General features: G+C 37.7%; 6 protein-coding genes and 1 pseudogene across 10 annotated transcripts; 3 read left to right on the top strand and 4 right to left on the bottom strand.

Moving 5' to 3' along the window:
• The first annotated feature begins 5175 nt into the window (after window positions 1-5175).
• Window positions 5176-6820, top strand: LOC148570228 (protein FAR1-RELATED SEQUENCE 5-like). The gene is made up of 4 exons (XM_088506915.1): window positions 5176-5281; window positions 5984-6210; window positions 6281-6601; window positions 6740-6820. The coding sequence occupies exons 1-4, from the start codon at window positions 5176-5178 to the stop codon at window positions 6818-6820; spliced, it is 735 nt and encodes a 244-aa protein (XP_088363041.1).
• A 1804-nt stretch (window positions 6821-8624) lies between these two features.
• LOC148570229 (uncharacterized) lies at window positions 8625-9852 on the top strand. Its single transcript, XM_088506916.1, has 3 exons — window positions 8625-8951; window positions 9039-9170; window positions 9574-9852. The coding sequence occupies exons 1-3, from the start codon at window positions 8625-8627 to the stop codon at window positions 9850-9852; spliced, it is 738 nt and encodes a 245-aa protein (XP_088363042.1).
• A 6684-nt stretch (window positions 9853-16536) lies between these two features.
• LOC107630238 (cytochrome c oxidase copper chaperone 2) lies at window positions 16537-19948 on the bottom strand. Of its 2 annotated transcripts, XM_088509406.1 has the most exons (3): window positions 19525-19948; window positions 17955-18042; window positions 16537-17124 (listed from the first exon to the last, which is right to left on the bottom strand). In XM_088509406.1, the coding sequence occupies exon 3, from the start codon at window positions 17108-17110 to the stop codon at window positions 16868-16870; it is 243 nt and encodes an 80-aa protein (XP_088365532.1). In that variant the 5' UTR covers window positions 17111-17124; window positions 17955-18042; window positions 19525-19948; the 3' UTR covers window positions 16537-16867. The 2 variants fall into 2 exon arrangements, with proteins under 2 accessions (XP_088365532.1, XP_016188818.1); XM_016333332.2 differs by lacking the exon at window positions 17955-18042.
• A 10030-nt stretch (window positions 19949-29978) lies between these two features.
• Window positions 29979-33819, bottom strand: LOC107630237 (Core-2/I-branching beta-1,6-N-acetylglucosaminyltransferase family protein). 2 transcript variants are annotated; one of them, XM_016333331.3, is made up of 5 exons: window positions 33684-33819; window positions 32409-33027; window positions 32094-32169; window positions 31854-31969; window positions 29979-30875 (listed from the first exon to the last, which is right to left on the bottom strand). In XM_016333331.3, exons 2-5 carry the CDS (start codon window positions 33019-33021, stop codon window positions 30376-30378), a joined length of 1305 nt encoding a protein of 434 aa, XP_016188817.1. In that variant the 5' UTR covers window positions 33022-33027; window positions 33684-33819; the 3' UTR covers window positions 29979-30375. The 2 variants fall into 2 exon arrangements, with proteins under 2 accessions (XP_016188817.1, XP_016188816.1); XM_016333330.3 differs by lacking the exon at window positions 33684-33819 and having other exon boundaries at window positions 32409-33110.
• A 2911-nt stretch (window positions 33820-36730) lies between these two features.
• On the bottom strand, window positions 36731-39596 carry LOC107630236 (LEAF RUST 10 DISEASE-RESISTANCE LOCUS RECEPTOR-LIKE PROTEIN KINASE-like 1.1; annotated as a pseudogene). Its single transcript, XR_015907418.1, has 3 exons — window positions 39481-39596; window positions 38633-39345; window positions 36731-37813 (listed from the first exon to the last, which is right to left on the bottom strand). The product of XR_015907418.1 is annotated as an LEAF RUST 10 DISEASE-RESISTANCE LOCUS RECEPTOR-LIKE PROTEIN KINASE-like 1.1 (transcript).
• A 1092-nt stretch (window positions 39597-40688) lies between these two features.
• LOC107630235 (uncharacterized) lies at window positions 40689-45078 on the top strand. 2 transcript variants are annotated; one of them, XM_088509081.1, is made up of 6 exons: window positions 40689-40829; window positions 41395-41609; window positions 42600-43412; window positions 43528-43620; window positions 43918-44660; window positions 44793-45078. In XM_088509081.1, exons 2-6 carry the CDS (start codon window positions 41429-41431, stop codon window positions 44814-44816), a joined length of 1854 nt encoding a protein of 617 aa, XP_088365207.1. In that variant the 5' UTR covers window positions 40689-40829; window positions 41395-41428; the 3' UTR covers window positions 44817-45078. The 2 variants fall into 2 exon arrangements, with proteins under 2 accessions (XP_088365207.1, XP_016188815.1); XM_016333329.3 differs by having other exon boundaries at window positions 43918-45078.
• A 164-nt stretch (window positions 45079-45242) lies between these two features.
• On the bottom strand, window positions 45243-48241 carry LOC107632915 (LEAF RUST 10 DISEASE-RESISTANCE LOCUS RECEPTOR-LIKE PROTEIN KINASE-like 1.1). The gene is made up of 5 exons (XM_016336554.2): window positions 47928-48241; window positions 47465-47784; window positions 47142-47239; window positions 46641-46699; window positions 45243-46132 (listed from the first exon to the last, which is right to left on the bottom strand). Exons 1-5 carry the CDS (start codon window positions 48239-48241, stop codon window positions 45379-45381), a joined length of 1545 nt encoding a protein of 514 aa, XP_016192040.2. The 3' UTR covers window positions 45243-45378.
• Window positions 48242-69843: the final 21602 nt, after the last annotated feature.

A 69843-nucleotide genomic window follows, 5' to 3' on the forward strand; every position in this document is an offset into this window, starting at 1 on the left:
CACTAATAGCTCTTAACTTTTATAGAATTTGATTGACCAATATTTTTAGTCTTAAGAAACTGAATTCATTTTGAGTATTCCATTCTTCTAGCATTTATTTAGTAGCTTATAGTATTAATGTTGTTAAATTTGTGAGCTCCGCCATGGACCATGATGGCAAAGAGTCATATATGGATGGTGATCACCTTGAAAATTTTAGTTTTTAGTATGAGTGTAGTTTCGATGAAAGTGATGATATGGTGGATGTAACTATAGATATCGCAAAAACAAATATAGTTAATATTTATGGTTTTGAAAAGTTGATAACTAATTTGGCCATAGGAGACATATGGGGATTGGTATTGGATTTGGAATATCAAGTTTATGAGTTTTATGCCAAGTGCTATGAATTTGTGTCCCAAAAAAGACTTGAAGTTAGTAGATGTTAATGACAATATTAATACAAGACAATTGGTTTGCAAAAAAGTAGGAGAAAGACATAGGAAGCACCTTAAAAGGGACAATTGACAAAGGGAGCATAGGCAATTACTCGTGTTAATTTCAAGGCTAGGATTCATTTTATTCGTCACTATATGTCGAATAAGTGAAAGGCCAATGCTTTTGAGAATGAACACAATCATCTATTATGTCCAACTAAGTGGGACCCACAAGTTTTAAAACCAAAAAAGAAAAAAAAAAGAAATAAAGTGGCTATTAGCCACGGGAAACAAGAGAGAGAAAAGGGCTTCTTTCAATTTGAAAGAAAGCAAGCACACACAGCAGCGTCGAAGGAGAAGAGAAAAATTGGGGAAAAGAGCATTGCCATTTTGATCACATTGATCTGGTAAATTCGCTCAATTTCTTATGAAATTTTAGTATGTTAATCCTGGTGTAGATATGAACATTAGGATATAACTTACTAGTTGTATTGCCTTCTCTTTTTTCTGATTTGAGATACCCACTTTGTGGAGGGCTTATGTTGATTCCATCAGTTTTGATAATGTATTTTGTTGATTGTTGAGATGTCCTAGTGTCACTAGGAAGACTGTTTGTGTATCCATTATTCTGATAGTGGAAGATTTTTCTGGACTAGGTCCCGTGGGTTTTTTGTCCCTCTTTTTGGGGTTTTTCCACGTTAAAATTCTGGTGTCTTGTTATTTAATTTCTGCCATTATATTTGCTGCTTGGAGTATCTTTGGTATTGCCCATTTAATTGCACAGGTTGTGAGAAAATTATTTTTGGTGCTTCCGCTATTAGACAGGTTCTTGTTTGAACTTTTGTTGAGTTTTTCCAACAAAGTGGTATCTAGAGCTCTGGTTGTTTATCTCTGTGCTGATTAAATAGAGGAAAATACTCATGGACCGAATATGGTCAAATTGAATTCCCAAAATTACTCGATTTGGAAGACCCTCATGGAAAATATGTTGTATAGCAAGGACTTGTATGATCCTGTGGAGGGGGATAAATCCAAAGGTACTAAATCTGATGTTGAATGGAAGAAACTGAATCGAAAGGCAGTTACTTTGATTAAGCAATGGCTTGATCTTAGCGTGTATCCACATGTTGACACCGAAACGAATCCTGAGAAGATGTGGAACAAACTGAAGGAGTTATATGAGAGGAAGAATGTGTAAAACAAAGCATTATTGATTAGGAACCTTGTCAATATGAAGTATACTGAAGGTAAATCAATGCCAGAGCACTTGAGCATTTTTCAGGAGACGGTGAACCAACTGACAAATAATGAAATCACTTTGAATGATGAGTTTCAAGCCTTGTTGTTGTTGAGCTCTTTGCCTAATAGTTAGAAAATTCTGATTGTGACACTGACTAACTCAACTCCAAATGGGAAGTTGACATTAGCAATGGTTAAAGAGATCATGTTGAATGAAGAAGCCAGAAGAAAAGAGCGAGGTTTGACTAATGCCTCCTCTCAGTCAGAAGCACTTGTTTCAGAGTCACGGGGGAGAAGTCAAGTAGAAAACCTCACAGTTCCAACAAGTCAGAGAGTCGAAGCAAGTCAAGAGAAAAATACAAGCCAATAGAGGAGTTTATTTGTCACCATTGTGGCAAGCCGGGGCATATCAAGAGGTATTGTAGATTCTTAAAAAGAGAACAATCAAGGGGAAGAAACAAAGACACAGGTAAAGATAGTGATAAAGAGATTGCTGCTATTGTTTATGAAGATGTTCTTATCACATATGATAAAAATTATGTGAATCTTGTCTATGATGATTCCACTTGGATTATGGACTCTGGTGCCTCATGTCATGTCACTCCGAGGTGTGAATTTTTCACTTCTTATACTGCTGGAAAATTTGGCAAGATCAAATTGGGAGATAAAAGAGTGTGTAATATCATTGGTATGGATGATTTGTGGCTTAAAACCAACATGGGATGCAAGTTATAGTTGAAAAATGTTAGGCATGCGCCAAATATGCGGTTCAATCTCATTTCAGTAAAGGCATTGGATCAAGAGGGGTATTGCACTTCCTTTGGTAATGGAAAATTCAAGATTACCAAAGGGGCTCTCATTGTGGCTAGAGAAGATAATAGTCTCACTACTCTCTACCGGTTGCAAGCAAAGTTGTGCAAAGAAGATGTGAATATAGCTGATGATTCCTCTTTTGATTTGTGGCACATACGTCTTGGTCACTTGAGCGAGAAAGGACTAAGCGTCTTGGCCAAGAAGCACTCACTTTCAGTGAAAGGTACAACTTTAAATACTTGCACTCATTGTTTTGTTGGAAAGTATGCTAGAGTATCATTTCATAATTCTGGACCTCATAGGAGATCACATGTTCTAGATTTAGTTCACACTGATATTTGCATTATGGATGCTAAGACACCAGGTGGTGCATCATATTTTGTTACTTTTATTGATGATTATTCTCGAAAAGTGTGGGCTTTTGTTTTGAAATCTAAAGACCAGGTGCTCGGAATCTTCAAACACTTTCATGCAAGTGTTGAAAGAGAAATAGGAAGGAAATTGAAATGTGTTCGAGCAGATAATGGTGGTGAATACAGGGATCCGTTTGAAGAGTATTGTAAAGGACATGGGATCAAGCTTGAGAAGACGGTTCCTAAGACTCCTCAACATAATGGAGTTGCAGAGAGAATGAATCGCACTATTAATGATAGAGTCAGGTGTATGCTTTTTCCTGCAAAATTGCCTAAATCCTTTTGGGGTGAAGCGATGAGAACTGCAGTAGATCTGATCAACCTTTCTCCTTCAGTTCCACTTAATGGTGATGTTCCAGAGAAAGTTTGGAGAGGGAAAGATGTCTCCTATAGTCACTTGCGAGTGTTTGGCTGCAGGGCTTTTGTTCACATTCCAAGAGATGAAAGGTCTAAACTTGATGGAAAGTCAAAGCAGTGTATCTTCATGGGTTATGGTCACGAAGACTTTGGTTACAGATTATGGGATCCGGTGAGCAAAAAGATAATTAGAAGCCGAGATGTGATTTTTGTTGAAGATCAAACTATTGAAGATCTTGAGAAGACAGATAAGCCAATAACTGTTAGACGTTCTACTAATGATGAACCTGGTCCTTCCACTACACCTCCTGTTGATAGGAGAGATGTACAAGTTGATAATGTTGGTGATGATTTGCATGATGAACCTACACCTCAACCTGAGGTGCCAGATGTTGAAGTTCCACCTGAACCACCAGTTGAGCCTGAATTGAGAAGATCTACTAGAGAGCGTCATCCTTCTCAGAAATACTCTCCTCATGAGTATGTGATGAACACTGAGACTGGGGAGCCAGAGAGCTACCAGGAAGCTATGTCTGGTGAGCATAAGGAAGATTGGTTGAAGTCCATGCAAGAAGACATGAAATCCTTGCATAAGAATCATACTTTTGAATCGGTGAAGTTACTGAAGGGTAAGAGAGCATTCAAAAATAAATGGGTGTTCAAGTTGAAAGCAGATGAAAATGTCTTACAGCCAAGGTACAAAGCTCGATTGGTTGTGAAAGGCTTTAAGCAAAAGAAAGGTATTGATTTTAAGGAGATTTTCTCTCCAGTTGTGAAGATGTCCTCTATTCGAGTTGTGCTTGGATTGGCGGCTAACTTGAATTTAGAGGTTGAGCAGCTTAATGTGAAGACTGCATTCCTTCATGGTGACATAGATAAAGAAATTTATATGGAGCAACCAGAGGGTTTCGAAGTTAAAGGAAAGGAGCACCTTGTATGTAAGTTGAAGAAGAGCTTATATGGGCTTAAGCATGCGCCAAGGCAGTGGTACAGGAAGTTTGATTCATTCATGGAAGGTCATGGGTATAGTAAGACTTCTTCTGATCATTGTGTGTATGTTAAGAAATTCTCTGATGGTGATTTTATAATTCTCTTGCTTTATGTTGATGACATGTTGATTGTTGGTCATGATACTAAGAAGATTGAAAGTCTTAAGAAAGATTTGAACAGATCCTTTGCTATGAAGGATTTGGGTCCTACAAAGAAAATCATTGGCATGAGTATCACTCGTGATAGGAAGAATGAAAAACTGTGATTGTCACAACAGAAGTATATTGAGAAGGTTTGAGAGAGATTTAGCATGAGTAGTTCCAAACCTGTTAGTACTCCACTTGCTAGTCATTTCAAGCTTACTTTGTATTCCTACAAGTGAGAAAGAGAAAGCAGAAATGAAGAAGATTCCATATGCATCTGCAGTTGGCAGTTTGGTGTATGCTATGGTTTGTACCAGGCCAGATATTGCTCATGCCGTTGGAGTTGTTAGTCGGTTTCTCTCTAATCCTGGCAAGGAATACTAGCAAGCAGTGAAGTGGATTCTTAGATACCTTAATGGTACTTCCAGAGTTTGTTTATGCTTTGGGAGTGGCCAACCTGTGTTGGATGGGTACACAGATGCGGATATGGCTGGGGATCTTGATTCAAGGAAGTCTACTTCTGGTTATATAATGACTTTTGCAGGGGGAGCTATGTCGTGGCAATCTCAACTTCAGAAATGTGTTGCTTTGTCTACTACAAAGGCAGAATACATTGCTGCTGTTGAAGCTTCTAAGGAACTCTTGTGGATGAAGAAATTTCTACAAGAGTTAGGCATCAATCAAGAGAAGTTTGTGTTATTTTGTGATAGTCATAGTGCTATCCATCTTAGCAAGAATTCGACGTTTCATTCCAAATCGAAACATATAGAGATGAGGTATCATTGAATACGTCAAGCGCTTGAGATGAAGTCATATGCACTTGAGAAGATCCATACTGATGATAATAGTTCAGATATGATGAGTAAGAGTTTACCTGCAGTGAAGTTTGATTCCTGCAAAGAGAAGGCTGGCTTGGTGTAGCAGCCTATTCCCACTTGAGTTGGTGAGGGGTAGATTTGTTGGTGGGTCCCCAACCAAGTGGGGCCCACAAGTTTTAAAACCAAAAAAAAAAGAAATAAAGTGGCTATTAGCCACAGAAAACAAGAGAGAGAAAAGGGCTTCTGTCAAATTGAAAGAAAGCAAGCACGCACAGCAGCGTCAAAGGAGAAGAGAAAAATTGGGGAAAAGAGCATTGCCATTTTGATCACATTGACCTGGTAAATTTGCTCCATTTCTTATGAAATTTTAGTATGTTATTCCTGGTGTAGAGATGAACATCAGGATATAACTTGCTAGTTGTATTGCCTTCTCTTTTGTCTGATTTGAGATACCCACTTTGTGCAGGATTTATGTTGATTCCATCAGTTTTGATGATGTATTTTGTTGATTGTTGAGTTGCCCTAGTGTCACTAGGAAGACTGTTTGTGTACCCATTATTCTGATAGTGGAAGATTTTTTTGGACTAGGTCCCGTAGATTTTTTTGTCCCTCTTTTGGGGGTTTTCCCACGTTAAAATTCTGGTGTCTGGTTATTTAATTTTTGTCATTATATTTGCTGCTTGGAGTATCTTTTGTATTTCCCATTTAATTTCACAGGTTGTGGAAAAATTATTTTTGGTGTTTCCGCTGTTAGACAGGTTCTTGTTTGAACTTTTGTTGAGTTTTTCCAACAGTTGTTAATCATGGGCTTAATGATGCTGATAAAATTCAAGCAGATAGCTTGCGAGCATGTGGTGTTAAAACATGTTACATAATGGATTACATGGTTTCTCAAAAGGGTGGATACAATAAAGTTGGTTTTAGCAGCAAAGATATATACAACAATATTAGTAGGACTAGGCGTGGCAAAGTGAAATATGGCGATGCATTTGCTACGTTGGCTTATCTGTTGTCCAAGACAGTCAGTGACCTATTATTTCTAGGAAAATTCTCCTCAAAAGATAGTAAGTTGGAAAATTTGATGTGGTCAGATGGAGCAATTGATTACGAATGTTTTGGCGATGTCATGGCTTTCGACACCAAAGTATAAACAAAATGTTTATAACAAGCTCTTAGTCATGTTTTCGGAGACCAACCACCATGGCCAAACAACTATCTTTGGATGCGACTTGCTTTCAGATGAAAGGACCAAAACTTTTAAGTGGACATTGAAGGAATTTTCGGAAATCATGTCAAGCAAACTACCCGGAGGCATTGTGATAGACGAAGACCACGCCATGAGAGAGGCCATCTTAGAAGTATTTCCTGATATACCACACTGTCTTTGTTTATGGCATCTCCGTCTTAATGCGGTACAAAATATAAAAAACAAGCATTTTTGGGATGACTTTAATGTATTATTGTATGCACAATTTACTGCAGAAGTATTTGAAGAGAGATGGAATGAGGTCATATTGAAATATGGACTTGCTGACAATGAATGGGTCTAGGGCATTTACAGTGACAAAACGAAATGGGCTACTACATATTTGAGGAAGCACTTCTTTGACAAGAACTACATCACAATATGAAGAAATTGATTTATTATTGAAGAACTATGTTGACAGTAAAACCAACCTCCTTGAATTCATGCATAAATTCAATGAAGTACTAAATCATTACTAAAACAATGATCTTAATGCTAACTTTTGTACCTTTTATAAGTTCCATATTTTGACTACGTGTTTGAAAAGTTTTGAGAAACAAGTTGCTGAAATTTATACTAGAAATATTTTTAAACTTGTGAGAAATAAGATAGAAGTAGCAGGTGCCTTAAATGTCACTGAATGCCTAAATAGTGGAGATCTTGTTGAGTACAACACGAGTGACTATGTTAATCAGTAATGGCTATTTAAAGTATTCTATGATAAAGATAAGGACCTGTTTGCGCGATAGTGTAGGCTATTTGAGACTCGTGGATTATCGTGCTCTCACATCTTTAGAGTCTTGAAACATCGCAATGCAAAATGCGTCCTTGGATCCTTATCCTGAAAAGGTGGACAAGGGAAGCAAAGAGTGATTTAATATGCTCAATTGGAGAGCAAGAATCCGCTTATGATATAGTGTACACACTTAGATGTGGTACAATAGCATCAATTTGTTGAAAGCTCTGTGATATTTTTCAAAAAATTCAGCCAACTATAGGAAAATTTCAAGTGAGTTATTGAAGCTAATTTCAAAGGTATAAAAAAGAAAAAAGAAGTGATGCACAAGCGATGCTTTCTCCCATGTCAATGCTAATAGGTGATCTTGTTGTTGTGAAGTCAAAAGGTGTTTCAAGAAAAGTTTCAAAAAGCCAAAAGAAGCGAAGATGTGCACATTGTAAGTCAAAAAGGCATTTCATTAGGAGATGTCCGTTACTTTTCAACGAGGACTCACATGCTGAATACTCAAATATAGAAGAAGATGAATTAACGATATTAATATAATATTTTTTCTATTGGTTATTTTATGCTTATCATTATTTTAGTGTCTTCTATAGAATTTTTAAATAATGCTATATTTTGAGCATTATTTTTCTTTTTTATAGTAAGTTGAAGAACGTGAGACCAATAAACAGACTCACTCTCAAGACACTAAATCAGAAGAAAATTCACCCATGCATAATAACATCAACTTTAAATAATGCACTTGTTTATCTTATACCATGTATCAAATTTATTATGATTTCAATTCAAATTTGATGTATATTTATTCTCATAATTCTAATATTATTCTTTTTCTATAAGAAAAAAAAATTCAAGAAAAGTGAAAACAAGAAAGTTGTATCTAAATTGAAAGCTACAGTGAAGATTAGAGAAAATAAAAAAAAAGGTCTAAGACAGAAGGTAACATATCTCCTATCAAATCATTATCATGGAGAGAGTGATCAATGATAAAACAACGATAGTAAATTAAACCCTTGATTGGTGCATTATATTAGGATGTTCAAGAAAGAAAATTAAAGTCTTATTTTGACTTTAACTTATTTTAATTTAATATCATAAGTTAGACCGAGGAATTAAAAGAGAGTGAGATCAAGACTTTGAGAAAGTATTTAAGATAAAGACTTGTCTTAATTCGTATCTATGCCTGTACGAATGTATGCATGTACGACCTAGAACTTGTTGTGGTTGTGTTTGCATTGAATGTATGGAGACACTTATATAGAGAGAAGTTCTGAGTCTTCTCTGATCATAAGAATTTGAAATACCTCTTTGATCATAAGGAGCTTAATATGCATCAGAGGATATGGATGGAATTGCTAAGGATTATGATTTTGAGCTGAGTCATCATTTGGAAAAAGCTAATGTGGTGGCAGATGCACTAAGCCAAAAGTATTTAAATATTGCTTAGATGATGATCAAAGAGGAGAAGTTGTTGAGAGAGTTTGAGAACCTTAACTTGAGTGTTAGAGAGGTAGCTGGGAATATGTGCCTGAACCAGTTGCATATCTCCAATAATTTCAAGCTTGAGATTCAGAAGGCTCAGCAGAATGATCAAAAGCTACAGAAAATGTTGCAAGGAATAGAACAAAGGAAACAAAGAGAGGTTACTCGAGACAGAAAAGGAGTTTCGGGGTACAAAGGAAGAATTTGTGTACCGAATATGGGAGACTTGAGACGATGTGTTAACAGAGGCTCACAAGAGTGGATTCTCAATTCATTCTGGGGCTACCAATATGTATCATGACCTGAAGGCGATGTTTTGGTGGCCAGGAATGACAATGATATAGCGGTGCATGTATCTAAATATTTGACTTTTTAATAGGTGAAGATTGAACATCAGAAGCCGTTCGGAATACTACAACCTTTAGAGATTCCAAAGTGGAATTGGGAAGTTATCATCATGGATTTCGTGTCTGGTTTGTCGAGAACTAGAGAAGGATTTGATGTGATATGGGTAATTGTTGATTGTTTGACTAAGTTTGCTCATTTATTGCCTGTTCGTATGAGCTATATCTTGGAAGAGTTAGTGCATTTATACATTAAAAAGATTATAAGACTGCATGGTGTGTCTACAGCTATAGTATCTGATAGAGATCCTCTCTTTACTTCAAGGTTTTGGGAAGCATTCCAGAAAGCGTTCAGGACTTGATTATGCCTAAGTATTGCATACCATCCTCAAATCGATGGTCAATCGGATACAAACTCTGGAAGATATGCTAAGAACTTGTGTGTTGGCAAGTTGGGATCGATACATGCCACTAGTAGAGTTTGCGTATAATAACAGTTACCATGCGAGCATCGGTATGGCTTCGTATGAGTCTTTGTATGGGAGAAAGTGCCAATCTCTACTATGTTAGTATGAGGCCGAAGAATCGAGTTTGTTGGGGCCTGAGTTAGTGACAGAGACAACGGAACAGATTAAGAAGAATCGATCTAGAATCCTTACCGCTCAGAGTCATCAGAAAAGCTATGCTGATCAGAGACGAAAACCTTTAGAGTTTGAAGAGGGCGACCATGTGTTTCTGAGGGTTACTCCAACTACAGGTATCGGAAGAGTGATAAAGACAAAGAAACTGAATCCCCGTTATATCGGTCCATTTCAAGTACTAAAGAGAATTGGGCCGATGGCATATTGAATAGCTCTACCACCGCACAACGTATTTCACATTTCACATTTTGATCCTGCACAACGTATTTCACATTTTGCAACTTTGGAAGTACACTTCTGATGCAACTCATGTTTTAGACCTGAATCGGTTTAGTTGAGGGAGAATTTGATGTTTCAAGTGGTTCCGGTCAGGATTGATGATGTCAGCATTAAGAAACTCCTAGAAAACGAAGTCTCGTTAGTAAAGGTTGCTTGGAGCCAATACAGAGTAGAGGAATATACGTGGGAGCTCGAATAAGAGATGAGGAAGAACTATATATCCACATTTATTCTCGCAAAGAAACACTTAGTTGGACGATCCTCTCTTCCAGTACTCTCTTTACTCGGTCTTGAACTCTACTGATTCTAATAATGTCTTCACTTGTGGTGCAATCAACACTGCTCCAATTTTTGACACTACGTCTATGGCAAACTCACGCTCTCTCTAAGGTGGAAGTTCTGGTACATCTTCAAGAACGGTTTTGGAAACTCTCTCGTGTAGGAATTCGGTCTTGCCTCTACTTGTCTCTCGATCAATTAACAACTAAAGGTTGTACTCGCTCTATTCCTTTCCCTTGAAATCTTAACGTCACTGGATTTCAAACAGTAACTCCGCATAGCTCTCAACGGTCCCAATTCTTTAGGTATAATTCACCCTACTTCCATTACGTCATTCTGATTCTTATCCTTCAAGAACCTAGCCACTCCCCTAAATTAGCCAAGTATCACTCCATCTCAACAACTAGTAGTCTTCGACCAACCATCGGCTCGGACTCCACGATCATCAAAACTTGTCGTGCTTCACAATTGGATCATACATATATTAAGGATACGCAAGGTAGTTAAAAACTCAACTGCTAGCTTATGGTTACCTCGAGTCTGAAGATCGGATTCAACTGCATCTTGGCGTTCCTTGTGTGGACAGTCTCGAGCTATATGTCCCGACTTCTTGCACTTGTAACATACGCCTAATCCGGCCCTGCATGGTCTGTTTGGATGGTACTTCTTGCACCTTGGGCACCTTAAGTCATCTGGTTGAGCACTAGTTTGCCCTTCTGAATTCGGATCCGAATGGTGTTTGTTCCTCCGATCATTGTTTCGACGTTGAGAGCGTGAAGTAACAGAACGGTCCTTCTTGAAATTTTGGCTCCTAGGTGTAATCTTTGTCTTCTTTTCCTTTTTCTCTGTAGAATACTCCCGGCGATTATTCCTTGCTACCACAGTTCTTCTTGAGTTTTCTCCCGTTGCTTGACTTATGTTAGTTAACTCTGGATAACCCGTTATTCCCACTGGTACCACTGCACTTGGGGTATTATTCCTGCCTTCGCGTTCATTTGCACCATCATTGCCAATTCTAGTTAGTGGTCTCGTCCAATCCATAGCTCGACTGGTCGCAGCAGCAACAACACCAATGGCAGCAGCAGCACTCGTCATTGTGGTCACAAAATTAGTCAAACTGTCTGCCGGTATAGTTATTCCGTTACCTCTCCGTCCTCGACCTCGATTACGCCCACGACCGCGCCCACGAGACGCCATTTGGTTTCTGTTCACACCAAACAATTGATATCAAGGTGATCAGTCTCAATATCTCAAGTTTAGTGCTTAAGAGTCCCAAACACATGCTCGCGAACATGTATGCTACACATATCAGTTATATATTCTATTAGCACATAGACATATACACAGAGAATGCACAGTAGCATATTCAGTCTGTCCTCAGGCTCTATAGGAACGAACTACTCTGATACCATAATGTAACACCCTACTATACTAAATCTTATGCTTAAGTCATAAGACTGAGATGGTAAGGTATTACGAACCTCTAAACAGTAAAAATATACATATATTTATGAAAGAAATAGTATACTAGGAGTCTTGAAACAAACGGGTAAACAAAAATTGCAAAATGAGAAGCGCAACGCTCAAGGAATAAGATTACTTGCGTACTAAGAAATCTAATCGAAAAAAGATAAAGGTAAACTGAGATGTAAAGGAAAGTCAAAGAAACATCATAACTAGTCCCTGACTCAGCCTGCGAAGCTAAGGCTGGCCAGAGGATACATATATACATATATATACATAAGAGTTCCCAAAAATATCCCAAAATACACCAAAATATCAAAGAAAACTCCTATCTCTCCCCCAACCTCTAAGAGGAGCAGCATACATAAGTTACTTGGAGAGTAAGCTAAACATATATATACATATATACAACCAGAAACCAAAATACACCCAAGGACTACTTCGCTTTCTAGGATCCAGACGCCTAGCGAGGAGCCTCTCGACCTGCATCTGAAAAATAACAATACAATATGGAATGAGAACTGGAGGTTCTCAGCATGGTAAATGTGCCACGCGTATAATAAATACGGTCCTGAGAAAGCCATAGGCAATCCTAGAATCGCGTTATTCAGTTATCCAACTTAAGTACTAAACAAAAGCCATAAACAGGGGTAGGTATTCTAAATCTACCTAACTTACTCAAGTTCCATCCTAACCTAACACCAAACTGTTTCTGCATTTCCTCCATTCTTCCATCAATCATAATGCAACAGAAACAAGCAACCAAACAAGTTCACGCACAAGTAATGAGCAAGTAGTACAAATAGTAAGTATAACAAATAGCAGGTAATATATATATCAATTAGGCATACCCAAAAATGCATAGCAACCAATACAAACAAATGCATATGATGCATGCCTGTCCTATGGCTGATGGGGCCCATCTATCGGTTATCCAACCAACCCGACAAGTCCGAAAACCTTAGACTGTCCCCCGTCGCGCATCCCCAAGAGTCTATGCATAGGGTTCATATTCATTCATCATATAATCACTCAATGGGGGCTATCCATACCCGGGAATTTATACGTGCCCGGTCACCCTTACGACGTAGGGTCAACAGAGTATCAAGAATCAACCTGGAACACGTGGTGGCAAGCCACGGTTCTTACCCAGGGAAACTCGTATCTCAGATACCATCATTAACATTTCATAATCATTCATTACTTACTCAACATATCATTGCACCTTAATACATAACTCATCATATCCCGGAGCAAGTGGGGCGAAACCACAATTCCTGCATTTACCCAAATATATGAGTCTAATTCTTAAAAAAAAATTGTATGGTAGGTGTTCAAAAAATTACAAAAAATTTTTCAATTTAGAATAGATTTTCATTAGTCAAGAAATTGACAACAATAATTAATTTTGTTAGATATACATAACGTTTTTATACCATCAAAAAAAATATTTTTATTAGCATACTCAAATATTTGTCTCTAATTTATATTATTTGGATAAAAATTTTAAAATAAAGTAGATTAATAAAATTATTTTATTATTACCGCTTGAACACATGGTAATCTTTTATAGTTTATAATAAAAATGAGAAAATAAAATGTAGAATTAATCCTCCTATGAATAGTCAAAATTATTATTACCTAAAGCGAGATAATTGTTTCAATCTTTTATCATGTGACTTTTTAATAATTTTTAATCCATACAAGTCTCAAATTTATGTATAATTACACTTATTATACTTAAGATGACTTTGGTAAAACGTGTGCTTCTATTCTAAAGGTTGTTTATTTATTTATTTATTTTTGTCATTTTACAAATATTTTCCAAAAATTAAACTCGCTCTATTCGGTTAAACCAAATAAAATAAATTTAATAGAAGAGCCAATAAATTTTGTAATTTGTAACTATCAATTAGTTATTATTAGTATTTTTAATGATATAAAATTACATTTAATAATGTGAAATCACTCATTTTTTTTTGGTTAAGTGTTAACCAAATTTTAATAAAAATGTTAATCTCTAGACTTTCTAATTACAAAAACATTTGATAAAACTTGCCTTTTAAATTTATATGACTACAAAATACATAAATATTACAAAAAATAAATTCAAATATTCATAAATATATAAAATTATATTAGATTTTTTAATTTTAAAAAGTATAAACTAGCTTTGAAATCTATATATTTACTTTAAAAAATCACCTCTAAAATTTTGAAATTCAAAAGTATAACATGAACATTTTGTTTTACCAAACAAAATGTATTAACTTATTTTTTAAAAAACTCAAGCATGCCAAATGGAACCTTAGGTTTCTCGCCTTTCATTATGGCTATTGTCCTCACTGTGATACATTTCTTATGTATTTACTTGAAAAGGGAATGGAACAATTCAACCGCAAAGAAGTCGTGGAATATCATAATAAGCACGCAAGTCTCCCAAGAATCGAATTAAAATTGACACGAGAGGAGGGAAGAAAGCCAAACCTCCATGATTTAGATTCCTTCAGATAACAATTTGCCCGGGAAACGTATTCCCCCCACATGCCTTGTGAGGTCCATAACAAAAGAGGACCTCCAATCATTCAAACAATGCACACTTCCTCTCTATAATTTTGCTCTTTTTCCAACTATAAATACTGCCTCCTGCTTCAACTCTTGGAGCCACAACACATACAAAGCTTTGCAATCTACAGCATAGTTCATACCTTCGTGATTTCTCTTTCCTTCCATAAAACCAAACATGTCTAGCACCTGCGGCAACTGCGACTGCGCTGACAAGACCCAGTGTGTGTAAGTGCTTAATGCCCTCTCTTTGCTTGCGTGTATTCCGACAAAAGTCAGCCAACTTTTATAGAATTTTGTTTATTTTAAATTCTAAATCCTAAGTTATAAATTCTTAATTCTAAATCCTAAAGAAGAGTTGACTAATATTATCAAACTAAAAATTAGTTGCCTATATTTTCTCTTCTGAAAATTTTGATACAATTTTAATAGAAATTCTTCTATGCTATGAGAGCAAGTTCACTAAGGCTGCCATTGTTTCTAACATGATAAGACAAGACACTAAGAACAAAGAACAAAATATAAAAAATGAAGACATAGAATTTAGTGTTTTTGTATTCTGTTTGGTGATAAAATAGAACGAATTATGAAAATCTAATTTATTTTTATTTTTTCATTTAAAAAGTTTGAAAAGAAAAATATGATAATAAAAAATATAATTAACAAAAAAATAAAAAATAAGTTGTGTTTTCTGTTAGTATCTCTGTACACAAAATACACTAATTCAGTATCTATGGACATAATGTCTCTATCAATGTTTCATCTATCAATCGCAGCCTAACAAACTTGCTCTGTACCATTCAATTGTACTTCATTTTCAATCATTATGAATAGTTCGCTCGATACCATTTGTGCATGTTTAATACTTTGCTTTTACTAATTCGCTCGTACAAATTTTTCAGGAAGGGAAACAACGTCGTTCAAATCATGGAGACTGAAAAGAGGTAAAATTGACGAGAAATTCTTATATCCTTCATAGTTTTACTGCTTTTTTAGCTCTACCCATTACAGAGAAAAGAACCCCTACTCAAGCTGCTTTTTTTTGGTGCATTTGCAGCTACACGGAGACGGTTGTCGCTTCAGCTGCTGAGAACGACGGATGCAAGTGCGGCGCTAGCTGCAGTTGCACCAACTGCACCTGCAACAACTGCAGCTGTGGCCATTAAATACGATTGCCAAATGTGTTTGGGAATGATTTCCTAATAAGTAATCTTTTACTAAATAAATTTGTGTGCTTATTGCACTTCATATCTGTATAAGTAATGCACTGTGAATCGAGTTTGGTTCTAGTGATAGTTATATAAAAGCTATGGCTTTGGCACTTTATTGTTACATGGACTAAAAATATGCATCTCTGTCTATGTTGTCAGCGTCACATTCTATATCAAACACAGAGCAATCATACATAACTGTATGCGAAAATCAGCTCGCTTAAATTCGAAAATGAAAGTGATATCAATTACTTGAATATATTTGAAATCAATGTAAAATGGGAAACGGCACACAGGAAGCATAGGCACATAACTTTGAAGAAAACTGGTAACAAAGTACACAATATAATACAACAACAACGAAACCTTATTCCACTAGCGGCTAATGTTTGAGAATATATGTTCATCTCGTGCATAACTATGCTCATTGATATCATATGTAAATGATACACAGTGCAATAAATTGGACCAACTACCTCGTTCCAAATTATTTCACTTTAAAAAGTATGGTACATTTAAGGCTTAATACATCTAAATACAAATTGCATCGGGAGTTTTGAATGTACCAAATTTTCCAAAGTGACAGATAATTTGTCAAAAAGGGAGTATATTGCTAAGTTCTAATCCAACAAACTCCTACGTTGTATGTTTACTATCTAAAGTTAAAGTCTAAATGCACACAGTTTCATAGTTTTCCAGAATATATTTTAGTCCAGTGAATTAGGGATTCCACATTCCACTCTATTATTATTCACACGACAAGCAGAATTCAGGTTAAGCTGAATTAGTACAAATACCGATTTGAGATGGTTGCAAAGTATATGAGATTTCAATTACATCCATCATGCAAAGGTAGAATGGAGTCTCATTATAGTCACAAATAACAAAAAGCATGTTCTATTCTTCATCAAGTAAATTGGTTTAATGTAATGCTACACAAAAATAATATCATCACAAAGATATCAAGTGAAGATCAAGATAACAATGAGAAGAACTGTTGACGATTCCTGTATATTTAAATTTTATAAATAACTGCTTGCTCCTAGTCAAGAAGGATCAACAGGGACAGAGGGAAGCAAAAATGGGAAGGAAGATTTGTTGATTAACCACATTTATTAGACAACAAATGGATTTGTGTACAAATTACAAAATCACTAACTACTCATTCTATAATCTCAGCAAGTGATATAGGAGTAATAATACCAGATATAATGAAAACGAGGATCTCCATAGAAAGGTTTTAAGTTTAGTTGATCAATTATGAAGTGCATGTAGCAATCAATTTCCCTAAGTCTTTTTTTTTTAGTTACAACTATCATCCTGATGTAGTTTGCTTAAAAAATAAACTGATCCAAAATCTTCATCGACCACAGAAAATCAACTCAGTTATTATAGTAGAGTGACCTTTTTTCTTTTTCACCAGTCTCAGACATTGAATCCCTCAGAACGAAGGCACTGTTTATGAGCCTCAATCCATTTCGCACAAGAAGCTTCACCATGCTCAACTATGCATTCATCTCGCAGCTTTTTAGCGTCTGGGCATGCACAGCAGATTTTCTTCTTTGGCTTTGACTCTGTAACAGTTGCCGCAGCAACTACACCTTCATTCTGCTTAGACCCTTGAGTGCTCAAGGTAGACGAAGCACTTTGCAGTTGCATACCACTCATTATCTTAAATTGGCCTACAGAAGGGGAAACAAAAAAAAAAAAAAAAAAACGAAAAAGTATTATATTCTAGTTTATCACCAAAGAGAATACAAGAACACAAAATTTTGTCCTGTTCTCAAAAACAAACGCAGCCTTAATATTTAGACAAAATTTGTCACTTGCTCACAAATAATCATAACAAGCTAAACTCAAATGAGAATCTTAGAATCATATGGGGTTAGAAACCTATTCATCTAAGTTCTAAACTCAGTATCAGTTGAACCGAATGTAATGTTGAACTATATGCCCTTCTAAACTGCATTGCAGTTCCAAAAATTTTCCAAATAAAGATAAACCAATATGCTGAGACAATATACATGAGAATGAGATGATAAATAAAATTAAGAGTGAAAAGAAAACATATGAATAATTTCATATACATGACAAACAAGATGAAAAGTGAAAAGTTTTATCTAATAGTACATACTCCCATGAAAATTTGCTCTCTAAAAATTTCTTCCGGGAAATTTTATGGCTAACCAAACATGCCCAAGAACCCCAATATAAAATTTCATTAAAAAAGAAAAAATTGGCCGTTCACATCGTGAACCTCTCTTTGTAAGAAGCCCTAGAACCCCAAAATCCTAACCTTTGTCCAACTTGAGGTTTAGGAGTCTAAGATGTTGAAAATCCAGCAGAAACAGAAATTTGAACAGGTTTAGATTTGAGTTTGTGACAGTCCGAAAGAGAGGAGAGTAACAGAAAGAACGAGGGAGAAGAGAACTTACGCTACTGCCAACTGCCAAGACAAGCCAATCCGAAATAAAATAAAAAAGAATTTGGAGAAGGATGAAGGAGTTAATACCAAGGTTTTGAGAACCGGACCGGTCATCAAACCGTTTTAGTTACTGGTTCACTGGTTTACTGATTCAATCGGCTAACCGGTGGTTCAACTGGAAAAACCGTTTTAGAATAGAATAATAAATAAATTATAAATATGCAAGTATTAAGTTGAGGGTATAAGGTAGTATGAAGTTTTTCTAATGGAGTGGTGAATTACTCTTAGGATTTTCCTTTTTTTATATTAAATGCAAAAATGCCAGATGAAAGCATGATACCAAGCAAGTACAATTCCTCATCAATATACAAAATGTTAAAGGAAATATCTGACAAAAATAGGAAGAATATCAAATGAATTATCATAAATCCAACTAAAAAATAAACATAGTACTCGGATAAATAAATTTGATAACATTATTAATAACAAAGTTGGTAGTGGACTAGTGCTAGAAAGGCTTCACCAAATGAAGGTGCATACAGACTTTTAGAGACAATAGACTTGGATTTGTGCAGTAGCATTTTGGATGAGTTGCTTTGAAGACCATTTGGTAAAACTAAGCTTTGAATAGGTAAAATACAGGCTTCACCAAATGCTCATAACACACAGAAAGACAGTTTCTCAAGATACATAAATAAGTGCTCATCCTCTGAAAATAATCATCTGAATCGGTATAAGGCAGGAAAAAATGACCATAAGTCTCTTTACCCAAGTCAAAATAAATAACCATATCTGAACTCAACAATCAGCATTCAGCACCAAACATTACAAAACATTAACCAATAATCACACTAAACCTGCAACCAGCAATTACAAAACAGCAACAAACATTAGTACATTATAAAACATTCCAAAACAGTGATGACACTAAACCTGCATAGTAAATAATCTCAAAGACAATGATCAACAATATCCAGCAAATAGATAATAAATACACAACAACAATTTAGCAAATAAACAAGAACAAGACCTAAATAGAAAATCCAACAAATTAAGTCGCAGCAACCTAACAATTTGACAAATTAAAACAACAGCAGCCCAACAATTTAGCAAATTATCAACTTAACAAATTCAAGGACAGAAAATCACAACAAAACCAAAAAAAAATAAAAGTAACAGAAGAACACAAGAACAATTAGCAAATTAACAAGTTCACAATAACAGTTAAAAAATTAACCGGAAGAATACTAATGCAAGTGGAATCATCATGCTAACATGTTTTCTGCAAAGATGCTATTTGTACAGCTAAAATTTCCTAATTACTATGATCCAATTATTCTAATTTCACATGCAATCAACTTACTAAGTTTCTAAAAGCTAGAAATTATAAAACCAACCAGAAATATGGTTAAAGCATTTCATCAAACATGTTGAGTGCGGTAAAATTAAAACGAAATAAGAGAATTCAAAGCTTAATTTCAATGTGACAGAGAAGAGAACATAACTATTGTAACTTAAATTTAGTCTATGAAAAAATCCAAACCACTACCAAATCAAATAATTACTTATTGTAATAGAAATCAGAAGTTGCAGAGTTTGAAGAAGAGTATTGGTGTTGTGTGAGTGTATTGTCTAGTGGCAGGTTTAGGGAACTCACGGCGGGGACAAAAGAGAGCAGTTCAACGGCTGAGTGGAGCGCGCGGGTTGGTCGCAGAGTTTGAAGCAGAGCAACGTGGCTTCCAGACGAACGCGAACTCGAACGGTGAACGGCGAGTGAACGCGAACGGTGAACGCCGAGCGAACGCGAACGAAGACGCGAACGTGAACGGCAAACAAACGGCGACGGAAGCGCGGCTGAGCAGACAAAGACGACGGACGCCGAGCTCGAGGAAGCAACCGCGATCGGTGACAGCGAACAGGGGTTGAAGACTTGGAGCACGAGGGAAGCTAGATGACGGATGGCGAACTTTGAGTGCGACGGACGGCGGCAGTATGCCACTCCTTGTGGCGGTGGTGTAGGCTTACAGTGCTAGGGTTTTGTGGTTGGGTTTGGGTGATTTCTCTGACTGAAAGAAAGAAAGGGAGAAAGGGAGAAAGAAACGAAGGAGCTTCCCCTTTTTCTGTGTAAACCGGCCGGGTTCCGGTTCGGTCCGACCGGCCGGTTCTCGTTCGGTTCAACGGTTTTTGCCGGTTTTTTATTAGCAGTTTTACATACTTGATCGGATCGTTAATGTTGTCGATTTGCGGTTAAACCGGTTCGATCAGCCGGTCCGATTTGATTTTCAGAACATTGGTTAATACTTAAAATGACTCATGAAATTTGACCCTCGATTTAATTTAACCCTCAAATTACCAAATGACTCAAATTGTACCCTGAAATTTTAAGACGTAGCTCAAATTGACCCTTCCGTCTATTTCCATCACCGAAAAGCTGACGTGGCACATGTAATTAACACCTGGCAGCCTCAACGGTGGTCTGACGTGACAATTTTTGTATGCATCAATTTAGCCCCCAACAATTTAAAAAAAAAAACCTAGCAATCTTCATATCACCCAAATCATTGTGTTTCTGGTGAATTGGGGAGCAGGAACAAGCCTCAGGTAGCTCTAGCATGTCCTCTGGATCTGCCTCTTCTCGTGCTTCTTTATTCCATTAGCCTTTGCCACCCTCTGCTTCGGCCTCTGAGTCATTGTCGCCGTCACAGTTGTGGGTCAGCATCTGCCTCTGCTCTGCCTCTACATATTCTGGTTCTTCTTCGCCATTGTGGTGTTCGGATTGGCCGTCTACCTCCACTCCTCTTCTGAATCTTTCGCTGCTTATGCTAGGAAATTTTGGGTGACCCTAATTGCATAGTGCTAGGTAAACAAGTGTAAAAAGCTTTCAACTTGGCCTACAGCAACACCATGTGCGTACAGTCTCGTCTTTTCGTTTCTTCTGCCCTTAGGATGCCGCAAAATCCTTGATAGAGGATGATACATTTTATACTATGAGTTTACTCAAGAAAGAGGCCTCTCACGGATATGCTCCGAGGACTATACTATGCTGTATTTGCAATGGCCTGCTTACGAAGAACTCCACTAGCTCTGGAATTCGAATTTTCAACTGTGGTCATGCAAGTCATCTACATTGCAAAGGTTTAGAAATTGAGTAATCAAGAAAAGGTTCTACATCTAGATGCCTGGTATGCATGCCTAGCCAGAAACCCCAACAGTCTAGAAACAAATCAACCATTGTTGACAATGGCTTGATCAGCAGATTCTCTACAAGATGCCAACCCCCACATGGAAGCCCCATTCCTCCGCATGAAAATGATATACCAGAGAATTCTTATGGACATCAACAGATATCACGGGTATTTACACACAAATCACTATATATCAAGGTCATGAATTTTTTGGAGATTTTATTAACTTTAGTGATGGTTTTGCAGTTTGAAATCTTAAACAACTTGCAAAAAAATAGGAGATTTATTTAGATAAAAAACTTGCTTGCTCCACCTGCTGTATACCATGAAAAGGTAAATAAGGTGATAGATTTTCATGCTGGGAAAAGTAGTAGTAGTAGTTCTGCAGTTTTGGAGAAACAAAGTAGAAACAACAAGCAAAACCGAAAGCTAAGAGTTAAGGGTTCGTCAATCAGATTTCCCTTAAAATTAACTATATTTGGTAAGTATAATTTTATTCAAGAAAATCAAGGGCTGAATGGTGCCTATTTTTACTGTTTGGTTTAATATAATTTTGTTTTTTTTTTTCACAAAATCTTAAAAATATAAATTACTGAAAGTGAAAATAAAAAATAAAAATAGAAACCAAATTGTTGACCATATGACACTGAAATTTTTCAGGTCAGCTTTCCGGTGACGAAAAACGATGGAAGGGTCAAATTGAGACACATGTCAAAATTTCAGGGTACAATTTGAGTCAATTGAAAGTTTGAGGACTAAATTGCATCGGGGTCAAATTTCAGGGGCCATTTTAAGTATTAACTGAAGATTCTGCTTGATAATAATTAAAAAAAAGGTGATGATAGCTACAGGACCAATTTTTTTTAATTAATTTTAATTAAGTTAGCCTAATAATTTATTGACATAACAAAAATTACTTAGATAAAATATATGTGTGAATTAAAATTCTAAATAAGATGAGAATTGAGATATATAGAAATATTTATTAAAATATAATAATATTTAGTTGTGAATTTGGTTACAAAATACTTGTTTATCTAGTATTTTTATTAAAAAAATATTTTAATCTTTAATATTTAGATCAAAATATTAAAAATCAAATTTGTCATAGAACCTCTCTACTCTAATTAATTTAGGAGTAAATAGTTATTTCTTCTATTTGCAAAAAAAAAAAGTTAATTAAATAATTTATTTAGTCACCACTTACTTAATATTTCGTCAGAAAAAAATATCAAATGCACAGATAAAATTATACCTCATGAAATCACGAATCATACTTTAATGGCTTCCATCTCTGGCATTTGTTCATCTTCCTATGTTCTCAGGCTCCGAAATTGGAACCATTCTCCGACGTTGACCAACCCATTCCGGAATGGACAAGAGCTGGCTGCATTCTTGAGCCGACTAAAACTCGGTTCGGATCGGGCTCTAAACATCATGTCAGTGGCTCGGGAGGTATCTCTGGTCACCAATGACAGTGCGGCTGCACCGATACCGATGGCACGGCTGTCGGCCTGCCGGATACCGACGGCGAAGGGGTTTAAGAAGAAGAAAGTGTTGGAGAAAGATCCAAGGGAGCTATAGAAGAGGTAAGGGAGTGACTGTACCAACACAAGGAGGTTGGAATGTACTTGGATGTGAGTCGGGTCGGGTTTACTGACGAGTTCGTGGCGGAGATGGAGCCGCATTTCCAGGCTGCGTTCAAGGCCATGGAGGAGCTCGAGAAAGGTGCGATTGTGAACCCCGATGAGGGATGCATGGTTGGTCATTATGCATGGTGGTGGAAATCTTTTTTTAATGACTCTTAACTAACTAGTGATCTTCTTTGTAATTCAAGTTCAAAGGTTGGTGATTCAATTCTTCAGCATCATGGGATTGGAGTGGTAATTGGACTTGTCAACTTAGGCGTGTGGTACGCCCACCTTTGACGTATTGCACGCCAAGGATTCTAGCTCATTATTGGAAGGTTGGCTTAGTGTATAGCATGCCCTTGTTGAGGGGGATCGAAGGCATGTGAGGATGACACACTCTTGTTGATTGGCGTGTGATGTGCCCCAAAATTCTGGCCCCTGCGAGTGTCCATCTCGGCGTGTGGCACTTGGTTCACTTGGTTCACTGGCACTAGGAGGTTGGTTCTTGGGCGTGTGGCACGTCCTTCACTGGCGTGTTGCACGCCATGCTCTTGGCTTGGACCTGGAGTGCTTATCGAAGGCGTGTGGCACACGTTGTTCTTGTGATTTTTGGGGCCTTTAGAGAGTTGGCCCAGCATGCCACGCTCTTGTGTTAGCGTGTGGCACACCATGCATTATTCGGCTTCCCTGGGCGTGCTAAGAGGTGGCAAGGAGAGCGCTGGCGTGTGGCACACCATGCTAGGCATGTGGCACGCCAATGGTGCCTAAGAGGTGCAATTTGACTAAAAAGAAGAGTCAAAAGTGTGTTGCATGCCAGTTTTGGGCATGTGGCACGTCAATTCTGCGCTCAGCTTTTGTTCTGTGACAAAGAACGGTGATTTGTACCCCTCAGACTCAATGTCTACTATAGACTATTATATATCGTTGAAAAGCTCTAGATGTTAACTTTCTAATGCTGCTAGAACTGCTTCATTTGGACCTCTATAGCTCGGTTATGCATGAAGAGGTTAGGGTGACAACTTTCACCTATTCTCTTTGCACTTGTCTTCATTTTTGGTTCTCTCGGAGGTTGCTTCTTTTTGCATGCCACCTTTCTTGGTTCTCCTAGGATTCTTTGGTTGTCTTTTTTCTTCTTTGTTCTTGTCTAAAATCTTTCAATAATTTTCTACACATACCAAAGTTCAAAGCAACTCCAAAAAATATTGATTAAAGCATAAGAATATTAATTAAAACAAGAAATTCACTAACTTTATTTAAAGAAACAACTAAAAAAAATAACTAAAGATACTCATGCATCACAACACTAAACGTAAGATCTTGTTTGTCCCCAAACAAGAAAAGAATTGCGCATAAAGGGATTTCTTATTGAAGTGGGTTGAAGAATTGCTTGTGATATCTTAGTGAGTGAAGTGATCAAGTAATAGTAGGGTGAACTCCGAATTGTATGATCTTGTATGGATTTCAGTACTTACTAGTCCTTACAATTGAAAGTCTTAGAACTTAGAAGTTTCATTTGAATGATATTATCGAGGTCTCTTTATATGTTTTTACCTTGAAGACAACATTCTCCTTTCTTTCTCTTGTTATTATTTTCTCTTCTCAACTATACTTATTTTGTTTTCTCAGCTCTTTGGGGGGGGGGGGAAGGGGAAGCTGAGGGGTTTATTTGCACTTGACTTTGACTCTAAATGTTCTATCTCAAGGCGGCTTTTTAAGATGAGTTTCAATCGACACTCGTGAACCAGTTGGTTCAAGGTATTGGCTGTTAATGCACCCCTCGGACTTACTTGCTCAAGCCTCTCTCCTTGACCAGCAACACCACAAGCACTTAACTCCTTGGGCCTTGCTTTTTGTTTTTGTTTTTCTTTTCTTTTCTTACTGCTTCTTGGTTATATAGATTTTTGAGAACCTCCATAATACTTCTCTAAACTTCATTCCATGTCTTAGAGCTCCCCATGCAAATTTTCACAAACATGAAACCTCATTACAAAATTGCACTATCAGACCTCCACTTTTCTTAATCTTATTTGCCCCAAATTTTAAAAAAATTTCTTCAATTTTTTTCATTCAAAAGCTCTTTGTTGCATGCTTAACGATATTGGGTACAAGCAATTTCAAAGGTAAGGTCAAATAAAGAATAATGAATCATGATTATCAAAACAGATGCAAGATATAAGAAATAAAAGTTCAAAGATATAGTTACTTCCCTCTTTATCATCTTCTAGGCTATGTAGAGCATAGCTTCCAACACCAAACTTAGAGTGGTTGCTTGTCCTCAAGCAACAAAGAAAAAAAACATTGGTGATGGAAATATGAATAATCATGGTTATCTAATGAAAGCAAATAAGTGATGAAAAAGCTTATTCACATAAAAGAAACTAAAATAAAACAAAATTAAAGACAAAATAAAAAGTTACCGACGGTTGGGTTGCCTCCCAACAAGCGCTCTTTTAACGTCACTAGCTTGACGATTGGTTCTTGCTAAGGTGGAGAATGATATCATGGTGCTTCAACTCCTCCCTTCTCACTATGAACTTTCATCCCATATTTTCATCTATAAGCTAAATGTATTCAAGAGAAAGAATTTTGTTCAATGTATATGGCTTCAAGGGATGGTGAACTAACATCACTTTCTCCCCTAGTAAGAAGTCCTCTGTAGGGATCTTCTTATTTCTCCATCCTCTAGGAACCTTCTTGAGAACTTCCTTCTTATTTGATGATGCACACCCAACACCAAACTTAAGTTTGGTGTCAGGGAGAGTTTTGTTGATTTCAAAAGGAGGCTTGGATTGTAAACTCTTGTTAGCCTCTTTTGTGTCTTTAATTTGCTGCACCTTCTCTCTTTCTTCTTTTCCTCTCAAGCATGGAAGTGGAGCCTTCAAAGTTACTTCATCAGGAAATTTTTGAAGGCTTGAATCAATTGATTCAACTTTCATATAATTTTACTTCTCACTTGAATGATGCATGATTTTAAAAACATGAAAAACTAAGTACTTATTATGCACCCTCAACATTAACTCACCTGTTTTCACATCAATGAGAGCTCTTTCAGTGGCTATGAATGGTTTCTCTAGAATAATAGAGGCATTCTCATCTTCCTCCATGTCAAGAATTACAAAATCTATTGGGAGAAAAAAAATTTTCACTTTAATCAAGACATTTTCAACTACTCCATGTGCATATTTCATTGATTTGTCTGTCATTTGTAGAGCTATCTTTGTTGGTTTTATCTCTTAAATTTATAGCTTTTTCATCACAGAAAAGGACATTAGATTGATGCTTGCTCCTAAATCACACAAGGCTTTTTCAAAAGTTGTACTTCCAATGGTGCATGGAATTTGAAAGCTCCCTAGATCTTGTATTTTTCTTGACAAATTTCTTTGAATTATGACACTACACTCCTTGGTCACTAGCACGGTTTTAACTCCTTTCAAAGTTTTCTTCTTAGATAGCAACTCCTTCATGAATTTGGCATAAAGAGACATTTGTTCTAAAGCTTCTATAAATAAAATGTTGATGTGAAGCTTCTTGAACACCTTCAAAAAATTAGAGAATTGCTTGTCCTTGGTTTTCGTCAGAAACCTTTAAGGAAATAGAAGTTTGGATTTTTACTCTTTAACTTTGCCTTCTTTGGTGCTTTCTCTTTTGGATCTTGAATTGAAGGGTTAGTGACTTGTTCCTCTTGTTGATTAGCATCCTCCATTACTTTCTCAGATTGCTTGTTATTGCTTGTGGCTTCTTTTTCCCCCATCTTTCCACTTCTCAAACTAATACTCTTGCATTTTTCTTTTGGATTGGGAATTGTATCACTTGAAAAAATATTGTGTGGCCTCTCTGTGAGTTATTTGATAATTTGTTCCATTTGTACTTCTAAGTTTCTAATGGATGTACCTTAATTTTGGAAGTTAGATCTTTTTCATCCATGAATGTTTGAGTTTGTTGCATAAATGTAGAGGTGAATTGGGCTATTGTGGTGATGGCTTGGGATAGTTTTTCAATGGTAGTTTCAAGGGAGGAAAATTTAGTTTCCAGAAAAGAAAATTTGGTCTCCAAAAAAGAAAGTTTTTGGTGAATTTGTGGTTGTATGGGTTGGGATTGTTGTTGGTGAGGTGTAGTGAAATTTTTTTGCTTTTGATTGACCTAACTAAAATTTGGGTGGTTCTTCCATCTGAGATTATAAGTTTTTGAGAAGGGGTCATTGGGTGGTGGTTTTTGAAAAATTTTCATATAATTTACTTGCTCAATGGTAGCTTGTTCTCCTTGAAACAATACGCATTCTTTATCCTTGTGAGCTCCTCCACATAAGTTACAGACAACAACTTGTGTTCCCACTGCAGATACTTGTATGTGCCCTATTTGCTTTGTGAGTGAAGCAATTTGTTGAGACATCACCTTGTTCTGTGCCAAAATAGTGTCTAAAGTGTCTAGTTCCATCACACCTCCCTTTATTGTTCTTTCAGAGGAGTACAAATACTTGTTGTAGGCCACTATCTCAATCAATTCTAAGGCTTCTTCAGTAGTCTTCGTGTGCATGAAACCTCCAGCTGAGGAGTCTAATAAGTTTCTTGAAGTAGGAGTAATTCCATCATAAAATATTTGGAGTTGTACCCAGTCAGCAAATATATCTGGATGACACTTTCTTAATATTTCTTTATACCTCTCACAGGCTTCATAAAGAGATTCTCCATCTTTTTGTATAAAGGTCTGAATATCATATCTCAACTTTACTAACCTCTGTGATAAGAAGAATTTGGTTAAGAACTTATTGACCAAATTATCCTATGTTGATATGCTTTCCTTTGCTTGAGTTTTGAGCCACTGCTTGGATTAGTCCCTTGCAAAGAATGAGAACAACATCAAGCGATAATTTTCAGCAGAGACGTTATTGGATTTGACTGTGTCACATATTTATAGGAAGTTAGATATGTGTAGATTAGGATCTTCTTGAAGACTTCCACGAAATTGACAATTTTGTTGCACTAAAATGATGAGTTGAGACTTCAAGTCAAAGTTGTTTGCCTCACAGCAAGTGCTACAAAACAATACTGCTTCCACAATTTTCAGAAGTGACTTTGGTGAAAGACCCAAGAGTCCTCCTAACATTGGCATTATTGTTTGCCATGCTTTCTGGCTCAAGCTCCTCAATTTCTTCTAGTTTCCTCTGATTTCTTGATTTCTTTCTCAGTTGCTTGAGGGTTCTCTCTATTTTGGATCAAATTGAAGAGATTTTTTTGTCTTTGTTTCTCTGCATGCAAAAACACACAAGAAAAACAACAAAGAGAAAAGATGGATTTCCAACATTACAATGGAGGGAGTTCCGGTGAGTAGCAAAAAAAAAATAAAAAGGTCTATTTTAGAGAGTCAATTAATGGTAGTTGTTAATCTCATCGATTAATCCTCGATAACAGCGTCAAAAACTTGATGCAGAATTTTTTCAAAATCACAACCCAACAAGTGCACTGAATCATATTAAGTAATACCATAGTGAGTGGGTTATCGTTCCCACGAGGATTAAAAGGCTAAATAACAATGATTACTTAATTATTCTAATTAGACAAATCAAAATCAGAGGAACGAAGAAATTAAATGTGAACAAAGGAAAATAAAATAGCCAACTATGAGTGAAGACAATAATGGAGAGAATGTTAAGGTTTCAGAGATGTTTAAATTAGAGCAATTGAAAATCATAAAGCATCGCACACTCTTTGAAATACTATTCCTAGTTAAATCAAAAGGTCTTGAGAAAGAGTTTTCAAGCTAATTCTAATATTATTTTTTTCAAAACAATATTTAGAATTCAAAACAGAGTTAGAATATTTTCCAACAATTCTAAATCTTTAGGGATGAAGAACGAAAATGCAATCATGGAATAGATCAAAGCATAAATCTCAAATAAAGTAAAACACTTAGATTAATAATTCATAAAAAGATTAACAGAGCTCGTAACCTTAAAAAGGAGATTAGTTGCTCATAGTGGAATACATGAATCAAAATAGAATTCTAAAGTGTGGTGTCAAAATGGGGAGGACAGGGTCCTCTTTAAAAAACTAAAACCAAAACTTAAAATTCAAATGCAAATTAAATAAAAACAGAATCAAATCTAATCAAATCAAATCCAATCTTTTTTTAATGACTCTTAACTAACTAGTGATCTTCCTTATAATTCAGTTTCAAAGCTTGGTGATTCAATTTTTCAGCATCATGGGCTTGGAGTGGTAATTGATCTTGTCAACTTAGGCGTGTGGCACGCCCACCTTTGGCGTGTTGCACGCCAAGGCTTCTAGCTCATTATTAGAAGGTTGGCTTAGCGTATGGCATGCCTTTGTTCAGGGGGGGAATTGGCGTGTGACACGCCCCAAAATTCTGGCCCCTAGGAGTGTCCATCTCGACGTGTGGTACTTGGTTCATTGGCGTGTTGCACACCCTTCAATTCTGGCCCCTGGGAGGTTGCTTCTTGGGCGTGTGGCACGCCCTTCACTAGCATGTTGCACGCCATTCTCTTGGCTTGGACCTGGAGTGCTTGTCGAAAGCGTGTGGCATGCCCCTTGCTGGGGTATGGCATGCCTTGTTCATGCAATTTTTGGGGCTTATGGGGAGTTGGCCCGGCACACTCTTGTGCTCTTGTGTTATTCTAGTTTAGTCCATTCCTCTTTTCTTAATTGGTTGACCGATGAATTGGCAATTAGTTAATTAGAAAGAAATTGAATTGCCAAGGAATTGGAATTCAATTATATATGATTTTTCGTAAAAAGATATTTGCATGCATTAAAATAGTTAATCTCACGGATTAATTTTTCTAAAAAATAAACATCTCTGAAATCTTTAACATTTTCAATCACTGCTCTTTCACAATCAATACACGTTCATACTGCCTCCACAATCATTCAAGCATTCAAGATTCATTCAAAGCCCAGAACCATTCAAAGTTCTACGAAAGACACAATTCCAACCCTCAATAATCCAGGTTTAATTGATTTAATTAGCGATTCAATACGATTTTCGCTTGTTCAATCCCTTAATCCTCATGGAAACCATATTCACTCACTGTGGTATTACTTAATACAATCTGGTGCACTTGCCAGTATCCGAGAGCATTCAATTTCCGCTCATCAATAGGATTATCTAAATTGTTGTTCATGTCTGATCATATATTGATAAATTTCATTTATCCACTCAAACTTTTGATGATGATAATATTTGGAAATGTCTTGCAAAGACTTCTAAGATTGACTCATCCTGTATAAAAGATTTGAAATATATGGGAATTCGTATTCATATATGAAGGAAACATGAACTAAAGAAACAGAAAATCATAATCTATTTTATTTGGAGTCCAGATGCTACAAAATTGAATGATAATCCCCCATGCCATCTTTGATTCTAATATGGTGTCAAATGGCAACCATGGCTAAGATCATATCTGGCATTGATATCCCGTCGAGTGAGGTTCTGAATATCTTAGATTGTGTTGGGAAGTTAAGATAGGACCAAATATAGAGACAAAGACAAACAAAAATATGTTCGAAACTGAAGACAGATATAAAGAATAGTCTGTCCCAAGAATAAAAGACCGAGACTCTCCAGTATCCTAACTACCAAATGCTGCCTCAATCACATACCTGTCATAAAAAGAACTACGTATCTGACTCGTCTCTCGTCCCAATCCACCCATGAATATTACCAACAGAATTTTTATGTACACTGATTCTGACCAAATCTAGCCACCAAAGTTTCCCTATTTATAAGGCGGCGCAGCCTATGAGATCCCTTACCAGGTAGGATCCTGTACTTGTCCCCAACCTTGGTGCATTTGGGCTTGCCAGAACACCAACCACCAAGTGTGAATAGTCCCTTTCTCCTGTGCAGTAGCTTCTTATCAATCACATCCAAGACTGGATCATCTTGCCTAAATTTCCTGGCAAATGCGGCGTTGCTCGCTATCATTTTCTCTGTGTCGTTGATGGAAAGGACATGAGGGTGCTGTTTGGGAGGGATGTCCCAGGAAATATAATGCAAGTCGCTGTTAACGATCGTTTTTGCTAGTTCTGGATTATTGCATATAACAGTTTGAAAGTAGCCTTCAGGAGAGGAGACAAAATTGGCATAGTACATGAGAAGGGTCCTTGGAAGATTGTCCCAACCCCAGACAACATATTCTACGAATGCACGTGATAAAACCATCCATGCCGAACCTGCAATGTTGCCACCATGTTTAGTTGTAAAACCTTTGGGGAAAAAATAGAAAAAGAAAAGAGATAACCATACTAATAGAAACTAGAAATTCTTGCATCCAACCTCTTCCAACTATCAAAATTAGAAATTAGAGAAACCGAAGATCACATTATGTGGCCAATGTGAAGTTAGAAACTTTCAAATCCAACCTATTCCAACTATCAAAATAGTACCATTATAGAATGGATTCAATCTCACTGTAAAGTAACTAGGTATGTAACACTTATAAATGACTCAGTACTGGCATACAATATGTTTGGGTATGTAATTTGCGACCTTCTGTCATAAATTTAGAAGTCTTTTTTCTTTAGATATAATTCAGTATGCAATACATGATATGGGAATTTAGCATAACACAAATAAATGAGAGAAACTCTCAAATCCAACCTATTGCCAATCAGTAAAACCAGTGTTTTTCTAGTTAATTTCAGTGAGTCCTTAAATTAGGTTTTGTGGTACTTTTGATATGTCTTACACTAATAGGTATCTTTTGTGTAGGGATAAATTAAGAAAGTGCTAGTTGAAGGTAGTTAGTGATGGTTAGTAGCTGTTAGATAATAGATAGCCTTTCATTCTGTTATGCTGACATGGAACTAGGTTATACAGCTTGTGTGCACATACAAACTAAAAAACAGTGTCAGTTCATCAATGAGGATCATTTTTCTCTCATCTTGCCTAGTTTAAAAGCAAGACTTAAACCACAGAATTGCATAAGCTCCTTCAAAAAATTAATTCTTTTTTAAAAAAAGCAGGGGCTTAAGATTGCTTAAGCTCTGATATTTCATAAAAGAGAATCTTTCCTTAAACAGGCACATTTCTCTTGATTCGTAAAACCAAACAGTTGAGAATACACATAAACATGTAATAACTCATAATTGTTCTTAAATAAGTTGTGTTCTTGGAGCTTGTTTATGTAACAAGTGTAGGAACAAACTAACCAGTAAAAAGTTTAAATGCTGTTGGCAAAGTCCTCTTAGGACCGACCCAAAATAAATCTTTCTTGGTAGACATGTAAAGCCCTGGATCAACTATTAAAGGCATCGCCCTTTTGTCCCTGCAAAATATGGTTCAATTCAGTTCATCACTACACCTAAATCAAATGTTGCATCCATCAAAAAAGAGAAGAACATACTCCAAGGTTGATTATGACAGGGTGAGAGGCAAACAGAGAGACTTACGCCTTCCATCCTAAATGGCTTGTGTGCTCAATGAAGTTAACCTTTCTATCCAAATCTCGAAAAATATATAAAAGGTCTGCACAACCATATTAATGAAAACAATCATTGGTGAAAAACACTTAAAGCTCCAAGGAATTTGGAAAAAAAATTTACACCAAAATCAACTACTAGTATAAAATATATGTTAGAATACAAAATACACATAAAATGAATTAAACAACACATGTATTTATATAAACATACATGGTGACTTATTTTAGTGGCTGATTTTGGTGTACACATAGAGTTTTTGTTTATCGAAGTAAGAAGACTAACCATCCTGAGTTACAAGAGGATAATCCGAAGCACTGAGGTTTATGAACCAATCCCAATCTTTACTTCTCTTGAGTAGAATAGCACAAGCATGAAGTGTATTAGCAACCATAGTTGGTCCTCTATATGTGACCATGTTAGCTTTCGGAATCACAAAAACGTTTCCAACCTCTTTGAATATAGGTTGATTCTCAACCCTTGAAGAAAGCTCCAGCCTCTCCTCGAGGGGCGACTCGAGGTCCAAGTGAAGAACATATTGGTTCAATGGATGATAAAGAGCAAAGAGGGTTCTCCATAGCTTATCCAAATCACCCTTTGATCCAGAAATCAAATAAGCCATCCTGGGAATCGTTGTCGCCGACGCAGAAGGAGCTGGGGCCGGGGAAATCTTTTTCTCCACAAAAGTTGGAGTTGTAGTTGTTCTGTTTACAGCTCGATGAGAAGGAAGAAAGAAGAATATTGAATTGAGGTTATTATGAATAGAAGAAACTAGTCCCATATTGAAGGAAGTGCCTGCAAAGAATATGCACATAGCAAAGCCCATAATCAAAGGGTATAGCCATTTCTTCTCCATTTCTATGGACCCTTTCTTCAGCTTATTCATTCTAGATTCCATGAATCACTGAAAAAGAAAGAAAGAAAAAAAAAAAAGGTTTCATTGAGTACCAATAGTGGAAGATATTTTCCGATACGCGGACTAGTGAAGTAACTACAGACCAACCAAATTTGGTTAATAGTGGAAGATATTTATTACATCATCTTTGTGTTATTCTTTTGTTGCCATAAAGAGACAAATATGTAGCATAAAAAAATTCGCCGAAATGCTAAAATAATAAAATTATGACTGTATTTGTTGTTGTCAATGAGCTATTACAAAAAGAAAAGGCAAAATAAACAAATAATTTTTATTTAAACTAAAGGGCCAAAAGAATTCCAACTGGATTTGGGGAATGTAACGAACCAAGTTAGACGTAGAAACAGCGATATACAACTAATCGTTGGATCTGATGGGATAAAAAAATGGAGGCTATTTCTTCAGCTCAAGCAATGATCTTCACAATTGAATTCAAAATTGTATTTTCAAAATCAGATTATTTTAAAAGTTTTTCTTTTCTTTTTATTTTTTTAGTTTGTGTCAAAACATGCAAATAGAAGCAATAATCAAGACATGACAAAAGAAACTGCATGGTGAAGAACACAAGGTTCAATCTCAAGCAATGAAATAATAATTAATATATGTCACTGAGCAATGGACTGAACGAAACATAAAACACAAACCTGTTTGTGGTGTTGGAAAATCGAACAGCGAATCATAGGAGAGGGACAGAGACAGAGACTTAAGATAAAGTAAGGTTTAGAGAGATTTATTGAAAAGAGAGAGGGGTTTCGTACTTTCGTTTGTTCCAAAGAGGACGTTTGTTATTATTATTATTATTATTATTATTATATGTGTAAGAAATTGTCAAATTGATCAGAAATACTCTCCCTCTCTCTATCTTACAGCTTACTTTAACAGAATAGTCGAGAAGAAATTGAGCATCATAGGCATTTTCTGTTACTTACAGAAGATGGCATGCTAAGTTGCTAACTAGGAACTATAATCTCCTTTGAGCTTTCCCCATATTAATGAGGGTAATATATTAAAATTTGCATCCTCTAAATTTTAATTTTTTATTTGAGGGTAAAATGTAATTTTTTATTTTTAAATATTTTTTTTATCATATTTTTTTTGTCCTACATATAAAATAAATAGTAAAAAATCACATTTTACTCTTTAAAGTGAAATTCAAAATTTAGAGAATCTAAATATGAAGTATTATGTTCTTGTGGCTTCCTTATCTCTCTAAAATAAATAAATTTTTATTCACTATTAATCAAGATTCTAAAATACTTATTTAACTGTTTTAGTTACTGATTTATTAATTTACTAGTGTTGATCGAAAATATTTGATTTCAAAAACACCATAGTCAAAATACAATGAACTTTTATTTCGAGGAACGGAGTTTGGATCGAAAAGAATTTGTTGGAGAATGAGGATAGAAGCCAATCATATACTTAGTTGAGGAATAAGATCATTTGAAGTTGATTGTTGGGAGTTACCACGTTGTACAAAAAGAACGGAAATGTTACTCAAAAGTTAGCGCACGCGGAAGTTACTCTTGAATCTGATTGGTCAATGACTTCAATAAATAGATGAAAGATGGATGGAGAAAGAGTTGGAACTTTGCTTCAGAAAAACACTCAAGCACACTGCTGAGTTTGCGACTTACTGAGTTGTCATTTTTCTGTAGAATTCCTTCCATATCTTTACTTTATTTACATTTCCTGTAATCTTTATTTTCTTTGCAAATTTATTTTCAATTAATTTATTTTCAATTACTTTATTTTCAATTAATTTATTTTCAAAGTTTACTTTATTTATCTTTCAGATTTTCTTTTATTTTGCTCGATAGGAAGATCCTTTGATGTATTTTAATAAAACTGGTATTCATAAAGAGGAGTAGATTTCTCTCCCATACCACTACATATCAAATCACTTTCGATTTGTTAAAAATTGATAAAACAACTAGTTCAATTAGTTTGACTATAGTATAATAAAATAAATCGTTTTATAATAAAATAATAAATAAAATATAAATAAACTAAAAAGATTTAGAAACTAAAAAATATGATTAAGTTACATTTTCTATTCATAAATACTTCAAAATTAAGGTATTTTTTTTCAATTTTGTTGGTATCGGAGTTCGTTATAGATACACCCATTACAGTCTTGACAAACAAATCAAAATCCTGAATCTAGGCATTCACACTTTCACGTCTAGGGCCAAAATACCATTCAGTTTCAGGTAATATTTCAATTAAATTAGTCTAATTAATCTAACGAAAATCTCTCACAAAGTGCATGTGAATTCCGCCTTTTTCCTTTTTCTTATTTTGAAAATTAAGCGTTAATACCTAAATAAATTAATATATATTATCAAAGTGCATTTTGGTCAAATAGACTAAAATATACGATATTCTAATCTTATAAGAGAAGAATTTATATTTGACAAATAGAGAAAAAAAAATATTATTTAATCATCTTAAAGAAAAGAAAGCATTATTAAAAACACTTTTAGATGTTTTTAACAATCTGGCCAGCACTTAACCATCAAAAGAAAAGTGAGTGATCTCCCACTATTAGATGTAATCTCAAACCATTAAAAACACTATTGATGAACAATTGATGGTTACAAAATACAAAACTTGCTGACCCCTAACACTCCTCTTTTCTCTAAAAGTAAAAGTAAAAAATAAAAATTTAAGCATATTAATGTCACCAAGTATGCTTGTGACCTTGAGCAAGGTCTCCTTCATATTTCTAGCTGATTGAGCTTGCATATCAATTATAAAGAACCTCACTAGACAATCTGACAGTGTATAAATAATATTTCTTTACAACAATGTCATTTTTCCTATGAACGTAACATTGTTTTAATAAATTAATGAATTACTATACATTTATGATTTAAATCAAGAAATCTAGTTTGTTAGAATTTTGATTTTTGGTCATTAGTTTGTTAGAAGTTTGAATATTTAAGTTGTTTTTGGGTACGCAATCAACCTTGACTCCATTCTGCTATTTTTTTTTGGGCTGGGCAAGTTAATTAAACAAGCCCACAACTACAATTTTAGTATCTTGAATTTATAGAATTTGGGATAGTCTAACTAGCCTACAACTTGTTTATTTATCTATAATAGTGTATGTTGTCAAATTCTCTTGCTATGGTGCAATTTAATCCTTCTTGAAGCTGTGGGGAGTAGCTTGATTGATTATGATATTCAGTGGATGCTTATAGTAACATTATTTTCTAAAAACTATTTTAACAGGAGAAATTGACTGATTAACTTATTTTCATAACAAATATATACATTTGGTTTGGAGAAACTCATAAATATACATTGAGATATAGACACAAAAATTACCATTTTTATATCTTGTTTGACAGTAAACTAAATATATGATAAAATTAGTGCCATTTTGCCGTTATCATTTTTTTACATCTGAGATCTATAAAACCAACAGTCCAACACAATAACATCAACTTCAACAAATGGCAAGGGAGCTGATGATCTGATCATATCGATGGCGGACAGTGGTGAAGGCTGAGGTGCAAAGCAGGGATTTAAGAGCTGCTTCCCTCGCCACCGGGGGTAGAATCTATGTTGCCACTAGAGTTTCTTGCCGGAGAAGGCTGGAGTCTGAGTTTTGAGTGTATGAGAAGAAGAACAAAGGTTTTGGTTGATTTTGGTTAAGGGTAAAAGTACCATTATAAAATATTGATAAGGATAATCAAGGAAGTTTTTTTTATCTAATCGGTTCCCAATACACAATATCTTTTACAGATGAAAACAGGAATGGTTATGGTAGGAAGTATATAAGATATATATAAGACATGGTATTTATTTATAGTCAGCAGAGGAAGTATAAGATATAAAAGTGATATTTTACTTTGGTTAAGCTATTTTCTTCTCAAAATAAATCACCATGCTAGCATGAGAGAATTTGAACAATTCGTGACATTATTGTAACACCAGATAAGAGCATTCTAAGAGCTTCAACAACTTTCAATTCTCACAAGGCTATTCAACACCTCTTCCATGGAAGGTCTCAATTTACTTTCGCTCTGAAGACACTTACATGCCAACTTTGCCACTGCGGTAATTGTTTTAGTATTCCAATCATCTGACTCAAATCCAAGATCTCGGTCAACAATACTCTGGAGTCTCCCACAGCTGATTCTAACCATGGCAAAGTTGGAAAGAAAAGGCTCTTTATCGTCCTCGCTATATGCCGGCAGGGATGTTATCAGCTCAAGCAATATTACTCCGAAGCTATACACATCGCTCTTATCAGAAAGATGGCAATGCTCATAGTACTCTGGATCAACATAACCCGGAGTCCCAGCAGGATCAGTGGAAACATGAGTAACACCTTCTGGGAAAAGGCGCGATAATCCAAAGTCTGCAACTTTAGCATTCAGATTTATGTCAAGCAGAATGTTGCTAGTTTTCACATTGCGGTGGATTATGCTAGAACTATGTAGATGAGCCAACGCTTCTACAGTCTATATGGCGATGTTTAGTCGCGTAGACCACGGAGGAGAGCTCCTGTTGAGAAGATGATCTGCAACGGTTCCATTGGGAATGTACTCTTGCACAAGCAGTACTTCATGGCTCTGAGGAGAGGTGCAGCCATATAGCTGGACAAGATTTTCATGCTTCAAGTGAGTTAAGATGCCAAATTCGTTTGAGAACTTGGTGAGTCTATCATTGCTCTTGGAATTCTCGTCATGCAACCTTAAACTCCTCAGCATGTCTTTGTGCAACTGCTTTATGGCCACATGACGTCCATCTTTGAGTATTCCTGCATATAAACAAAAACTAGTAAATCTTGTTATAGAGTTAATAACATGATTCCAATTACTACAACACCAAGCTAAAATAAAATCTCAGCCATACATGGCTACATTCTTGCCATTGCTTACTAGCAGCCCTGTACATGTGACAATGTAACTGCATCTTGTCATAAACCATCTCTTCTAAAAGGTTAGACCATTAGGCATAGGCATATGAATCATGAATGATTTTATATATTTAACAAGCCTCACACACATAAGAGTCTTTTCTTTCGGAGGCTTAAAGTGTGGATAATGCATAAGTCTCTATTTTGTCTGATGCTAAAATTATACTTTTATTTAGAGGAATGAGAGTAACAAGAATAGTATTCTAAATTTTTCTGTCATACCCTGATACCATGTCACAAACCATTGGTAACTAAAATTTATTTGCCCTTTCTTTCTGAATAATTTTTATTTCGAATGACCCAAGTTACATCTAATTTGAGTTTTGATGACCATAATTGCAGTTATTCAGTTAGCTTTTCAAATTCTTTTTAAACACCGATTCATATCGTCATTCAAATAATAATAATTTTAGAGGGAGAAAATCGTTTGGATTGAAAGATCTTTGGTAACATCTTGAATGATCAACTAACTCATGCTTATGAAGGTATATAATAGGATGAACTGCAATATAATTATGTTGATGAAGCACACCGTCATGCTACAATGTAGGATGCATGATTAGAACAATCAAAGTCCCTGACAACCTAAAATAACTTTATAATAACAAAGAGAATGAAACTACATACTAACTGAAATAGAAGGAATGTAAATGTTCTTACCAAAATAAACTGTCCCATATCCTCCAGATCCAAGTTCTCTACTAGGGTCAAAGCTATTGGTGGCTTCTTCAAGTTCAGAATACTCAAACACCTCATTTATGTGGCAGCACACAGAATCAACCAACAAAAGTGATTGATTTTGATGATGATCACTTGGTAACTCATCAGAGATCACAGGAACCACCAGTTCATCCCAGCTTGTTTGAACCTTAGAATCCAGAGGCTCATGTCATCACCACTGCTTGGTTCCTCAGAATCCAAAGGCACCAATTTGCTTCCCCCCTTTACCTCAGAACCAATAATTGGATGTGAAGCGTGGTGTTTACTTCCACTGCCATTAGGGAAGAAGAAACACTGAGATACAAATGAGAGAATTGGCATCACTCACACACACTCCTATGAATTATGATCTGTGATCACTGCCTCCGATATAGTCAAATCCCTAAGTTACACATTTTTTTTACCGAAGATAGGGAAACTCAAACCCGCAACCTCTTAGATGAGTACGGGGAGATTATGCCATTACACATTTAGCAAAGAAATACCTTAATCTTACAGGGGAAAACCGAAAAGAATTGTTAATCAAATTAATTAAGTGATCTAAGTATGGTAAGAAACCAATTAAGAAAGAAAGAGAAAATTCTCACCTTGAGAACCAATCTTAAAGTTGGAGGGATCAAGAGAATTGGGTACATAGGTTCATACTGGAAAAACTAAAAGGGTACCAATTAAATTTGTATCTTTTTAAATTAAAAAAATGGAAATATGTGATTAAATCATTAAACGCTGATTGTACGCGTAAAAGAGTAGTAGTGTGGATAAAGCTAGGAGGAGAGAGAGTGAGTCACCTGGAAAGACTCATATTGCATGGTCCACCATTGACAAATTGAGTGAGATTCAAATAATCAATATGTGAAATGTTAGATAAGTTGACACCATATCTTATTTAAAATGAATGAATACATTTAAATGGGGAAATAGAGTAAGAAAGAAAAGGAAGGAACATCGAAGTAGCATTACCATAACCCTACTACTACTACTCACTCAAGTCTCAAGTCTCAAGTCTCAACTCTTAACTGTGCTTGACCACTTGGAATTCCTTCTTGTGTTTTCTCTTTTAAGTTTTGATTTGTTCCATATTTCTTCCCCTAGTATTTTGCCTTGCTATTGATGTGCGTAGGATATGAAAAAGTTTAGCAATTTTCTTTTACAATTTAAGTTTTTCCTTACAAGTTCCTCTTTGAAAAACATGCGCGTAAAATCTGCTAACATTCTTTTGGATTAAAACTTGTGCATTAAGGTCGCAGACTTTGGCCTTTCGCACACTCTTCTGTTGGTTGTTTCAACTTCTTCACAAGAGGTTACTACTTACTATTTAATGGCTATATGGACACACTGTATTTCCAGTATTACAGGGTTAGTGACAAAAGTGACACTTAAAATTTTTGGGGTGGTTTTAGTCTGAGATCTTAACATCCATGAAAGCTTTGGATCTGAATAGAGATCAGCATAAGTTAAAACTGTCTAGTCTTATCATCAGCAAAATCCAAAACCAAGAATTTCATGAGCTGGTGGATCCATGCCTTGGTTTTCAATCAGACAATGAGATAGGAGAAGCCATGACAGGTGTGGCAGGGTTGCCATTCAGTGCCTGCAATGATCTAAGGAACTAAGGCCATCTATGAAGCAGGTGCTAGAGACCTTTATTGTTAATGTTGCAAGTGTCAGGAGTGTATGAACCTAGTCTCACTTTAAAGAAAGCAAGAAAGAGATGTTGCAAGTGTGAGGAGTGTATGAAGCTAGTCTCACTTTAAAGAAAGCAAGAAAGAGTGAGAAGTTTATAAGATGAGAGATCCATTAATTTATTATCTTAAGATTTTGAGTTGGATGTGGTGTTTTTTCATTTTATATTCTTTCACTTCATTCCTCTCCGAAATCTCTCCGTGGTGGAGAGCTTCCCACGACCGCCCAACAATTATCACTTGACAACTTGCAATAGCGTGTCTATATGTTGACTGCTGACTTGCTTTACACTCGTCTTGGTCTTGCTTTGTCTTTTTATGGAGCTAAAAATCGCTTAAAAGTACTGTATCTTAGGATTAAGCAACATTCTTTTTGTTTTATTTATTTGCTCTTAATTCCTTTGGGAAGATCATTGTTGTTACCATTTTATTAAGCAACCTCAACGTTTTTAGAGGTATGTTCTGTTCTTAATACTTTCTTTTCACTACTTTCTTTGATGTTTTGTGGTTTGAAAAGTATGATATGTTTCCTTGTATCAGTGCTGCTATTTCATCTAACTAAACGTGAATTTTCTTTGGTCTTAAATTTAAAATTTGTATGAATAAATTTTCACGGACCTTACAAAGAAGGAATTAACACAAAGATATATTGAAATATCCAATTACATTTTGCTTTTGGTTACATGACCGATTCAAAGTAGTTTCTTGTCTTGTTGTAATGTTATTGTGCATTTCCCTTGACTACGTGTTCTTTGACAGTTTTTTTATTTCCTATTTTAATTTCTGCACTACCAGGGATAATTTATCCATAGTTACTAATTCCTGAAAATGTTAGAAGGTTAGAATTTGTTTTTGGATTTATTTATCAAAATGATCAAGAAAAATATTTTCTCTCTTAATAAGAAGTAGGTAATTATTGTTTTCTATCTAGCAATTATTCACTCTTTTTCTGTAAAAATTCAAATGATTTTATTTATTTATTTATTTTTCTAATTATGTGACATTGTTATCCTTAAGCAGAACAAGTGGCCATACTTCACTTGGTACTGACCTTATGAGGTTGTGTAGCGATCTCTTTCAAAGCTGCTTCCCCGGAACTTCTTCTGGCACATCTCCAAATGATTCAATTGAGATAAAGTGGCCAATCTTATCCTACCGGGAACTTGCAAAAGTTACAAATAATTTTGACCAATGTAATATGCTTGGAAAGATAGGCTTGGAGAAAGTTTACCATGGTAAGAGAATAAGGAATAGTTGTTATATGCACCTACATGGTTTTACATTCTCAGTTCTCCATTGTTCACTATCAGATGAGATGTGAATACAATATAAGTTGAGTCTACATCTCATTGAACTAGTCATCTCAGTGTCTCACACTCAATATGTAGCATACACATCACACGTACGAAAGAAACTCGACATGTCTTTGGATCCTTGTAGAGTTGTGTTAGGCCTCCAACAGCTTAGATAAAACTTTGTCGCATCCCAAAATATAGCCATGATGCAAGGCTGTCTTTGAATCCATGTAGGGTTGTGTTAGGCTGAAGACAACCAACATAAAACTTTGCCACATCCCAATACTTAGTGAAGGTTTCCCTAAGCCATAAGAAGGGGATTGAGTCAAGAAATCAAAGGAAATATAATACTTTAAAATTGTTAGAGCAGTAAATCAATAAAACAGGAGATAATTTTCGTTTTTCTCTCTGTACCGAAATGACAGTAAGTCAGTAACAAAGATGAGGGAAAAAGCTGAGACACTCATATATCCTTGTTCAGTCTCCATATGCAATGAGACCTACATCCAGTCTCCACCACAAACCATGGTTAAAATTTCACTACAATCAAATATTTACAAACACCAATCCAAAAGTTCAAACCTCAACCTAGCTTAGAATTGTTAGTCACAATCCGGTAATAGGAGATTTTCCTCCATGAATGCTGATATGCCTGAAATATTGCTTGCTACATTATTGGTCTTAGAAGATCTTTCCTTTTCGTGACCTGCAATACTTGAATAAGATATTGATGCACACAAGTAAATAAGGACTATATAAAATGTTTGTCATCATCAAGATTGTTAGTTATTCAATGAACTCAACACTTAGAAACGGCACAATGACTTCTTTGATCTATGTAGTCAATCCAACTTAGTGGGAATTGGAAAGGACACATACGAAAGAATGTATGGTTTAGATTTACTTTCTTCTGGTGGTATACACTTGTAGGCAAAAAGAATGGGCGTGAGGTTGCAATTCAAAGATATTCCAATAATGAGATGCACATATTCCAGCAGTTCCTCTATGAAGATTTGATCTCAAATATCTTACCTCATAAGAATCTGGTGTCATTTCATGGCTGTGCCTTTCATCATAAGGAGTTCCTGCTAGCACATGAATACCTCTCAAATGGCACTCTTGCTTCTTATCTTCAACTTGGAATGTCACACAGCAGCACACTACATTGGCTCACTAGATTAGACATTGCAATTGATGCTGCAAATGCATTGAGCTATCTTCATTATCATGGCATCGTCCATCGCAATGTAAAATCCCGCAATATTCTGCTAGACAAGAACCTTTGTGCTAAACTTGGTGGCTTACATTTGTCAAGGAAATTTCCAGAAGGAGTTTCAATCAATGATACCTATGTTACAAGTGATGTAGTAGGGACATGTGGTTACATAGACCCAGAATATGTATCAAATGGCAGGGTTGGTGCCACAGTTGATGTTTACAGCTTTGGAGTGGTTTTGTGTGAGCTTATATCATCCAAACTCGCTAAGTATTGGGAAGGTTGCGAGGAAGAGAGTATCGCTACAATTTTAAGCAAAAAAATTGGAAACCAAGATATAAACAAGGTGTTGGATCCAAGACTTGGCTTCCAATCAGACCATAAAATCAAGCAGATGATAACTGCTGTAGCAGAGCTTGCACTTGAGTGCATGACATCTCCACAAGAACTAAGGCCAAACATGGAACAAGTGCTAGAGATCCTCAATGATATAAAACAAGAGAGATTTGAAGCAAACTCAGAAAAAGGTTTGAGACCATTTTCTTTGTCCCTTTTAATCCTTCATGGTTTTCACATTGTCTTTTTGGTGTTAGCATAATTAACAAAGGATTAACTACTTTATTATGAATCCATCTGTCTCAGCTTTTAAAATCTTCCACCATGCTGAACTTGAAGAAGCAACTAAACATTTTGACACTTGCCTTGGAAAGGGAGGGTTTGCCACTGTCTACTATGGTAAGATGCTAACAAATGACACATTTTTTCTACATATATTTAAAGAAAAAAAAAAGTGTACCAATGGGATCTTATTCCCTTATTGACTGTTGTATAAAAATCCCGATTAGTTTCAAATCTCAATCTCTGCATAGAGATTGTTTCAAACTTTAGACAATAACCTTTGTGAGCTATGCTGTAATCAGCCAATAGAGGGATAGAGTTATGTTTGGATAAGAGTGAAAAATGGAGTAAAATTTTCATAGATGAAGTTGATTTGTAAAGTTTTCTGTTTCAATGATGTGCATTTGTGATTAGGAAAACTTAAGGATGGGCGCGAAATTGCAGTAAAACGTTTCCACAACGAGACAGACAAGTCCATCAAGCAATTCATGAAAGAAATAGAGATCTTAAGTTTATTGCAGCATAAAAATTTGGTGTTACTTTATGGCTGCAGCTCTCCTCACAGCAAGAACCATCTTCTAGTATATGAGTACATCTCCAACGGCACCCTTTCTAAACATCTTCAAGGACCTTCCAGTGAAACGTTATCATGGCTTACTAGATTGAACATTGCCATTGAAACTGCAACTGCATTAGTATATCTTCATGATTCAGGCATCATCCATCGTGATGTAAAAGGAAGCAACATTCTCTTGGATGAAAACTTGACTGTTAAGGTTGCGGATTTTGGACTCTCAAGGTCACTTCCGAGTTCTGTAACACATGTTTCAACCATACCAGTGGGAACTCACGCTTACATAGATCCAGATTACTATGAATCTGGAAGAGTCAGTGATAGAAGCGATGTCTACAGCTTTGGCGTGGTCTTGTTTGAGCTCATATCATCGAAACCACCTAGCTTGTTGGATGATGGAGAGAGTGTTACTCTAGCCAAGTTCGGAATCACTAAGATGTTAAACAATGCAATGGAGGAGCTGGTGGATCCAATTTTCAGGTTTGGTTCAGACCAAAAGTTGATGGAAATGATAGCAGCTGTGGCAGAGTTAGCATTTCAGTGTGTGCAGTGTCCTAAAGATCTTAGACCTTCTATGAAACAGGTGCTGGAGACCCTAGAAGGAATAAAGAAGGGAACATGGGGATTCAACCAAATAACATAGTCTTAGTTTCAGATTTCATGAAGTTCTATTCAGTTACTTGATGGTTATAATTCACAATTTTCTTGCATGCAGGAAGAAATAATCCATCAGATCTAGGGACAAACCAGTCAGACTTACATGTCACTCAACAACAAACAGTAGAGCCGGGTGCTCTTAAAAAGATGAAGCAATTTCAATGGATGAAGTTTCTTCAGTGAAAGTCAATGAAACAAGATTCAACCGTTAATGGATGAAATTTAAATGTTTTAAGTCAAATGAGCCATCAAAATCTTGTCCAATTTTATGGCTACTGTATATTACCATGGTCATGAACGTATGCAAGTACTTCAATACATTTCTAATGACACTCAATTTCAAATAGGACTTTTGTAGAAGAATGATCGTTATATTAAAGAGAATAATAACTAACGCAATAAAATGATGTAGTACTCTAACAGAATTCAAAGTAGTAGCACCACGATATGCCATAGCTTGTGTCTTCAAAATTATATATTGCAAATAGATATATAAATATATGCTACATCTCAATAAACTTTGAACAATAAACTTAACAGAAGAAATAGAATTATGCTATATAGGATGAGTTCAAACTGTCAAGAAAGTGTGAATAAGAATCAGGTAACTGGAGATATAAATATGCAGTAGCAGAGAATTGAGACTAAATTATCTGGTTGAATCCCCATGTTCCCTTCTTTATACCCTCAAGGGTCTCCAGCACCTGTTTCATGGAAGGTCTAAGCTCTTTAGGACACTGAATGCACTGAAAGGCCAACTCTGCCACTGCTGCTACCATTTCCATTACATCTTTATCTGAATCATACCCAATATCTGGATCTACTAGCTCCTTCAATGTGTTATTTAACAGTTTGATTATTGCAAACTTAGCAAGGCCAACCGCCTCGCCTTGTGGGACTTCCCTCCAGAATGCAGGTTCAGATGATATGAGCTCAAACAAGACCACTCCAAAGCTATATACATCACTTCTATAGGAAACCCTGCCTGTTTGGAAATATTTCGGATCCATATAGGCATTTGTCCCTGCTGGAGCTGTTGACACATGAGTAATATAATCTGGTAGGGACCGTGAGAGTCCGAAATCTGCAACTTTAACAGAAAAATTTTCATCCAAGAGGATATTACTTCCTTTTACATCACGGTGTATGATACCTGAATCATGAAGATATGATGCCAATGCAGTTGCAGTTTCTATGGCAATATTCAATCTAGTAAGCCATGGTAGCTTTTCAATTTTACCTCCATGAATATGTCTAGAGAGAGTGCCATTGGGGACGTACTCGTAGACTAGAAAGAGTTCGTTATGCTCACCAGAGCTGCGGCCGTAGAGTGAAACCAGGTTTCTATGGTGCAAGGGTCTTAAGATCTCGATTTCATTCATGAATTGCTTAAGAGCTATGAAGCACGGACACTTCGCTAAGTTGTCGTGTCCGCGTGTGGGACACATTTCGGACACGACACTCACCGACACTCGTCTGACAGGCGTGTCTGTTGTGTCCAACCGTGTCTTAATAAAAAATAAAAAATTCTTCTCTGGACACACCACACCTAGACACATCTAAATACCATCACGTATCAGCGTGTCCAGTCTTATTCTTAACATATATTCTTAAAATAAATTTAGATATAGTATATATTATTATTTATTAAAACAAAAAAATATTTTAAATACTTGATATAATTAAAATAAGACATTAAAAATAATTAAAAATTTTAATTTATATTTTAATATCAATAAAATATCAAAATATCACTATAATTTATTTAAAAAATATTTTATATTTTATATGTATGCGTGTCCCATGTCATGCAAGATTTTAAAATTTACGTGTCGGCGTGTCCTGTGTCGTGTCGTGTCCAGTGTCAGTGTGGATGTCAGTGTCTGTGTATTATAGCTTAAGAGAATTTTCCCGCATGTTGTGGAAACTTTTTATTGCAACTTCAAGTCCATCTTGAAGTTTTCCTAATATCAGTGGCAAGCCAAAAGAACAAATTATGCAAACCTATTGTTCTTAAGTCTCATATGTTGTGTGTGAATTGTGATAAAAATATGAGAGTTCTTACAATTGTAAGTTGATAAGTAGTGAAATTGAATGTGGGTTGGTCAAAATTCAAAAATAACAACAGAAACTAAGCATAAGGTTGTAAGAATGTTGGCATGTTGCATTGTATGTTTGACATAGTAGAAACGGTAAGGATAAAAACAAAGTTAAAATAAACTTTCATAAAACCATATATATGTTTAAATGTATGCATTTAATCAATCATAAAATTTCCATCTCATATTTCATCCCCAACCAAACATCTTTACTATAAGTATAAAATTGTACAAAAATATGAAACATGTGAGCACTATTTTATTCTTTAAATATATGCGGGAAGGATTTATAGTGTTAGCATGTTATCATAAAATAGGCAGCCGAACCCTCCCTTTCCAAGGACCCTATCTGAACGAAATTGCATGGTAGCTTTTCTGAGATCAGCATAGTCAAAGATTCTGAAAGCTGGGAAAGATGAATGAAAGGAAAAAATAGTTAGGTGCATGTCTATTGCATACAAGTCACTTTTTATTCATGACTTTGTTCAACAATACATGTCGTTGACTAGATTAAGAATGTTTTAGACCATTATTCATTGATTATAGTACACTTTAATATGTGCACTAAACCAACATAATGGGTGGAATCCATTGAAGGGGAAAAGGGACAAAAGTCAAAAAGGTTGTGCACCTTCTATTGTTTTATATCTCTCTAGTCTCTTGCCATTGAGGATATCTAGCACCTGTTCCATATTTGGCCTGAGTTCTTGTGGAAATCCCATGCAACTAAGTGCAAGCTCCACCATTGTCATCACCTGCATGATCTTATGGTCTGATTGGAAGCCAGTTCTTGGATCCAATACCTTGTCCAAAGCTTGATTTTCAATATTTCTGCCTAAAAGGACAGCAATACTTTCTCGGTCACAACCTTCCCAATACTTAGCAAGCTTGGATGATATCAAATCGCACAACACTACTCCGAAGCTATAAACATCATTCTTCGTGCTGATTCTGCCATGAGACACACATACTCTGGGTCAATGTAAACACAAGTTTTTGCTATATCACTTGAAATTGAAACAATGCTGGTGGCATTGACAGAAACATCCTCTGGAAGTTTCCTTGATAAGTGCAAGCCAGCAACTTTAGCACACATGTTCTTATCTAGCAGAATATTGCTGGAGTTTATGTTATGGTGGATGATGCCATGCTTGTGAAGATAGCTCAATGCATTCGCAATATCGATGGCGATTTCCATTCGAGTAAGCAAAGGTAATGTGCATTTATTATGTTGGATTTCACATTCAAGATAAGCAGCAAGAGTGCCATTGGAGAGATATTCATGTGCTACCAGGAGTTCCTCATGATGAAAGGCATAATCGCGAAATGTCACGAGATTTTTGTGATGGAGGATATTGGAAACCAAAATTAAATATTTGCCTCTTGTCATTGGATGATACTCTTTCATGTTGGGAAAAACTCAACAAAAATAATTTTCTCACAATGTGTGATTAAATAGGCAATACTAAAGATATTTCAAGCAGCAAATATAATGACAGAAATTAAATAATTAGACAGCAGAATTTTAACGTGGGAAAATCCCCCCAAAGAGAGGGACAAAAAACCCACGGGACCTAGTCTAGTAAAATCTTTCACTATAAGAATAATGGGTACACAAACAGTCTTCCTAGTGACACTAGGGCATTTCAACAATCAACAAAATACATCATCAAAACTGATGGAATCAACATAAACCCTCCACAAAGTAGGTATCTCAAATCAGGCAAGAGAGAATGCAATACAACTAGCAAGTTATATCCTAATGTTCATCTCTATACCAGAAATAACATACTAAAATTTCATAAGAAATAGAGCAGGTTTACCAAGTCAATGTGATCAAAATGACCATGCTCTTTTCTCCCAAATTCTTCTCATCTTCGGCGCTGAAGCAAACCCTCGTTTCTTTCTTTTGAAATTGAAAGAAAGCTTCCACTACTGTCCCGTGTGGCTAAAGCCACTTTGTTTCTTTATTTCCTCTTTTCTTTTTACTAATAATATGTGGGCCCCACTTAGTTGGGGACCCACCAACAAATCTCCCACTCACTAACTCAAGTGGGGATAGGCTGCTTCACCAATCCGACATTCTCTTTGTAGGAATCAAACTTCACTGCAGGTAAACTCTTAGTCATCATATCTGTTCCGAGGGTTACCTGAAACTGGAGGTCGATCTCGGATGAGATCTTCGGTACTGATCGGAGATGATGTGTCCGGCTGGCTGGTGGCGGCCGGAGCTGTTATGTCCGACTTGTTGGACTTGCTGCACTGCTGATCCTTGGCCACCGGAGGGTGGGGGGTACCTGCAAGAGACTCCGATGCTTAAGTTAGCACGGGTATTAAGCAGGTTTTTATGTAGAATCAGAGTATGAGTTATACCTGGGTGCTCCAGTGTATTTATAGTAGTGTGGACTGACCTTTCTGATAAGATAAGTTAGTTATCTTATCTTATCTTATCCTGTTTTAGATGAAGTCAGCTTATCTTCAAGGGAACCGCCTTTATCTCTATAGGCTGGGATTGCCTTTGGATTTGGGTCGTGTTCCTCTATTTAGGCCCTTTATTGGGCTTTCCTGTCGATATGGCCGAGTTCTTTGTAACGAAGTCGGTCCGCTTGACCTTAACAGGTCGGTCGCTGCATCGTCGACCATCCCAGGTCGGATAGCTCGACCCAGGGTATGAACAGTGCCCCTGCTTGAGCTCGGTCTTCTTTGTCGAGGTCGAGTCCTTTGACTTTGGTCCTTCTCGTAGCGAAGCCGAACTCAAGCATTTTGTCGACTTCTTTTGTAGCAGCTTTTGAATGTAGAATGTTTTCCTCTACAAGCGCGCGCTTTTATATCGGTGCTTTGGGAACGTGCGAGGGTTTAATGCCTTTTAATTTTAGCATTAATTGCCCCGTTTCTTTATTTTGATTTTGAAAACCCAGAAACGGTTTCTCTTCTTTCGCCCTTTTCGTAACTTCTTCGCTTTTTTCCCTTCATTCTCTCGCTTTCAATTTTTCTTTGTGTTGCGGCGTTTGTTTGATTTTTCTGAAGCCTCTGCCAGGAGTTCGTGGTTTCGCGTTTTGGCCCAGCAACGTTTTCTTTTGCTCGTGTCTTTTCTTTTGCTTCGAGGTAGTGATTCCAGATTTCGCCGTCCCTCTTCACCTTCCCTGAAGTCTGATGCCTTTTCAGGTTGGTACTAACTTTCTTGCTTCTTTCACGGCTTTTAGTTTTTTGGTGAAGCTTTTGCTTTTGCATGTTTTGAAAGTTTGAACCTTTTCGTGATTTTGCATTTGTTTGTCGCTGTAAATGCGTTTTTCTTGGCTTTCTTTTGTGTGTTCCTCTGGCATTTCCGTCGAGGCTTTATACGGTTTTTGTTTGTTGCTTCTGATTTTTTACTATCTGATAGAAACTCTGCATTCGTTCCTTGCTTTTCTTGATTGCTTTTTGTCGCATTTCTCAAAAGTTCGTACTTTTGACGTTTTTCCATTTGGCGTGTTTTGATGTTTTGGGAATGCTTCTTGGTTGACTGTGATGACTTATGCTTCTGGAAATACTTGCTTGTTTGAAGTCTTTTTCTTTTTTGAAAGGTGATGGGGTGAGAGCTGTAGATTTTCCTGGAAACCTTGCTTTGTTACTGCCTCCAAAGGATGCCCCAAGATTTTTGGTTTGAGTCTTGGGGTTTTCCTTTTCTGTGTGTTCACCTGCATCGTATTGAGTTGTTTTCTCCCTTGTCCGAGATGTTTTTAGTAATCCCATCTTCTTTTCTTACTTGTAGGATTAGTTGGCCTCATGTCTTCTCGCAATAACATTGTAGAGATGTCTTCCAGAGTTCCCGAGGGGATGTCCGATTGGCTGGACTCCCTTGTTTTGTTGTGTGTTTCTATTGTGGATGCTGAATTTTACACAGAGCTGAGGAAGCGCCATAGGATTTGTGATAACCGTGCCCGCGAGAGTGATTACGAGCTTGTTGCTCCTGATTCCGATGAGAGAGTTTGTTTTTCGACTTCCGTCGAGGGGGAGCGTCCCTCTTTCTATGCTTATGAATACTTCTTCAGCCAATTAAACGTTACTTTCCCTTTTACTGCTTTTGAAACTGACTTGTTGTGGTCCTGCAATATTGCTCCGTCCCAGCTTCATCCCAACTCCTGGGGTTTTATCAAAATATTTCAACTTCTTTGTCAAGAGTTGGACATAACACCTTCTGAAACTCTTTTCCTTTATCTTTTTGTCTCGGCCAAACCTGGAGGTTCCTCCAAAAAGAAAGCTTCCTGGGTTTCCTTCAGGTCGGCCCAGGGGCATAAAGTTTTTGCCATGTATGATGAGTCGTTTAAGGATTTTAAGAACTATTTCTTCCGAGTCCGTGCCGTTGAGGGGGTTCGCCCCTTTTTTCTTGATGAAAATGATGAGCCTGCTTTTCCTCTGGAGTGGCAAAAGAATGTAAGAGTGCCGCGTTACACATGGGAAATGCTTAGTGAGGTTGAACGGGCCTTTGTAGTTGTTCTTGAAGATTTGTGGGGGAAGCCTCCCCACCTGGACACGAAGAGATTTTTGAGTGATCCATCTTTGGTTCGGGCTGCTTTGGGTACTGTCTGATTTGTTTTTATATTTGCTCCCGAGCTTTGCTTCTCCTGTGTTGTAACTTGTCTTTGATTTTTGTGTTGTTTTTCAGAGATGTCGAAGAATAATGATTCCATGAGGGCCTATAAGAAGGCGAAGAAGGCGACCGCTGCTTTAAACATCTCGGCCAAGGCGGCCGGAGAGGGATCTTCTCAGCCTCCAGTTAAACCTCCTATATCGAGTTCTCCCGGGCCGAGGAAAGCAATTCCTACTCCTCGGGTCCGTCTGGCCGATCCTCCACAATCTTCTGTTGCAACTTCCGGTGCCCCTCCTAGTAAAAAGCAAAAAACAATTGAGCCTTTCAACCTTGATGCTCCTGACTTTGATGCGGTTGAGTTTGTAGATCAACAAATCGGCCCTTATGGTGTTCTTCCTATGGACGACGTGTCGCTTCTTCATCATTTTGATTATATCACCCGGAGTGGTATCAAGTTGGCACACATGGGGGCGGCCCTATATCGAACTGCTCAAAGTCTTCCTCTCCATGCCACTAAAGCTTTTATGGAGGAGGCCAAACAGGAGTTTGATCGGATGAAGGGCTTGAAGGAGGAACTTGAAGTAAGGGTGGCCAAGTTGGAGAAAAACTTGGAGAATGAAAAGGCTAGCTCTACTTCTCTGGCTGGTTCTCTGAGACTGGCCGAGGACACGGCTATGTGGCATAAGGACAGTTATTTGACGTCTTACCGGGAGGTGTTGCGTCTGAGAGAAGAGTTGGATAATGCCTGGGCTAATTATTCCGAACTCCAAGGTCATCTTGTTGGCAGTGTAACTATTGCCTATGAGAACCTGAGGGAACAAGTTCGGGTTATTACTCCCGAGGCCGACCTGACCCTCTTTAGCTTGGAGAACGTTGTCAGGGATGGCAAGGTTGTCCCTGATGACGAGGATGAGGATGATGTCGATCCTCCCCCTATAGCCTCTACCAAGGTGTCGACTTTTGTTGTCCCTGCCGAGGTTGGTCCTCCCGCTTCTGACCCCGACTGCCAGATCTTGAACCAAGATGACGGTACTGTAGATGCCGTTCCTCTCCAGACTCGGCCTCCGTCTCCTCAGCCTGATGCTGCTAAAAAATCTTTTGACCCTTAGTTTTAATCTTTATTCTGGATATGTAGTTGGCCCGGCTTGTGGGCTTTTTTAAACTCTTTATGTTTTGTTAATTGCTGACACTTTCCCGTTGCTTGCCCAGTAACTTTTGTTTTTTATGAAAAACAAATGGTAGCATGCTTTAGCTTTTTTGAGATAGGTTTTGGTGGCCTCTGAGGCTTTTATAACCTTGTGGATGATATCGCGCTTTTGTGCTTGACTTGGTATCTCTTTTGGATTGCTTTGTACTTTGTATCTTGAATCCTTTGTGGTTGTGACTAGGTAGGTCTAACTTGATTTTTGGTTTGTTCTCACTCCGGCTTGTATTTCTGACGATTTGTAATCGATTTCTTCAAGTTAGTCCTCCGAGTTGTTTTCGCAGTCCTTTTCTAAGTTATTTTTGTGATCCCTTTCCTGGATCTTTGTCAGGTCTCTTTCAGGGATTGCTTCGATAACTTTCCAATTGTAGGAGTCCGACTTGGTCATATCGGTCTCCTTTAAGTTATTTTTGTAATCCTCTTTTTTGGATCTTTGTCCGATCTCTTTCAGGGATTACTTTTATAACTTTTTAGTTGTAGGAGTCCGACTTGGTTATATCGGTTTCCTTTAAGTTATTTGTAGTCCTCTTTCTTGGATCTTTGTCAGATCTCTTTCAGGGACTACGTTAATAACTTTTAAGTAGTAGGAGTCCGACTTGGTTATATCGGTCTCCTTTAAGTTATTTGTAGTCCTCTTTCTTGGATCTTTGTCAGATCTCTTTCAGGGACTACGTTGATAACTTTTAAGTAGTAGGAGTCCGACTTGGTTATATCGGTCTCCTTTAAGTTATTTGTAGTCCTCTTTCTTGGATCTTTGTCAGATCTCTTTCAGGGACTACGTTGATAACTTTTAAGTAGTAGGAGTCCAACTTAGTTATATCGGTCTCCTTTAAGTTATTTGTAGTCCTCTTTCTTGGATCTTTGTCAGATCTCTTTCAGGGACTACTTTGATAACTTCTCATTTTGGGCTGACTTTGTCATGTCGAGCCCTTCTAAGTTAAAGTAATCCTCTTTAATAGGGTTGGCCAGACCTCTTTCCAGGGTTTACTTATAACTTGGGTTGACTTGGTCCGACTTCTCAATGTCGGCCAGTCTTTAAGTTATTATTTTAGCATTCCGTAAGACCTCGTCAGGTTCTTTTTTGGATCGCTTTCGATAACTTCTTACATTATTCTATGTTCATCTTTGCCGATCTGTAGAAAGTGGTTGTCATTTATAGATCGTCCTTTGGGTGAATCGCGTTTTCACCTTTATCGGACGGTTGTCTTTGTTGTGATCGTGCAGTGAAATTGTTTTTCACTTTCTGCCGATCTATTGCTTTATAATCGAACGATGAATACTTCAGATTAATGCGTCTTGAAATCTTTGTAGAATATCTAAAATATATTTTATTTAAAGGAAGAGTGCAAGTATATACATATGAGATTGTCTGAGTCTCAACTTGGTGCCTCATTAAAAAACCTTTTCAGGAAAAAGAGTGCATCCAATGATGAGATCTTTTATCTTTTCTAACTGTAGTACCTTCTGAGGTTGCAGGCATGCCATGACCTGGGAAGCTCTCATCCATCGAGTTCAGACAGTCTGTAGTAGCCCTTTCCAAGTATTTCTACAATTCGGTAAGGCCCTTTCCAGTTCGCTGCTAGCTTTTCCTCTCCTGGTCGAGTTGTTCCGATATCATTTCGGATTAGTATGAGATCATTTTTTGTGAAATTTCTCGGCACTACCTTTTGATTATATCTGGAAGCCATTCGGCGTTTTAGAGCTTCTTCCCTGATCCGAGCTCTTTCTTGGATTTCGGGTAGCAAGTTGAGCTCTTCTCTCTGAAGTTGGAAGTTTGCGTCCTCATTATAGTGAACTACTCTGGGCGACCCTTCCTCAATCTCTATTGGAATCATCGCCTCCGTTCCGTATGCTAATCGGAAGGGGGATTCCTTCGTGGTGGAATGTGGCGTTGTTCGATATGCCCACAGGACCTGTGGGAGCTCTTCTGCCCAGGCTCCCTTTGCATCTTGTAATCTCCGTTTTAATCCAGCCAATATGACTTTGTTGGCAGCTTCGGCCTGCCCATTGGCTTGTGGATGTTCGACGGAGGTGTACTGGTGCTTTATACTCAAGTCGGCTACTAGTTTTCTGAAGCCTGCATCTGTGAATTGGGTGCCATTGTCTGTGGTTATTGAATATGGAACCCCGAACCTTGTGACAATGTTTCGATATAAGAACTTCCGGCTTCTTTGAGCGGTGGCATTGGCTAGGGGCTCTGCCTCGATCCACTTTGTAAAGTAATCTACTCCCACTATGAGAAATTTAACTTGTCCTGATCCCTGTGGGAAGGGACCGAGAAGATCGAGTCCCCATTTTGCAAACGGCCAAGGCGAAGTAACGCTGATGAGCTCTTCTGGTGGGGCGATGTGAAAGTTGGCATGTTTTTGACATGGTGGACATGTCTTTACAAATTCTGTGGCTTCTTTCTGTAGAGTTGGCCAATAAAATCCTGCCCGAAGTACTTTTTTGGCCAGAGCTCGTGCTCCGAGATGATTGCCACAGATGCCGCCGTGTATTTCTTCTAGCACTTCCCTTGTGTTGGAGGTCGGCACGCATTTTAGTAAAGGTATTGAGATTCCTCTTTTGTACAGGATGTTGTTTATGATGGTGTAGTACTGTGCCTCCCTTTTTAACTTCTTTGCCTCTTTTTCTTCTGCGGGGAGTGTTCCTTCTTTGAGGTATTTGATTATGGGGGTCATCCATCCTTGGTCCTGACTTGTTATGACCAGGACTTTTTCCTCTTCCGAGATTGACGGATTTTGCAACATTTCCTGGATGAGGCTTCTATTGTTGCCCCCTGGTTTGGTGCTGGCTAGTTTTGAGAGTGCATCAGTTCGGACATTTTGTTCGCGGGGTATGTGGCAGATCTTATATTCCCCGATTTGTCCGAGTAGTTCCTTGGTTTTATCCAAATAGTTTTTCATGGTGGGGTCTTTGGCTTGGTAGCTCCCTGTTATTTGTGATGTGACCACTTATGAATCGCTGTAAATGTTGAGTTTTTGAGCTCCGACCTCTTTAGCCAGCTTCAAACCAGCTAATAATGCTTCATATTCCGCTTGGTTATTGGAGGCCGGGAACCCGAACTTAAGGGAGAGCTCAACTTGGGTTCCTTGGTTGCTTTCTATTATCACGCCTGCACCGCTTCCAGTTTTATTTGAGGAACCGTCCACATAGAGATCCCATTCTGTGGGAGTTTCTAGGGTATCTGTGAATTCTGCGATGAAGTCGGCCAGATACTGTGACTTGATGGCCATCCGAGCTTCGTATTGGAGGTCGAATTCTGACAACTCGACTGCCCATTGTAGAATTCTGCCTGCTAAATCTGTTTTCTGCAATATTCCTTTTATGGGCTGGTTAGTTCTAACCTTAATGGTGTGAGCCTGGAAGTACGGGCGGAGTCGTCGAGATGTTAGGATGAGAGTATAGGCAAATTTTTCTATTTTCTGGTAGTTCAGCTCGGATCCCTGTAGTGCTTTACTAATGAAGTAGACGGGTTGTTGCCCATTTTCGTCTTCTCTGACTAGTGCTGAGGCTATCGCCCGGCTTCCTACTGCGAGATATAATATGAGTGGTTCTCCTTCTCGTGGTCGAGATAGGATAGGTGGCCGCCCTAAGAACTCCTTGAAGTCTCGGAAAGCTTGCTCACATTCTGTCGTCCATTCGAACTGTTTTCTCTTTCTTAAAGTAGCATAGAAGGGGAGAGATCTTATCGCAGCTCCTGCTAAGAATCGGGATAGGGCGGCCAGTCTTCCGTTGAGTTGTTGTACTTCTTTGACACAGGTTGGGCTCTTCATGTTGAGTATAGCTTGACATTTGTCTGGATTTGCTTCAATTCCCCTTTGTGTGAGCATGAAGCCTAAGAATTTGCCTGCTTCAACTGCGAAGGTGCATTTCGCGGGGTTGAGTCGCATGTTATACTTCCTTATAGTGTCAAACACTTGAGCCAGGTCAGATAATAGTGTATCTTCACTTTGTGTTTTTATCAACATGTCGTCCACATAGACTTCCATGATTTTTTCGATGTGATCCGAGAAGACTTTATTCATTAGCCTTTGATAGGTAGCTCCCGCGTTCTTGAGACCGAAAGGCATCACGATGTAGCAGTAGTTCGCCTTTGGTGTTAAGAACGAGGTCTTTTCTTGACCTGGTGGATACATGGGAATTTGGTTGTATCCCGAATAGGCGTCCATAAAGAAGAGGTATCTATATCCAGAGGAAGCGTCTACCAGAGCGTCAATACTTGGTAGTGGGTATGGATCTTTTGGGCAGGCTTTGTTGAGATCGGTGTAATCGGTACACATGCGCCACTTCCCGTTTGATTTTTTCACCAAGACGACGTTGGCTAGCCATAGTGGGTACTTGACTTCTCTTATGAATCCTGCCTCCAGTAACGTTTGTACTTGTTCTTCCACAGCTTGGGATCGTTCTGGTATGAGTTTTCTTCGCTTCTGCTGCACCGGCCGAGATCCTGGATAGACCGCCAACTTGTGGCACATTAGCTTAGGGTCTATGCCTGGCATGTCTGCGACTTTCCATGCGAAGAGATCGACATTATCTCGTAAGAATTGTATCAGTAATTCTTTTGAATCTCCTCTTAGGACCGTGCCGATATTAGTCGTTTTGTCCGAGGTGTCTCCAATCTGAACCTTCTCTACCTCACCTTCTGGGTGTGGACGGAGTTCTTCTCGACGCTGAGCTCCGCCAAGCTCAATTGTATGAAACTCTTCTCCTCTGCCTTTGAGGTTTAAGCTCTCGTTGTAACAACGACATGCCGTCTTTTGATCTGCTTTTATCGTGGCTATCCCTTCTGTAGTTGGGAATTTTATGCATAGATGCGGAGTTGAGACTATTGCGCCGAGTTGATTAAGTGTTGTCCGACCTATGAGAGCATTATATGCTGAACTTACGTCGACCACAATGTAGTCTATTTTGAGGGTCCTAGTTTGGTTTCCTTTTCCAAAAGTAGTGTGTAGCGATACGTATCCCAATGGTTGTATCGGAGTGTCTCCTAGTCCAAATAGATTGTTCGGGTATGCTTTAAGTTCCTTTTCGTCTAAACCGAGCTTGTCGAAAGCCGTTTTGAATAAGATGTCGGCAGAACTCCCTTGGTCTACTAGTGTGCGGTGTAGATTGGCGTTTGCCAGTATAACAGTGATGACCATGGGATCGTCATGTCCTGAGATGATGCCGGATGCGTCCTCTTTAGTAAATGTTATCACCGGGAGGTCGAGTGCTTCCTCCTTTCCCTCAACATGATATACTTCTTTGAGATATCTTTTTTGGGACGATTTGGAGATCCCACCTCCTGTGAATCCGCCGTGTATCATGTGGACGTGTCTTTCTGGTGTCCGAGGTGACCGTTCAGCTCGTCCATCATCTTCGTCTCTCCGTCTTTTTCTTTGGTCATCATCCCGGGTGGCCAGAAATCGATCTAATTTTCCTTCTCTTACCAATTTTTCTATGATATTTTTCAAGTCGAAGCATTCATTGGTAGAGTGCCCTCGAATTCGATGGTATTCACAATATTCCTTTCGATTTTCTCCTCCCCTTTTGCCTTTGAGTGGTCGTGCTGGGGGGATTTTTTCTGTATGGCAGACTTCTTTGTACACGTCGACCAGGGATGCTTTGAGAGGAGTGTAGTTGTGGTATTTTTTGATTTTCTCACCCTGTCGATCTTCTTTCCTTTTGGAGTCCTTGTCTTTGTCTCGGTAGGAGGTTTCGAATTTTGAGGTTTCTCCTAGCCGAGCGTTCTCTTCCATGTTGATGTATTTTTCTGCTCGCTCCTGTACTTCGTCTAAGGAGGTGGGATACTTTTTTGATATAGATTGGCTGAAAGGTCCCTCTCGTAAGCCATTAATAAGCCCCATGATGGCAGCCTCTGTTGGTAAACTTTGTATGTCCATGCATGTTTTGTTGAATCTTTCCATGTAGTTGCGGAGGCTCTCCCGATCTCCTTGCTTGATCCCTAGTAAGCTGGGTGCATGCTTGGCCTTATCTTTTTGGATGAAGAATCTGGCCAGGAACTTTTTGGCCAGGTCGTCGAAGTTTGAGATGGACTTCGGAGGTAAGTTGTCGAACCATCTGATCGCCGTTTTCGTAAGAGTTGTCGGAAAAGCTTTGCAGCGAACGGCATCTGAGGCGTCGGTAAGGTACATTCTGCTTCTAAAATTGCTGAGATGATGGTTGGGATCTGTAGTGCCCTCATACAAAATCATATCCGGGAGCTTGAAATCCTTTGGGATTTTGGTCTTCATGATTTCCCTGGTGAATGGATCCTGTTCTTTGCGTGAATTTTCCTCAGGAGTGGTCCGAGGAGCTTTTGATTTGAGGTCGGCCTCTAACTGCTGTAGTTTTTCTTCTAGTTCTCGACGTCGCCGTACCTCTCTTTGTAGATCCTTTCCGATCTCTCGTTGTTGCTGGGTTTCTTTCTCAAGTTGCTTTAAGCGATCTTGAAGTGCTTCCATGGCTCCCGGATTTGATGAGTTTTTGTTCCCGTTGGATTCCGGAGTATCCTTTAGCGTAGTGTCCGTGTTCTTGTGTGGTGTTCTGTTCTCCAGATCCGAGTCGTGGTCGTTGTCATGGCCGTCCGCCATGGTTTTGGGATGACTTTCAGGTTCCCCGGCAACGGCGCCAATGTTCCGAGGGTTACCTGAAACTGGAGGTCGATCTCGGATGAGATCTTCGGTACTGGTCGGAGATGATGTGTCCGGCTGGCTGGTGGCGGCCGGAGCTGTTATGTCCGACTTGTTGGACTTGCTGCACTGCTGATCCTTGGCCACCGGAGGGTGGGGGGTGCCTGCAAGAGACTCCGATGCTTAAGTTAGCACGGGTATTAAGCAGGTTTTTATGTAGAATCAGAGTATGAGTTATACCTGGGTGCTCCAGTGTATTTATAATAGTGTGGGCTGACCTTTCTGATAAGATAAGTTAGTTATCTTATCTTATCTTATCCTGTTTTGGATGAAGTCAGCTTATTTTCAAGGGAACCGCCTTTATCTCTATAGGCTGGGATTGCCTTTGGATTTGGGTCGTGTTCCTCTATTTGGGCCCTTTATTGGGCTTTCCTGTCGATATGGCCGAGTTCTTTGTAACGAAGTCGGTCCGCTTGACCTTAACAGGTCGGTCGCTGCATCGTCGACCATCCCAGGTCGGATAGCTCGACCCAGGGTATGAACAATATCTTAACCATTATCATCAGTATGGATCTTCTCAAGTGCATATGACTTCATCTCAAGCGTTTGACGTATCCAATGATACCTCACCTCTATGTGCTTCAATCGGGAATGAAACGTCGGATTCTTGTTCAGATGGATAGCACTCTGACTGTCACAAAATAACACAAACTTCTCTTGATTGATGCCTAACTCTTGTAGAAATTTCTTCATCTACAAGAGTACCTTAGAAGCTTCAACAATAGCAATATATTCTACCTCTGTAGTAGACACACATTTCTGAAGTCGAGATTGCCACGACACAGCTCCCCCTGCAAAAGTCATCATATAACCAGAAGTAGACTTCCTTGAATCAAGATCCCCAGCCATATCCACATCTGTGTAACCATCCAACACAGGTTGGCCACTCCCAAAGCATAAACAAACTCTGGAAGTGCCATTAAGATATTTGAGAATCCACTTCACTGCTTGTCAGTGTTTCTTGCCAGGATTAGAGAGAAACTAACTACAACTCCAACTGCATGAGCAATATCCGGCCTGGTACAAATCATAGCATACATCAAACTGCCAACTGCAGATGCATATGGAATTTTCTTCATTTCTTCTTTCTCTTTCTCACTTGTAGGACATTGCTGCGAACTCAACTTGAAATGACTAGCAAGTGGAGTACTAACAGGTTTGGAATTACTCATGCTAAACCTCTCTAAAACCTTCTCAATGTACTTCTACTGCGACAACCACAGTTTTCCATTCTTCCTGTCACGAGTGATACTCATGCCAAGGATTTTCTTTGCAGGATCCAAATCCTTCATAGCAAAGAATTTGTTCAAGTCTTTCTTAAGACATTCAATCTTCTTAGTGTCATGACCAACAATCAACATGTCATCAACATAAAGCAAGACAATTATAAAATCACCATCAGAGAATTTCTTAACATACACACAATGATCAGAAGAAGTCTTACTATACCCATGACCTTCCATGAAGGAATCAAACTTTGTGTACCACTGCCTTGGCGCTTGCTTCAGCCTATATAAGCTCTTCTTCAACTTACATACAAGGTGCTCCTTTCCTTTAACCTCGAAATCCTCTAGTTGCTCCATATAGATTTCTTTAACTATGTCACCGTGAAGGAATGCAGTTTTCACATCAAGCTGCTCAACCTCTAAATTCAAGCTAGCCGCCAATCCAAGCACAACTCGAATAGAGGACATCTTCACAACTGGAGAGAAAATCTCCTCAAAATCAATACCTTTCTTTTGCTTAAAGCCTTTCACAACCAATCGAGCTTTGTACCTTGCCCGTGAGACATTTTCATCTGCTTTCAACTTGAACACCCATTTATTCTTGAATGCTCTCTTACCTTTCGGTAACTTCACCAATTCAAAAGTATGATTCTTATGCAAGAATTTTATTTCTTCTTGCATGGCCTTCAACCAATCTTCCTTATGCTCATCAGACATAGCTTTCTGGTAGCTCTCTGGCTCCCCAGTCTCAGTGTTCATCACATACTCATGAGGAGAGTATTTCTAAGAAGGATGACACTCTCTAGTAGATCTTCTCAATTCAGGCTCAACTGGTAGTTCAGGTGGAACTTTAACATCTGGCACCTCAGGTTGAGGTGTAGGTTCATCATGTAAATCATCACCATCATTATCAACTTGTACATCTCCCCCATCAACAGGAGGTCTAGTGGAAGAAATAGGTTCATCATTAGCAGAACGTCTAACAGTTATTGTTGGCTTATCTGTCTTCTCAAGATCTTCAATAGTTTGGTCTTCAAGAAAAATCACATCTCGACTTCTAATTATCTTCTTGCTCATCGGATCCCATAATCTGTAACCAAAGTCTTCGTGACCATAACCCATGAAGATACACTGCTTTGACTTTCCATCAAGTTTGGACCTTTTATCTCTTGGAATGTGAACAAAAGCCCTGCAGTTGAACACTCGCAAGTGACTATAGGAGACATATTTCCCTCTCCAAACTTTCTCTGGAACATCACCATTAAGTGGAACTGAAGGAGAAAGGTTGATCAGATCTACTGCAGTCCTCATCGCTTCATCCCAAAAGGATTTAGGAAACTTTGCATGAGAGAGCATACACCTGACTCTATCATTGATAGTGCGATTCATTCTCTCTGCAACTCCATTATGTTGAGGAGTCTTAGGAAAAGTCTTCTCAAACTTGATCCCATGTCCTTTACAATACTCTTCAAACGGACCCCTGTATTCATTACCATTATCTGCTCGAACACATTTCAATTTCCTTCGTGTTTCTCTTTCAACACTTGCATGAAAGTGTTTGAAGATTCCAAGTACCTAGTCTTTAGATTTCAAAACAAAAGCCCATACTTTTCGAGAATAATCATCAATAAAAGTAACAAAATATGATGCACCACCTAGTGTCTTAGCATCCATAGTGCGAACATTAGTGTGAACTAAATCTAGAACATGTGATCTCTTATGAGGTCCATAATTATGAAATGATACTCTAGCATGCTTTCCAGCAAAACAATGAGTGCAAGTATTTAAAGTTGTACCTTTCACTGGAAGTGAGTGCTTCTTGGCTAAGACGCTTAGTCCTTTCTCGCTCAAGTGACCAAGACGTATGTGCCACAAATCAGAAGAGGAATCATCAGCTATATTCGCATCTTCTTTGCACAACATTGCTTGCAACCGGTAGAGAGTAGTGAGACTATTGTCTTCTCTAGCAACAATGAGAGCTCCTTTGGTAATCTTGCATTTTTCACTACCAAAGGAAGTGCAATACCCCTCTTGATCTAATGCCTTCACTGAAATGAGATTGAATCGCATATCTGGCACATGCCTAACATTCTTCAACTGCAACTTGCATCCCATGTTGGTTTCAAGCCACAAATCACCCATACCATGATATCACACACTCCTTTATCTCCCAATTTGATCTTGCCAAAATTTCTAGCAGTATAAAAAGTGAAAAATTCACACCTCGGAGTGACATGACATGAGGCACCAGAGTCCATAATCCAAGTGGAATCATCACAGACAAGATTCACATAATTTTCATCATGTGTGATAAGAACATCTTCATAAACAATAGCAGCAGTTTCTTTATCACTATCTTTACCTTTGTCTTCGTTTCTTCCCCTTTATTGTTCTCTTTTCAAGAACCTACAATACCTCTTGATATGCTCTGACTTGCCACAATGGTGACAAATGAACTCCTTTCTTGGCTTGTACTTTCCTCTTGACTTGCTTCGACTCTCTGACTTGTCAGAATTGTGAGATTTTCTACTTTGACTTCTCCTCCGTGACTCTGAAATAAGTGCTTCTGACTGTGAGGAGCCATTAGTCAAACCTCGCTCTCTTCTTCTGGCTTCTTCATTCAACATGCTCTCTTTAACCATTGCTAACGTCAACTTCCCATTTGGAGCTGAGTTAGTCAGTGTCACAACCAGAACTTCCCAACTATCAGGCAAGGAGCTTAACAACAACAAGGCTTGCAACTCATCATTCAAAGTGATTTCATTATTTGTCAGTTGGTTTACCGTCTCCTGAAAAATGCTCAAGTGCTCCGACATTGATTTACCTTCAGTATACTTTATATTGACAAGCTTCCTAATCAAGAATGCTTTGTTTTGCACATTCTTCCCCTCATATAACTCCTTCAATTTGTTCCGCATCTTCTCAGCATTCGTTTCGGTGTCAACATGTGGATACATGCTAAGATCAAGCCATTGCCTAATCAAAGCAACTGCCTTCCGATTCAGCTTCTTCGATTCAGCATTGGATTTAGTACATTTGGATTTATCCCCCTCCACAGGATCATACAAGTCCTTGCTATACAACAAATCTTCCATGAGGGTCTTCCAAATTGAATAATTTTGGAAATTTAATTTGACCATATTCGGTCCATGAATATTTTCCTCCATTTAATCAGCACAGAGGTAAACAACCAGAGCTCTGATACCATTTTGTTGGGAAAAACTCAACACAGGTTTAAACAAGAACCTGTCTAACAGCGGAAGCACCAAAAATAATTTTCCCACAACCTGTGCGATTAAATAGGCAATACCAAAGATACTTCAAGAAGCAAATATAATGGCAGAAATTGAATAATCAGACACCAGGATTTTAACGTGGAAAAATCCCCCAAAAAGAGGGACAAAAAACCCACGGGACTCAGTCTAGTAAAATCTTCCACTATCAGAATAATGGTTACACAAACAGTCTTCCTAGTGATACTAGGGCATCTCAACAATCAACAAAATACATCATCAAAACTGATGGAATCAACATAAACCCTCCACAAAGTGGGTATCTCAAATTAGGCAAAAGAGAAGGCAATACAACTAGCAAGTTATATCCTAATATTCATCTCTACACCAGGAATAACATACTAAAATTTCATAAGAAATAGAGCAAGTTTACCAAGTCAATGTGATCAAAATGGCTATGCTCTTTTCCCCCAAATTCTTCTCCTCTTCGGCGCTGAAGCAAACCCTCGTTTCTTTCTTTTGAAATTGAAAGAAAGCTTCCACTACTGTCCCGTGGCTAAAGCCACTTTGTTTCTTTATTTCCTCTTTTTTTTAATAATATATGGGCCCCACTTAGTTGGGGACCCACCAACATTTCAATTACAATCTCACACCCATCTCTAAGTTTGCCTACATGTACTTACTATCAGAAAAGAAAATGAAAAGAAAAGAAAAGAAAATCTACTCATAATGTTCATTTCATATATATATATATATATATATATATATATATATATATATATATATATATATATATATATATATATATATATATATATATATATATAAGTGTCCATAAGTTGATCCTGGCGCCAAACTTGGGAATTCCAAGTTTGGCACCACCATGCCAGCATGAATGGAAGTCTTGTGATGATCATGGTGCCAAACTTGGAGATTGCCAAGTTTTATGCCACCTTCTTGCGTTGCCAAGGCTTTGTTTCTTCCTTCTGAACTCTGTTAAATTTGCTCGAATGCTACCTGAAATAAACCAAATTGCACACAACTCAAAGTACCATTTATAGTGGCTTAAAATACATAATTCTTTATTAAACTTAATAAATTCAAATGCAAATTCACTAGAAAAAAGATGAGAAAGATGCTCACGCATCACAACACCAAACTTGAATTGTTGCTTGTCCTCAAGCAACCGAAAATAGTATAAACTTTAGATGTGAATTTGCATGAGATTTGAGTGTGCAATAAAGCTCCTATCTGTCTCAAAGTGGGGTTAACAGCACTGAACCCTGAATAGTATTGGCATCTCACTATCCTTTGAATCTTAGGAATGTCAATGTCATTCGAAATTAGAATCTGGATAATATTATGAATTCTCTTGTCTTTTTACTTCAGATTAATCTTTGAACGCAACATTTTTCTTTTCTTTTCTTTTCTTTGGTGCTTTTCACCTTGAGCCTAGCCGTGACTTTAAATGTTTTGTTTCAAACTTTACTTGACATAAAAACACCACGTGCATTTAATTGGGGAACTCTTTGAGTTCTAGTTTCTCTTTCAGGTTGCGGTCCATATGGTCCTCTCAGGCACCCAAAGTCATGCCTCAGCTGAAAAAGCTCATGGCACTAGGTATCTTGCTCTGCCGCCAACCGATGGAGAAGGGTGCTCTGACTATCCTGTACTGTCCTCATCTGATCGAGGGAGGAAGTAAGCTGCTCCCAGCGGCTATCCTGTGTCATCCCCATCTGCTCAAGAGAGGCTGTGAGCTGCTGCCAGTACTCCTGAAAAAGAAAATAGTGTCCTTGAGGCGGGGGAGGCTGGTCTTGCTGAGCCTCTTCTTCGTCTTGCTCTCCTCTGTGGACCCTAGCGGCTTCTGGTGCACGAAATTAGAAGTCGCACAACTGAACCAGCAAGTACACCGGGTCATCCAAGTAATACCTCAGGTGAGTGAGGGTTGATCCCACGAGAATTGTTGGATTGAGCAATCAGTGGTTATCCTGCAGATCTTAGTCAGGCGAATAGAAAGTTAATTGTTGTTGTTGTAGGTGCATAAACAGAACAATAACGAAAGCAATAAAGAATTGACGTAGAAACAATAGTAAGAAATTAGTTAAGGCCTCGAAGATGCTTGTTCTTCCAGATTAATACTTTTTACTGACTACCTTAACAATGAGTGATTCATTCAATAGCAAGGTTGTAAGTGATTAAGCCAGGGCCAGTGTTCATTAATCTCCTATGATCCAAACCAAACGCCAGGACCAGTGGTCATTCAATCTGGACGAGAGTGAAGCTCACGCAATTCAATCTCTGGTGATCCTACTAAAAACGCCACAGACAAGGTCAGATCTTCCGGATCGGAGAATGAAGCTCTATGATTCCAGCCTTAGCGCCATAGAAACCTCAGTTACCCATGACTAACGAGATTTTATGTCACTTATCCCAATTAGTCCAGATAACTTGTTGGAACCTGTGATGCATTCTCAAGCTGTAGCTCAATACTATCTTGTCAGGGACTCGTAAGAACTCATGTAGAATAAAGGGTCAGACGCTAGTTCCACCCCATATTCACAAGGATGAAGAACGAAAATACATCATAGAATGAAATCAAACATATATTAAAGTAGAAAAGTAATGATATTAGTCCATAGGAATGAGCAGAGCTCATATCCTTAACCTAGGAGGTTTAGTCGCTCATGCTTTACAGAAATAATGTATGATAAGTTCGAAGAAGATCAGATGAAGATGAAGCCTCCATAACAAGAGTGATCTTCCTTTTATTTATACTAATAACTAGACCTAAAAAGATATTAATAATAATTAGAAATTACAAAAATAAAATAGACAAAGCTAAAGGTGCAAAAAATCCACTTCTGGGCCCACTTGGTGAGTGTTTAGGTTGAGCTTGACGTCCAACTTAGGTGAGTGGGTGTTGAACGCCCACTAGGGAGTGTCCACACTGCTTCCTTACTCCCTTGGTGGTGATGAACGCTGGGTTTAGGTGTTGAACGCTGGGTTTAGGCGTTCAACGCTGGCTTTGGTCTTATTTGGGCGTTGAACGCCCGAAAGAGGGTAAGTTGGGTGTTCAACGCCCGTTTTGGGCAGTCTTCTCCAAAGAAATGCATGAATTATTATATATTATTGGAAAGCCCTGGAAGTTAGCTTTCCAACGCCGTTGAGAGCGCATCAATTAGGCCTTTGTAGCTCACGATATACTTGTTGGAATGCATGGAGGTCAGGATTTGACAGCATCTGTTGTCCTTTCTTTGCCTCTGAATCAGACTTTGCCAAAACTTGCCAAATTCACCCAAAAATCACCTGAAATCATAAGAAAAACACAAAAACTCAAAGTAGCATCCAAAAAGTAATTTTTACACTAAAACCTACTAAAACATAATAAAACTTAACAAGATATAATTAAAAACACTAAAAAAATAGTACCAAAAAGGATATAAAATATCCACTCATCAGCTTCATAGAGGTGGTAAATGAGATGTGGGAAGCCCAGTCTAGCATGTGTAGAGGATTTGGAGGCAATGCTATAGATTTGTTGTGCAATGATGTCCTTGATGAGCGGATAATTTATACGCTTTTTGGCATTGTTTTTAGTATGTTTTTAGTAGGATCTAGTTACTTTTAGGGATGTTTTTATTAGTTTTTATGCTAAATTCGCATTTCTGGACTTTACTATGAGTTTGTATATTTTTCTGTAATTTCAGGTATTTTCTGGCTGAAATTGAGGGACTTGAGCAAAAATCAAATTCAGAGGTTGAAGAAGGACTGCTAATGCTGTTGGATTCTGACCTCCCTGCACTCAAAATGAATTTTCTGGAGCTACAGAACTCAAAATGGCGCGCTTTCAATTGCGTTGGAAGGTAGACATCTAGGGCTTTTCATAAATATATAATAGTCCATACTTTGGCCCAGTTTAGACGACGCAAAAGGGCGTTGAACGCCAGTTCTACGCTACAGTCTGGAGTTAAACGCCAGAAACACATCACGAACCAGAGTTGAACGCCAAAAACACGTTACAACTTGGCGTTCAACTCCAGAAGAAGCCTCTGCACGTGTAAACTTCAAGCTCAGCCCAAGCACACACCAAGTGGGCCCTAGAAGTGGATTTATGCATCAATTACTTACTTCTGTAAACCCTAGTAACTAGTTTAGTATAAATAGGACTTTTTACTATTGTATTAGACATCTTGGGACGTCTAGTTCTTAGATCATGGGGGCTGGCCATTCGGCCATGCTTAAACCTTTCACTTATGTATTTTTCAACAGTAGAGTTTCTACACTCCATAGATTAAGGTGTGGAGCTCTGCTGTTCCTCATGATTTAATGTAAAGTACTACTGTTTTATATTCAATTCAACTTATTCCGCTTCTAAGATATCCATTCGCACCCAAGAACATGATGAATGTGATGATTATGTGACGCTCATCATCATTCTCACTTATGAACGCGTGCCTAACAAACACTTCCGTTCTACATGCAAACAAGCTAGAATGAGTATCTCTTAGATATCTAATATAGAGGACCGAGTCCGAGATATTAGAATCTTCGTAGTATAAGTTAGAACCCATGGATGGCCATTCCTGAGATCCGAAAAGTCTAAACCTTGTCTGTGGTATTCCGAGTAGGATCTGGGAAGGGATGGCTGTGACGAATTTCAAACTCGCGAGTGCTGGGCGTAGTGACAGACACAAAAGGAGGGTGAATCCTATTCCAGTATGATCGAGAACCTCCAGATGATTAGCCGTGCCGTGACAGAGCATTTGGACCTTTTTCACAGAGAGGATGGGATGTAGCCATTGACAATGGTGATGCCCTATATAAAGCTTGCCATGGAAAGGAGTAGGAATGACTGGATGAAGACAACAGGAAAGCAGAGGTTCAGAGGAACGAAAGCATCTCTATACACTTATCTGAAATTCTCACCAATGATTTACATAAGTATTTCTATCTTTATTTTCTGTTTATTTATTATTATTATTCGAAAACTCCATAACCATTTGATATCCGCCTGACTGAGATTTACAAGATGACCATAGCTTGCTTCATACCAACAATCTCCGTGGGATCGACCCTTACTCACGTAAGGTTTATTACTTGGACGACCCAGTGCACTTGCTGGTTAGTTGTATCGAAGTTGTGACAAATTATGAATTAAGATTAGAGCACCAAGTTTTTGGAGCCATTACCAAGGATCACAATTTTGTGCACCAAGTTTTTGGCGCCGTTGCCGAGGATTGTTCGAGTTTGGACAACTGATGGTTCATCTTGTTGCTCAGATTAGGTAACTTTCTTTTCGTTTTCTTTTCAAAAAAAATTTTCTTTTGTTTTCGTAAATTATTCAAAATTTTTAAGAATGAATTCTAGAGTTTCATGGTAACATGTTGAAGCCTGGCTGGCTGTAAAGCCATATCCAAATTCTTTTGGATTGAGGCTCCCACTTGTCAACATAAAAGGCATGTATATGGAGTTGGATGAAGTATCAGCTGTTGCATGCCTGATTTATATCCTAAAGCTGGCTGGCTATTAAGCCATGTCTAACCCTTGGATTGGAGCTTTAGGCTAACATTGAAAGATTCCTGGAATTCTTATTAAAAATTATTGAATTTCTTATTTTCTTTTTCCTATATGTTTTTCGAAAAAAAATATACAAAAATCTAAAAAAATTAATAAAATCATAAAAATAAAAAAATATTTTATGTTGTTTGTTTGAGTCTTGAGTCAATTTTTAAGTTTGGTGTCAATTGCATTTTTTTTTTCTAAAAATTTATGCATTTTTCGAAAATTCATGCATTCATAGTGTTCTTCATGATCTTCAAGTTGTTCTTGGTAAGTCTTCTTGTTTGATCTTCATATTTTCTTGTTTTGTGTCTTTTCTTGTTTTTCATATGCATTCTTGAATTCTTAGTGTCTAAAAATTAAAAATCTTTAAGTTTGGTGTCTTGCATGTTTTCTTTTCTTGAAATTTTTTCAAAAATAAGTTCTTGGTGTTCATCTTGACATTCAAAGTGTTCTTGGTGTTCATCTTGACATTCATAGTGTTCTTGCATTCATCACATGTTTTGATCCAAAATTTTCATGCATTGAGTCTTTGGGTTGTTTT

The sequence above is a fragment of the Arachis ipaensis genome, chromosome B3, assembly GCF_059453495.1.
Source record: "Arachis ipaensis isolate K30076 ecotype BB chromosome B3, ASM5945349v1, whole genome shotgun sequence".
Classification (NCBI taxonomy): Eukaryota; Viridiplantae; Streptophyta; class Magnoliopsida; order Fabales; family Fabaceae; genus Arachis; species Arachis ipaensis.

What these genes read in the sequence shown, in the direction of transcription:
- LOC148570229 (XM_088506916.1), top strand. Translation starts at nt 8,625, where the DNA reads ATGATGATCAAAGAGGAGAAGTTGTTGAGAGAGTTTGAGAACCTTAAC. An exon ending in CATTCTGGGGCTACCAATAT is followed by an intron (nt 8,952 to 9,038) that starts GTATCATGACCT and finishes ACTTTTTAATAG; the next exon opens with GTGAAGATTGAACATCAGAA. An exon ending in AAGGATTTGATGTGATATGG is followed by an intron (nt 9,171 to 9,573) that starts GTAATTGTTGAT and finishes CTACTATGTTAG; the next exon opens with TATGAGGCCGAAGAATCGAG.
- LOC107632915 (XM_016336554.2), bottom strand. Translation starts at nt 48,241, where the DNA reads ATGAAAGAGTATCATCCAATGACAAGAGGCAAATATTTAATTTTGGTT. An exon ending in ATTCTGCTAGATAAGAACAT is followed by an intron (nt 47,785 to 47,927) that starts GTGTGCTAAAGT and finishes GTCTCATGGCAG; the next exon opens with AATCAGCACGAAGAATGATG. An exon ending in GAGATATAAAACAATAGAAG is followed by an intron (nt 47,240 to 47,464) that starts GTGCACAACCTT and finishes CATCTTTCCCAG; the next exon opens with CTTTCAGAATCTTTGACTAT.
- LOC107630235 (XM_016333329.3), top strand. Translation starts at nt 41,429, where the DNA reads ATGAGGTTGTGTAGCGATCTCTTTCAAAGCTGCTTCCCCGGAACTTCT. An exon ending in CTTGGAGAAAGTTTACCATG is followed by an intron (nt 41,610 to 42,599) that starts GTAAGAGAATAA and finishes ATACACTTGTAG; the next exon opens with GCAAAAAGAATGGGCGTGAG. An exon ending in GTTTGCCACTGTCTACTATG is followed by an intron (nt 43,621 to 43,917) that starts GTAAGATGCTAA and finishes ATTTGTGATTAG; the next exon opens with GAAAACTTAAGGATGGGCGC.
- LOC107630238 (XM_016333332.2), bottom strand. Translation starts at nt 17,110, where the DNA reads ATGAGTGGTATGCAACTGCAAAGTGCTTCGTCTACCTTGAGCACTCAA.
- LOC107630237 (XM_016333331.3), bottom strand. Translation starts at nt 33,021, where the DNA reads ATGGAATCTAGAATGAATAAGCTGAAGAAAGGGTCCATAGAAATGGAG. An exon ending in TCCTCTTGTAACTCAGGATG is followed by an intron (nt 32,170 to 32,408) that starts GTTAGTCTTCTT and finishes ATGGTTGTGCAG; the next exon opens with ACCTTTTATATATTTTTCGA. An exon ending in AGCCATTTAGGATGGAAGGC is followed by an intron (nt 31,970 to 32,093) that starts GTAAGTCTCTCT and finishes CATATTTTGCAG; the next exon opens with GGACAAAAGGGCGATGCCTT.
- LOC148570228 (XM_088506915.1), top strand. Translation starts at nt 5,176, where the DNA reads ATGAAGTCATATGCACTTGAGAAGATCCATACTGATGATAATAGTTCA. An exon ending in TTCCTGCAAAGAGAAGGCTG is followed by an intron (nt 5,282 to 5,983) that starts GCTTGGTGTAGC and finishes TTTTTCCAACAG; the next exon opens with TTGTTAATCATGGGCTTAAT. An exon ending in GGCATCTCCGTCTTAATGCG is followed by an intron (nt 6,602 to 6,739) that starts GTACAAAATATA and finishes GAATGGGTCTAG; the next exon opens with GGCATTTACAGTGACAAAAC.